This window comes from Equus caballus, chromosome 13, assembly GCF_041296265.1.
Source record: "Equus caballus isolate H_3958 breed thoroughbred chromosome 13, TB-T2T, whole genome shotgun sequence".
NCBI classification, from domain to species: domain Eukaryota; kingdom Metazoa; phylum Chordata; class Mammalia; order Perissodactyla; family Equidae; genus Equus; species Equus caballus.
Window position 1 is genome coordinate 39,714,400 of NC_091696.1, and position 72,089 is coordinate 39,786,488.

The window sequence follows — 72,089 nt, forward strand, 5'->3', positions numbered from 1 at the left end:
TTTTTTCTGTGAAAACAACTTGATTGTTTTAGCGAGATTCCATTTCACTTCAGCTGTTGAAAATTTAATGTCAGAATTGATACTGTTGTAAAATACACATGAACGTCGGAAGACTTAGTACATAGAAAAAAGAATGTAAAATATCTCATTAATAATTTTTATATTGATTACATGTCGAAATTATAATGTCTTGGATATGTCAAGGCAAATAAAACATTATTAAAAATTAATTTCACCTTTGAACAAAACTTTTTAAATGCGGCTACTAGAAAATTTCAAACAACGTGACTGGTTTGCAGTGTGATTCCATTGGATAGCACTGAGCTAGACTGTGGACCCAGGGAGTCCGGGACTGGAGGCCAGGCTTTTGACGACGGCATTGTACTGCCTGCCCCTTGAGTCAAGGGGTGTGTCAAGCTCCCCTGTTCGAAGGGTGAGGATGGAGCGGCCCTGGGAGTTCTCTAGAATACCAGATGCATCTTCGTCCAGTGGCTGTATCTTCTCCAAGACCTTGTTCTACCCAGGGTGGCCCTTTGAATGTAATGAGCTTCCAGCAACCTCAGCTGACCCGGCGTTTCTACCTGAGGGAGAACAAAGGTTTCCTTCAGTCTCATTCCTGGGTGCTTTCGTTCAGCAAAGGCTTCTTAAATTGCTGATGTGTGCCAGGTACTGGTCCGGGTCCTGCGGATCCAACAGTGAACAAAACAGACAACACCTGTCCTTGTGGAGTTTATATTCTACTGGGGGAGGCAAAAATAAAACAGAGAAATACATAAAATTATAGGAACTTAGTGACGAACGCCAAGAAGAAAGATAGAAGGAGAAGCATGGGAAGTATGGGGACTGTGTTAGCCTCTTACGACTGCGGTAACAAATTACTACAAATGTAGCGGCTTAAAACAATTGGTCTTCAAGATCTTACAGTTTTGGAGGCTGGCAGTCTGAAGTGGGTCTGCGGGGCTGCGTTCCCTCTGCAGGTTCCAGGGGAGAATGTTTCCTTGCCTCGTCCAGCTTCTAAAGGCTGCTCACATTCCTTGATTCCTGGCCCTGCATCACTTCAACCTCTGCTTCCTAGTCACATCTCCTTCTCTGACTCTGACCCCTCTGCCTCCTGCTTATGAGGACCCTTGTGATTTGACTGGGCCACCCAGATAATCCGAGGTAATCTCCCCATCTCCAGATCCTTAATTTAATCATAGCTGTGAGGTCCCTTTTGCTGTGTAAGGGAACATATTCACTGGTCCCAGGGAGTAGGATGCCGACATCTTTGCAGGGGAGCATTATTCTGTCTACCACAGGGACTGAAATTTTCGATAAGGTGGCCAGGGAAGGACTCATCAAGATGACATTTGAGTAAAGACCTGAAGGAAGTAAGGGGAGGAGTCATGCAGATTCCTGGGGAAAGAGCCTTCCAGGCAGGGGAAAAAAGCATGTGCAAAGATCCTGAGGTTGGAGTGCGGCTAGTGTGTCTGAAGATCAGCAGAGAAGCCAGAATGTCTGAACAGAGAGATGCAGGGGCGGAATGGTAGGAACTGAGGTCAGAGAGGTAGTATGGGGATTAGCGGGGAGGCAGATCATGGAGGGCCTTGTAGATGATTTTAAGACATGTGTCTTGTACTCTGAGTGAGATGGGAAGACTTTAAAGCCTTTCTCTAAGTATGTATTCAATAATGAACTGTGAAAAAAAATCAAAAACCAACTGAAAAGAGAAATGCAAAATGGGATATGAACATGTAAAAGGAGTAAGGAAATATGAAAGGGACACAGGTGAATGTGGGGATCAGAAAATGCAAAGAATTAAGCCTTTAATGTATGAAGGGAAAGGGCTAATGTCTTTATTTTTCAAAGAACTCCAACAAATCAATGGGATCCCCTCGCGGGACTCTTATTCCAGTGAAGGGGAAATAAAATAAAAAAGCAAAGATATGAACATGTAATATGATGGAGAAGAACAAAGCAGTGTTATGTGGTGGGGAATGATGGAGATGTCCGCATTTTCTGTGGACTGGGTGTGGGGTATCCCAGCACATGAGCTTTTCAGCTTTAAAACTGGGACAGTCCTGGGCAAACTGGGATAAGTTGGTCCCCCTAAGAAGGAGGGCCTTTTGATGCGAGTGGTAAGGGCCTCTCCGAGGAGGTGACATTTCATTACGGCTTGAATGAAGTGAGGGAGTGAACTATGGGAATTATGGCAAAGTAGTTTTCCAGGCAGTGAGAACAGTATGTGCGAAGGTCCTGAGGCAGGAGTGTTCTTGGGGACAGTTGAAAGACTTAAAGAAGGTCAGCGTGTCTGAAGCATAGCACCAGGAAGGAGAGTAGTAAGAGATACGTTTCAGAGGGGGAGGTAGAGGCTAGCCTCTGACCTTTGTAGGAAAAAGAATTTTGGATTTTATTCTAAGCCCAGTGGAAGTCTTTGGAGGGTTTAAGCAGGGAAATGAAATGATACGATTTACGCTTTTAGAAAGATCACTTGGGCTGTTGTGTGGAGAGGGAGTGTTGGTGAGTGTGGGGTGGGGGCAGAATGGAACTGGGGAGACCTGATGGGGGCTTGTCGTCATCAGGGCAGGGGTTCTCCAACTCCAGCTTGCGTTAGAGTTGCCTGCAGGGCGTGTTCAACACAGCCTCCTGCCCGTCCCTGGAGCCTGCATGTCTGACAAGCTCCGGGGTGAGCGGAGGCTGCTGGTCCCAGACCAGACTTTGAGTAGCCAAGAGCTGGGAGGAGAGGACGGTGACTTGGATTAAGTGGTATCAATGCTGAGGACAGAAGAAGGCTTGTCTGGGGCGCATTTTGAGCTGCAACTGTCAATCCCATTTTACTTCTCTTTTAACCCGATTCCAGCGTGGAGAATATTTCCGTTTGATACCAGGGTGGCTCTAACACTTCTGCCCTCTACCTTGCATCTTAATAAAGGGAGAGTAGGCCTCACGGCATCGAGCTTTCAGCAGAGAATGCTAGTTAGAATTTGATTTTTTGGGAGGTCTTCATTGTTTTTATTTTGTATTGTTACCTACAATTTATGACAAGGGATATCAGTTTCCCATTTACAGGAATGTTACAAAACTTTCATTTTCAATAAATGTGTTTAATTTTTTAGAAGTGAGAGTTTCCTTAGCATAAATCCATGAGTAGATAATAGTATAGGTGACACTCAGACATGGCAAGACTAGAGACGGTGGTTCCTGAGCGACTGCAGTTTGGGAAATACTGTCCTAAGCCTTGATGGCCTCGGGTCCTGCAAGCTCTTCTCTGGACATCATTGGGCCCTTCATAAACCCAGGAAGTCCCTACCATCTCTAGGCCACAGTCTAGTGGCCCACTATACTCCATCATCTCCCTTTTTCTGCTGTTCAAGCCTTTATTTATTCAACCCACATTTACTGAGCACCTACTAGGTTCTGGGGCAAAGTCGCAACCTCAGTTCACTGGTTCCCTTGGGGAAAGTGATAACGGTTCCTGGAAAGAAGCTTCCCAACAGTTTGTCAGGAAGAACAGAATCAATGGATGCGTAGGTCCACGATGATGTCCCTCTCTTGTGCTTGCATATAAATGTGCTCCTTTAGCAGGAGAGAAAGAGATGGGATTGGAATGCTGGGAATTAACAACCCTCCCTCTCCCACCGTACCCCCCAAGAGAGTGTCACTCACGTGAATGCGACCTGTCCTGTGTGTCCTATTGGGAAAAGGAAAGGTCAAGAACTGGCATAGGTTACAGGGCATCATCGAGGATTTTAACCAGAAGGTTGCCAGATCAGGCTTGGTGTTAGAACGTTTATTTTGGCAGTTGTGAGAACGGCCTGGCAGGAAAGACCCCCGGTAGGGTTAGGGTATCTCTTGGGGCCAGTGGTGTGAACTTTTTGGGCCCGAGCATCTCTATTGGTTCAAGCAGGCAGATAATATTTCCCTTGTAACATACAAGAATTCATGAAATAAAGGGAGACGAAGTCACAGGAACGGAGCTGGATGGGCTTCACCAAATGTGGAGCGTGTGCCGGAGAACGGTCTGACCTGGAACAGACTCTGAGACAGACACGGCCGCCTCAATTTGGAGGACCTTGTGGGGACTCGGGGAGAGAGGCAGTCGCTCTGTCAAGCTGCTGACACTTGAGGAGCGAGGAGAGCACGTGTGACGCCTGGAAAAGAGAGACCTACTCTGGCCAGAGACGTCAAAGGATGGTGTTAAATACGACCCCGCTACAGAAGTTGTGAGAACACGCCCACCAAACTGTTGTGAAATCGAGCTGCTTCTCGTAAGGGCAACTCTACATGGTTTGTGCTGGGGCAGTTGCTGCTGGGATTTCTTCAGTGATGACTAATAAGGTGAATTTCACCTCAGTTCACAAGGGTGGAATTAAACATGCAAACGCTTTGACAAAGTTAAAGGGCTTTGCACGTGTAATGATGATATCTAAGGATCAAGTGCAATGACGGTAGATATGAAAATACTTGATGGGCTACAGAGCCCTGGGTTACTCATGGTGTTGGCTGATGCGTGTCTGTGGGGCCGGCTGGGTGCCTCCCAGACTCAGTCCGGCTCTCGCTCTCCTGTTGTGTTGCCTTGTGTTTCCCGCAGCCTGGGGCAGGGTCTGACTCTCCCGCAGGGCTGAGGGAAAGGAGCATCATAGTCCGATGTCACCTTGCCACTCACCTGTGTTTCCCTCCTTGGGCTCTGAGTAGTTGATGCTCTTTCCTGGTCACCACGGTGACTGCTAGGAATCCAGGGGTGAGCATCATGCCTGGCCTTGGGGTCTGGAACTCTCTCTCTTGCCCCTGGCTCAGTCTGGGGTCCAGATGGTGGTTCCCAGCTGCTCTGGACCCAGAAGTTTGAGAACATAAGAGCTCACAGGAAGAACAGTCTGAGGCAGCGGTTCAGAGCTCTGGCTTGTGGGGTTGGGTGAACACAGTTCATATCCTGGCTCCATCACTTGCTAGTTGCGTGACCTTGGGAAAGCCCCTTGTGTCAGTCAGGTCCTCCGAGAAGCAGATGTTGCTCTGAGAAACAACACGCAAGGACTCTTTTTTAGAGGAAATGCTTGTGTGAAAGAAGTCAGACTGTGATGCAAGTCTGACCCTGAGTGAAGGGGAGCAGGGGAAAGTATGGGTGGAAGTGGCCAGGCTGTGCAGCCTGAAGAAGGTTGGGGTGTCCAAAGTCAGCTGTCGGAGGAGTCCTGTGTTTTCTGGGAACAGGCCTTCCTTATTCTCCCTGCTGCACTCTGTCATTGATGGGGCGTGATGATTTCGAGCCCAGCAGGTGCATCTCGTGGTCCCCATACCCCTTAACCTCTCACTGGACTGTTGCTACATTCAAATGAGACAAGGCACTTAAAGAACTTTGTATGAGATCTGGCACAGAGTAAGCAATCAACACATTTTAATGATTATTATTAACGAAATACTCTTTGGAAGCTAACAAAAAAGTTTCCTTTTCCTTTGTCACCAAGCTTTCCTTATATCAGGGGCTGCTAATTCAGATTCCTGTAAATGAGTGAAATGGACCAGACCTAAGACATTAGGGAGTGGTGGGGACTATGGTAAGCTAGAAAGCACATACCCCATCTAAAATATTTTGAAAAATAACCTGATCCAGCCAAAGCAAACACATCTGAGGGCTGAATTTGATCTATGGCCCTCCAGCTTGAGACTTCGGCCTTCGATGCACAGCATTGCCTATAGTAATTCCTGATATTCTGGGTTTACATAAGCCAGGAAGTCAATTTAATTAAAAGAAAAGAAAATGAAAAGAGTTGGGTTGCTTTTTCCCCCTTGCTGACTAATTTATAGCGTATTTGACCAAACGGAAAGATCTGACTGGTTGCTTTTTGGTTTTGCACACAGCTGCAGTGTTGGCATATCTGAGAGGTTTAGAATGTGCACGTGGGGACCCGAGCAGGACCAGGCGGGATCTTGGCTCCCCATCTCTCCAGCTATGGGATCTTGGGCAAGTCATGTTTTCTTTCTGTGACTCAGTCTCCCCATCTGTAAAATGGGGATAATAGTGATGTGCCCTCATGGGGTTGCTGTGAGGACGTAATACACAGAAGCTCAGAACAGTACTGGGAACACAGCAAGGCTGAAACATGTATTGATATCATCCTGGGCTGGGGTGAGGGAGGGAGAACGTGGCTTTTCTTTATAATTTTATTTCACCTAAGCCTAAAACTTAATGATCAGTATAACACGAACATCGGAATGAGTTTCTCTTACCCCAGTGATAGAAGCATCTATCATAATGCCGCTTCCATAAGCTCCCTCAGCTCCTCCTCAAATCTGCCCATGCTGCCCCACTTCACGCCATTCAAGACGTTTTCTCGCCCCGGGAAAAAGACACCCAGCCTGACACTGATGACCACGTTCAAGCAGGGACCAGCGAGGGTGCTGGGACGGCGGGTTTGGCCGTGCTCTTGGTTTGGGGGAGTAAAGTGCTTGGTCTGGAAGCAGTGAGTCAGGCCTGGAGCTCTCAGAGGACCGTGGAATCACGGAGCCGGAGGCAAACCACGGCCTCCCCCGAATTAGGCAGCTCAGCCTACACCAGAGGGGAAAAGTGTCCACGAGCCAGCCCTCTGCAGACAAGCGCTCGTCGGCCTTTTCCTTTCTTGTTTGTTTGTTTTTTTGAATCTGAAACATGTTCTCCATGTGATACATACTCATTGTGGAAAGTGATGTAGAGAATAGGGGAGAACAAAACAGAAGTGTAAGAGTCAGAGCTTGTTCAGCTGTAGGCGTCAGAAATCAATCTCACACTGGTTTAGGTGATTCAAGAGAATATACAGGCTCATCTAACAAGGATGTTCCAGGGATGAATCAGGCATGGCTGTATCCAGGGTTCAAACAATACCGGCAGGATATCGTCTTGCTCTCTCTCTCTATTCGTTTCTCCACTATGCTTCTCCAGATGGGGGAAAAGCTGGACATTGTTAACCCCAGACTAATTCCTACCAATTGGGCGACTCTCTTAGAAAGGAAAAGTCTTTTTTCAGTGGTCGGGTAGAAAAGTCTCAGGAAAGGACTTGATTTGTGTCGTGTATATCACATGCGCATCCTTGGACCAACCCCTGTGGCTATGAATGAAGTGCTCTGATTGGTCAGGTTAGTGAGCCAATGGCCCGGGGAGGTGGAATCAAGGCAAGTCTCACTTGAAATATGATAGGTTTCCCACTGGAAGGAGGAGTTCCATTCTAGAAGGAGAGGAATTAATGAAAATGATGGGGGTCATTATAAGAAGCAAATACAAATTTCTAATACTTCTGCCACTCAGAAGTAGTGACTGCTGACTTCTTTATGTAGGTCCTTCCAGAATTCACCACTTCCTCCCTTATGTGTCTGTACTTATAAGCATATATAAGACATATAGAACATTGGAAAATCCTATGCAAACTTTTGTAAGCTGATTTTGACTGCCTTGGTCAAAAAATATCAATTACATATTTTGAAACCCAAGTGGTATATTTTCTGGGTAGGAAAATTGACTATAGACAAGCAAAAATGAAATAGTATTTATGACTGGCTGGAGCTCACAGCAAGACTTTTAAGAAGGCAAGTTAAGGGTGGGGTTAAGGGGTCTCCTCTTCTGACAGCCTATAGTCCTTCTTTGCACATTTATTATTATTAATTAATTGCTTGCAATGGCTTTGGTAAAGTTATTTTATTATGAAATAGTTTAGGTACGCACAAAACTATAAACGCTAATACAGTGAACAACCATTTACCCATCACTCATATGATCTAATTCTGCTGGCTCATCTCAATCTGGTGCCCTTTCCTCTCCCCCTCCGTCCCCAGTGGTGGCCTCTATCCTCCAGCTGTGTTTTCTATCCCATGCATATTTTAGACTTTCATTGCATATATATTATCTGTTATCAACATATAGCACTGTGCTGCATATTTCAAAACTATATATAGAATCCCACTCCACATAGCATTTCATGACTTGCTTTTTTTTGCTCATTATTATGGTTTTTTCAACGTATCAAAATTGTGTTTCACTTAGTTCCTACTACTGTTAGTGTTACTTTGTCACGATAGCATTCCACTCTGTTATGATTTATGTATCCCTTCTCCTGTAAATGGACATTTAGGTTGTTTCTCTTTTCTGCTGTTATGAATGGCGCTGCGATACATATTCCTGGACAGTTCTCCTTGTGGAAACTGGTGGAGCTTCTCCCGGCCTAGGAGTTGAATTGCTGGGCCACACAGTCTGTACCATCTTCAACTTCACTGGATTTCACCAAGTCGCTCTGCAGAGCGGTGGTACCAGTTGACGCTCTTATCAGTGAGACATGAGAGCTCCTGTTTCTCTGGCATTCGGTATTGTCAGATTTTCCATCCTTGCCAGTTTGATGCGTGTGCAATGCGGGTCTTTGGCACCCACGGTTCAGTCCTGGAGACCTGGAGTCACTTGTCTCGTTCGCCGTGGTTTGGGGGCACTTAGCATAGCACCTGGAACAGCAGATGCTCAGTATTTTTTGGTTGACTGAGCAACAGAGTTTTCTGGTTCCTCTCAAGTCAAATCCTCTTCCAATTTGCTGGAGAAGACACCCATTCTCCAGGGAGTCTCACTCTTCTTACTTGAAAATCAGAACCTCTCAGGGACTAAATGCAGAGAGTTTGTGGCTGCCCTCTTTGCCTTTCATTAGAGTGGCAATTCTCAAAACTTCCACTGGGGTCCAGTGGGGGGCATTGGAGTCATTGGAGGACTTGTTCCAACCCTGATGGCCCGGCTCCCCCCGCAGAGTTTGCTGTTCAGGAGGTCTAGGGTGGGTCCAAGAATTCCCGTTTCTAACCAGTTCCTGGGGGTTACTGGCGCTGCTGGTCTGGGATGCACACTTTGAGAACGACTATATTTGACAAACACTCAAGCCAGACATTGTGGATATGTTCTGTGTGGAATGGCCTTAAGGAGACTAAACACACAACTTGAAAAGTCATTCCCAAAGTGGAGAGTGGAAGGAAAAAACGTCACATCCAACTCCACTTGGATGGAATAGGGTCCCAGGTCCCTAGAATGTTCAAGATGGACGGTGGCCCTCACAGAGACTGACGTAAGTCAGCAAGAAGCTAGTGGGCTCCCACTGGGAAGCTTTCGTTTACCATGAATCTTCTGCAAATTTTCAAGCCAGGATCTGTTTTTCCATTAATACACCTGGGACCATCCTCATCTTCTCTACTTTCTCCTCCTCCTCCTCTCTCTTCTTCATCATCATCAAACATTAATTTAAGTATAGACTTGACCATCGTGACACCATAATAAAGAGGGCTACCACTTATTGAGGGCTTGCTTTTGTCAGCATTGTCTCATCTAATCCTGCCTCAAACTCCAGGGGGCGAGTACCACTTGTTAGATCCTTTTGTAGGTGTCGCTTAGAGGTTACACAGCTGGTCAATGGCAGAGTGGGCTCGCTCTCAGGTCTCTCCAACTCTAATGTCTTGTTCTTTGCTACTCCCCTACACTACGTTTCTGTGAGTCTTAGTTTCCTCATTCATTCATCAAATATTTACTGAGCACCTACTCTGTCTGGGCCGTCTACTGATGATGTGGGCAAACAGGACAGACAAGATCCCTGCTGTTGTGGGGTTTGTAATCTCCTGTTATTCTAATCGGTAGAAGGAGAAGATACCAACCCTCTCTGAGCGCTGCTGTAGGGATTAGGGAAAGTGTGCCTCGTACGTAGTAGGTGCTCAATAAATATTGGTTCCTGATCTCTTTACCTCCAAGAGCGGAGAGCTTTCTATTCACCTGCATAGGGGAGGACTGTTGGAGCCAATTCCAAGAGGCTAACTGTGTTCTCCTAGAAAGAGGGATTACATTGTCCTTGAAATTCATGCATCCCACACTCTATTAACCCACCTGAGCAAATGCTCCTTTTCCTGGCCTCTGTGGGAAGAGTCAGGCTCTTGCTCCATTCTGCCTCCTCAGTCTCCCATCGCCCTCCCCATTCTAGCCAGGATCTCAGACTTCACATGAGTCTCGACAGACCAAAGGCAGCGGGCAATGCTTTGGGAAACTCTATGTGCAATTTTGAGAGATGAGAAATGGAGAAATATGGGCTCCAGCTAATTGGTGTGATGGAGCATAGAGAAAGAAGATAAGAGAAATGTGTAGCTTAGCAGGATGAGTTTGCACAGGCAGTGAGAGAGAAATAAGTAACAAATGTCTTAGGGGTGTTTTCCTTCAAGCATCTGGAGATTTTGATGAGCTGGACAGGAGAAATCTACGTTTTGGGAATCTAGGCTGCTGTTTATGTAATTCCTGTCTTTGAAGGCCTCAACTCCAACTTGGCTGCCCACGTGCTGCTCACCTCTTTTTTCAGTTTTCATGATTTTCTCCCCGCCGCGCCCCCAGCCAGGAAGAAGGTTTAACTCTGCAACACAATCATGCAATGAAGCCCAAATTGGAGAGCTCTGTCAGAATTTCCAAATAAGATAGTTCAGAAGGGAGCTGTCACTCAAATATTCTACATTACTTTCCATAGACTTAGAGGAAGCAACACCTGGATTCCAGTAGCTGAGCACATGTAACTGGTATTCGGATTTTCCCATCCAGTACCCCCTTGTGGTGGGTTAAGTTTTTGTTCCTCACTAGCCTTGTCAAAGGCAAGATAAACAGGTCCCTGATCTATCAGAGCCTCCATTTTCTTACCTGTGGAGAGACGGCCATGAAAAAAGTATATACACTCGGGTAGTTTCAGTGGGGAGTGTTAAATGATATACAATTCAGAAATCCTCGGTGTACCTGGAGCATATTTACATTCTATAAATAAGAGCAAAAATTTCTTACCATCAAAATTTCTTCGTGAAAGGGTCTGAAGCTCACACAGAGTGTAGGGGAAGTGAAACTCTATAGACAGGGCTCTGCCTCCTCGCCCTGCCACCTCTGGGACTTGGGGAGAGTCATTGCCTTTCCGAGACTCTGGTTCCTTCTAATTTGGCAGGGGAGGGAAACTAGGGGGAAGGTTGGGGAGTTTTAAGGCCCAAAGAGATAGTAAATAATAACATATATATGGTATATGCTATATGTATAACATACTATGTAACATATACTATTTTATATGTACTATATAATGCATCGTAATACACAAGAAACTCTCAACTATACTATATTACATGTAGCACATTATATAGTATATATACACTACCTAATATAGATATATATACCATATAATATATAGTATCTAGTATATTAAATTATATGATATATACTATAGTATACATTATATAGTGTAAATAATATACGCTATAGCGTGTAAACACTATGTAGTACATATAGTAAATGAATAGCACGTATATCATATGTACCATATAGTTTTTATATTCTATAGCATATAATATATACTGTATATGACATGCTATATAATATAGGATATATACACTATGCACACTATAATATACATACTATATACCATATTGAGTATAATATATAATATGCTATATATTATAGATCTATATAATATAAATACTATATTATGATAATATAATATATACTAAGTAATATATGTATTATATATAATATAGTATACTATGTAATATATACTATATATAAGCAACTTACCTATATTATATATCACATATATATTATTATATCCACTATATATACTATATATACTGTATATATATACTGTATACTATGTAATATGCTATAATAACATAATAGAGATGAAAGTTTCTTGTAAACTGAAAAGCCATAATTAATAGGAGATGCCATTACTCACATAGCAATGTGAATGACTGATAAGGTGTAAAGCGTTACCCAGAGTCGTAATATTTGACATTTTACCATCCCCCCTAAATATTTCTCTGTGTCTTTATTGCTCAGTGAATGGCACCATTCCCCTCCCGGGGTGCCCCCCAAAAGAGCCAGCAGCCATGGTGCTCCTCTTTCCCTCCTCCCACCCCCACGCCCGCCGCATCCAATTCTCCAGCTGCCTCTGTGGGTCCTGTGGTTCTGCCTCCAGAGCATGGCTCCCCTGCATCTCCCATCACCACCGGAGTCCAGGCCCGCATCTGCTTGTCTGGACCACTGCAGGAGCTTCTTAACTGTTCTCCTTGCTTCCTCCCTCGCCTCTTCATAGTCTACCCTTCACACAGTGGCCTGAGTGATCTTTCAGGGAGTAAAGCAGTTCATGTTACTTCTCAGCTGAAAAGCCTTTACTGGCTTCTCATGTCACATTAGATAAAATTCAAATTCTTTCCTTTGGTCTAGGAGGCCCTGTAGGAGCTGGCTCCTGGCATTTGACTTTGTCTGGAGTTACTCCCCTGACCGGCTGTACTCACTCTACTCCACTGGTGACTGTCCAGCTCTCAATATGCTGTGCTTGATCCCACCTCAGGGCCTTTGCACTTGCTCTTTCCATTTCCTGAAGTGCTCTTTCCCCAGGTATATACATGGTCCATTCCCTCACTTTATTCAGGACTCTGCTCAAATTTCACTTTATCAGGGAGGACTTTCCTGATCACCCTATAGCATGTCACATTTATCCCCTTATGTGTACTATCTGGATATATACATATATATTAGTATATATATAGCACCTACATCTATGTATTATATATATGTATATGTAATCTACGTCCTACATCCTCCAATTGAGAGAAAGGCCTCAGAGCTCCTAGAACAGTGTGTGGCACAAAACAGGTTAATAGTGTAATTAATAATGGTAATAATTATTATGATTAATTTTATTGTTCCAGCACTGCTGTGGGAGTGTTAAACCCTTCCACGAGGAAGTGTTTAGATGGTGAGAAATGATACAGCTACAGTTCAGGGAGGATTGCTATGTGCCAGGCGTGTGCTGAGGTTTATTTATTGACTTGTTTTTAACTCCCTCGTTTAACCCTCACCATCACAGCACGGCCTTGAAGCTTGTATTATCCCAGGAAGGGAAGTGAGCTCAGAATCACTTTTATTAGTACCCGTAATAACGGTAGCAAAAGCTACTAACTGACTGAATGAAGGAGCAGCATGTGGCCTGTTTTGAAGCTGTTTCCTCTTGCATCGGAAGACAGAGCATCCGGTTCAGAGAGTGCATTGAAGGGTGGGAACGCGGCGGCTGCGAGGTGAGGCAGCCAGTGCTCACTCTCAGAGGAGTCCCTTCCCGGGTCGACCTTGGAGGCACCGAGATTGACTTTGTTAGGGAAGGCAGCCTTTCCTCACTCGCACGGCTGCAGATCCGCCGCCGAGGAATCTGAGAAATGGCTCCCAGAGGCCTTGGGCACCATCCGTTTCCATTGGACAACAAACATCCTGGCATCCGGGGTCTGTACCTTTCACTGCATCGGTGATAAACCTGGAGCCAAATCGGAGTTCCTGGCCTTGTGTTCTGTCGTCTGGGACCTCCTGACTCTGTGCGGTGCGCTCACGCCCACGTGCCCTTTTGTTTATGACTTTTATCGAGTCTTCTGTGAAGTCGTAAATTTTCCAACCCTGCAGCTGGCTCGAGCCCTCATCAGGAAGCTGTCATCGAAGTGAATCACCTTCTCGCTGGCTGCTCTTTCCCCAAAGGTTCATTGCAAAGGCCGGGATGTTTCCTGCAACTTGCCTGTCGGATCCCTCAGCTCTAGGCAGCTCAGACCCACTAAGCCAAGGCTTTGTTTTTAATTAAAAAAAAAAGTAAAATAAAAAGTGGCAAGGAAGTGCCTGTATTTGGTGAGATGCTCTTTCATCTCAGTACAGCATTCTGCAAAAGCCTCAGTGTCTGGGGCCGTGACATAGGAGAAGTTGACATACTTTTATTTCGGGCTCAGGAAACTTCTGAGTAATTCTTGTCCCAGGGATTTGGGGACAAGGCAGAGATCAACACATTCCCAAGGGTTTCTGAGGACTGGCTTCTTAAATAAAAACGGGGGTTGGAACTTGTATTTGGGATGGACTTGGGCAGAAGTGATTTCCCTAAAAGCATGGGGGGCTGGAGAGCTCGTGACAGCCCCTCAGACGCCTGTCAGGACTGTACTGAGGGCACAATATCGTCTCACTGGCCCCCCACAGTTCTCTGCTTTGTCTCCATTTTACAGATGGCGAAATTGAGGCGCACAGAGGTTATGCACTGGGTGACTTATTCTAAGTCACCTGGACAGTAAGTGGTGGAGCCGGGACTCGAACCCAGATCCTCTTTAATTCTATCAAAAGTCACTCATTTCAATGAATTGTAGTAGATTTAAAAAGTTGTGCAACCATCACTACCATCCGGTGTTAGAAATTTCCATCACCCTCGAAATCTCTGGTGCTCCTTGCATTGTCTCCATCCTCATCTCTAGCTCTGGGCAACCCGCTAATCGACTGTCTGTCTCTATAAATTTACTTTTTTCTGGATGTTTCATATCAATGGAATCATGCAGGATGTGGTCTTTTCTTCTGGCTTATTTTGTTTAGCCAGAGGTACACCTATGTTGTGTGCGTTAGGAGTTCATTCATTTTTATGACTGAATAGTGCTCCACTGTATGGGTATACGGCATTTTGTTTATCCCTTTACCAATTGGCAGACCGTTGGATTCTTTCCATTTCCTGGCTGTTATGAATAATTCTGCTATGAACGTTCATGTGCAAGTCTCACGTGGATGTATATTTCTATTTCTTTGGGGCAGATTCCTAGGAGTGGACTTGCTGGGTTTAATGGTAAGTTTATCTTTATAAGAAACTACCAAACTGTTTTTAAAGTGGCTCTACCATTTTACATCAAACTCGGGTCCTTGTGAGTCTAAAGTCCACGTTCTTAACCACTGTGTTATGTATGTGTCTCACATTACTCCTTGCCCTTAATAATTGGTTAATTTCAACAATCATTGCTTGATGTCAGCTCTTTGCTGGTCCTGGTACTAAATGGTAGGAATAGAGAGATGAAAGAGCCATCGTTTGTTTCCTGCCTTCTGAGGTAGATCGGATTGTTGATCACAGTGCTTCTGCCAATGGCCTTGCGGGGCACTAGATAGCGGAATATATTTCCCCACCCAATGTTGAGTGTCGGGAAAGGCAGTCTCCTGCGTGCAGTCTTTGGACCCCGGCTCAGCCATATAAGAATGGGCTTGAACCTGGAATGTCTCCTTCCTGGGAGATAAAGTGCTCTCACAGCCTTGCTGGGCTTACCGCCTTGTGAAGGGTGTCTTTCTCTGTTCGGGCTTGATATGTACTCCTTTGTTCTGCTCAAGTGCATCATCTGTGCCCTCATGCACACTTTTGGCTTTCTGTATCTCAGACATCCAGGGAAGAGCTGGGGTCCCTCTGCTGCAGCACAAAGTGGGGTGTGTGCTGTGTCAGCTGTGGAATGGATTCGCTGGCCATGGGGGACGTATTACATAGGGCTGGCTCTTGTGCACACTCTGTCTCCTCTCTTGCTGCAAGTAAACGCTGGACCACTTGAGCCTGGTGTGTTTGTGGTCTATTTTCAGCAACATCGAATCATGCACCGGTCCCTTCACTAGATGACCCTTATCTGCCTTTTGACTTTGGCCACACTCATGTTATATTCTGTCCTGCAGCACAGCCTGACCACCCGGTGAATGCTGAAACGCTGGGCTTGGCCCCGAGACTTGCTGTGGCCAATGGAACATTAGCTAATAGGATGCAACACAGATGCCTCTGATGTACCTGCGTGCCTTGGCTCGCCTTCTTGGCTCTTATGATCTACTCTAGGCAAGCATACCCCGGGTAGCTGCTGCTCCTTCAGCCTGAGGCTCAAAACAAACACATGTGGAGCAGATCTGAATTCCACTCATAGCTTAAAGCTAAGTGCAGGTTACTTGTCTCTCCTGTTACCTGAAGAGAAAGAAAAAAGGTAGTGGGTCATGTTGTTTCCAGTGCTGGCCATCAGATGGCACTGTCATCCTAGGACAGCTTGGTTGCTGTGCTGGTTGTAAGCACCTGCCCTTCTTCAATGTGCGTGTCCTGCTGGGGCCTGGAATTTGCGCACTCTATTGCCCACGCTCCTCTGCCACCTGGCTTCCTCGTAGGGAGCACTGGCTGGAGATCAGAAGGTGGGAAAGGAGGGAAATTTCTGTCATTGTAGCAGCAGCAGAGGTGGAGTGATTCCAGACTCCAGTATCCCAGCATCTTTTGTGCAGTGCTAGCCCTGGTGGAGGTGGTCCCTCTTTGAAAAACCCAGAAGTAACTGCAGCAGCATCTCCAGCAGGACATTAGGCGTAGGCTGATGGGTCACACCTAAGGACGTTAGCAGCTTCTGATCGCTGGTTATCACCCCTTCTTTTTGCTTCTCAGACCTCCTGTTCCAATTGCTCTTCCATTCATCCCCAAACCCTTATCATCAATTCCTTTGTTTGAAATACCTAGAGTGGTGTCTGCTTTGCTGATGTTATTGCTTTCTGAAACACGAACATAGGAAACCATTGATCCTGTGGTGAGTGGGAGGAGGGGAATGATGAAAAATTGTCCACTTCTATGTGTGAGAAAAACATTGGCCAACCTTAATTCTACAGGCCCAGGAGGGCTTCCAAGTTATATTTATCAGTTTTTATTCTTCTTATTTTTTGTATCATGATGCATTGAACATAGCTAGTCCATGGCTGGATGCCAGCTAATCGATGATAAGACTTTTCTTGGGACTTTTGCTTTCTTGTTTATCCTGGAGGTAGGCAGAAATGAACCAGTGATATACTGAGTCAGTTTCATTGAGCATCATTGAGAAATTCTGCTTCGTTCTCTCCTACCCTGGCCTCCCACATGAAGTTAGTGGCTCCAGGAGGCAGGCAAGCTGTTCTGAGCTACACTGCCCACAAAATGGTGATCTTTCTACACAGTGCCCTTAACTTTCCAGCCTGCCCTACCGTACCTGTTTCTCAGAATCCACATAGTCCCTTCTGTTGAAGCCCATCAGGATCAAGAGTTTATAGACGACCTCAGGAGGAGTGACTAGGACTGGATAAAAAGGTACCCAGGCACAGTTGCTGAAATGTGTGCTGAGGTCTGCGGCAGCCCCCAGGGTCTCTGTTGATTACTTTAAGCAAAGCTCTTCAGCTTCTCCGTGGGGAACTTCTCTCCAAGTGACTACAGCAGGTTAGGCAGGTGGCTGAGGAAACAAGGCTGAACAATGGGTCTTCTGTTCAAGTTAGTTCATATCAGCAGGAAGCCCTAAATCTGGGTTTTTTCAGCCTCACTTGGAGATGAAGGAAAGAGGAGGTCACCCTGCTGAGGAGAAAAATAGGCCATTATCACCAAAAGAAGGCACCTGTCCTAGATTTGAGGGGCGCACGTTGTTCTGGATGGTTTCTAGGTCTCAGTGGCATGGGCTGTCGACATCCTCTCATCCCCGTGTACCCAGGAAGGCTATGGATGTGAAGCCAGACTCCCAGGATCTGATATCTGAAGCATCCAGCAACGTGTCAGCTTATCTACTTTTCCCAACTCCCCACTAGAGAAATCCTGTTTTCTTACAACTGTACAGCACACCGATTTCATTTCTGTCTCACAACCAGCCTGGTCCTTATCACACTGGTTCAGGAGCAGCTGTCAAAGGACCCCCTTCCTGGAACCAGGCAGTTAGCGTTCAAGTCCCAGCTGGACCTCACCAGAGTCATGTGCCTTTGGTCAATCAGCTCACCTCTGAGAACCTCAGTTGCTCTGTAGAATGGGGGTGTCACTAGAGCCTGTACGACTCACCTGGCGGGATTGTGGTGATAACCAATGAGGATGATTTAGTGTAAGTGCTGGGCGGACTGCAATTCTCAGCTGTCCAACTTTATGCCTGTTCTCTCACCCATCAGACACTGTGGCAGCACACAAGAACAGGTGATGTTTTATCTGCCACTATTCAATTTTATCTACTAACCATTTGGTCGGTCTTTGGGTGTCAGGTGGCTTGTTTCATGCCCTTACCGAGGTCTCTTATACATTCATATGAGAAAGCTCTTCTATGTTCTAAGCTACTGCTTCTCAAACTTTTACGTGCACATGAATCACCAGGGATGTTGTTAAAATGCAGATTCCGATTCTGTATATCTGGGGGTGGGGGGATGGAGATTCTGCATTTCCCGCAAATTCCCAGGCCATACCCATGCTGCTCATGGGAAGATCACATTCTGAAAGAATCTGAGAAATATGCTATCTTTCCTTGGCGCTCTCTTGTTATCACGCTACTCTTGCATTTACTTGTTTCAAGTTCAACTCCACCTTATGCAGTTTTGCATGACCCATTCACCTCAAAAGAAATCATACAGAAGTCACTGCAACAGTAAGTACCCCAGCTGTAGGGAAAAAACCCAATAAGGTTTGTGCAGGGACCAAACTTGGCAGCACACCATGAAGGGTTGGTAGCACACCATTGGTTGTAAACATTGCATGACACAAATGGAAGCTATCACATTGTTCAGGGCAGAGACGGCCATTTTCCCTCTTCATTTATGAGCAAAAACTTGAAAGCTTGCTCATTTTTTCCCTCCTGGATAGCACTGACCCTCAATAAATGTTTGATGAGCTAAAAATGTCTTCGGTGTGTAGGAGATTAAGCAACCCTTCCTACCCCCCCTTGTTGGAAGCCTATCTATTGCTCCAAACTTCAGAAAAATGAGTTATAACTTCTATAGAAACTCTTCTCTAAGCTCTTTTGTTTCTTTCCAGATGTAGCTGAACTCGTTGCTCCACACTGACCCTCCAGCCATCCTGTCCTGTAAGTTCAGATTTATAAGGACAGGGCTGGGAGAGAAGCCTCAGGCTCTGGTGGTTGATGTCTCCTGTAACCCTGAAATAACTGCGTTGATTGCTTTTACTTCCAAGGCTCAGGTTGAAATCCAAATCTCCTGTTATTTGTTTAGAGGAGACAGGTGACACCCATCAGCTCAGCACCCTTGCATCTCTGCTTCCCCCTCTCCCCCAGAGGGAGGGTATTGCAGGATGACCAAATCCTTTGGACACAAACAAGTTCAGTGTCAAAGCATTGGGTGACTCAAAAAACCTGTGCACCGAAAGGTAGAATATTTCACGTTTTTATATTATGAAGCACTGGGGAGTGTGAAAATCTTCCTTCCTCTGATCCCTCTCTCTCCCTCCCTCCTTCCCTTTCTTTCTCCCCTCCTTCCTTCCTTCCTTCCTTCTTTTCATCTATATCTACCATTTTGTGTAACACCCCTATGTTGGAGATTAGAAAAATAGCAAGAGAAGGGGAAGAAAGGATTCATAAAAGGAAAATGGAAGATAAATACATTCTATAATTTTGAAGGTGTGAGTATAAAGATTTCAGGCTTTTCTTTTACTCCCTACAACACAAGCAGGCAGGCAAATAAAGAAACCCTGCGGAGATTGACACAGGATGAGCAAAGTTTTAGAAACTTGCCTCAGGAAAAAAAAAATGCTGATTTACAAACAGGGTATCTGTTGTGAGGATTTAGAAGGAGATGAAAATGTATGACCAGCCATCTAGACATTTGTCAAAACAACCGAATTCTATGAAGTGGAAAGGATGAAGCAAAGAACCAATGCTGGAGAAATAAGTTAGAAATGGGCTCTATTGTGTCTGAATGTTTCTGCAAAGACTGGGAAGTTTTCGGCTGCATGGGATAAAGGCTCTCACTAAATGAGAAACCAGCAGACCTTGGAAAAGGGTGTTCAATTTCACCTTGTAGGACACGTGGCTTTGTCAACTCTGGATGTGTGGCCAAACCCTCTTATGTTCTTACTTGTCTCAACATGCTTCTTCAACATCCTTTCTGGATCCAGGGGCACCTGTCTGATTTAGAGATTTAGTGCCCACCTCTTGCATATGGGGAGGGGTTCAGGACACCTTGATGTACAGTCCCACCATGAGTGTTCACTTAGGGGAGAGGTAATTCCTGAAAGCAAAAAGGCGTGCTGTTATCGGAAGAATGGGGAGTGGAGGCTGGTCAACTGAAAACAACAAAGACCTCTTTTTGTAAGTAGAGAATGATACTTGATTCTAATGTTGAACTCTGAATGTTAGAGTTGAACTCTAACGTTGAACTCTGCTGAAGTCACAGCTGCCCAGATGATTCTGGGCCTGACTTTCCATGCCCTGTTTGTTAGAAGGGTATTTGTTCTGCTGAAGCATGACATCCCAGGAGCGATGAGCACGCCTAATGCTCAGATCTTGGTACCTAAATAGCATCGTACACTAAAAGTTACCAGGGCTCCTTGGAGAAGTGGCTGATTCCAGGGCTGGGGCGGGAAAGGTACAAGATATACCTGTAACATCTTTTTTCATTAGAAAGAATGGAGGGCTAAAAAACGAAAAATGGTGGAGGCATGTTACCATGATACAAGAGCCAGCTTGAAGGGGTCCCCACTGGGTAAATCTGGGATAATTTGGCACCAAAATTAATAGTGCATGGGTTATAGCATATGGAATTAATGGAAAATCTATGAGTCCACATTGATATTAAGAAAGAAGAAAGACAAGAGAGTGAGGAGAGAAAGTGCTTGTCTACCGAAGAATGTCAACTCATTAATGTAGAAGGAAGGATCAACTTAGAAACTCACATTTTGCAACCACTATGGAAATACTCAATTCGTGCAAGAATCATCAACCTAAGCTAAAACCATTAGATGAAATATCGTTGGGAAGAGTATGATACCAGTCTCAAAGTATCTCCCCACAGATCATTTATTAATTCACAACAAATCTACCTTCAGAGTGGAGAGATGTGCACACACCACCTCAGCTGTGTGATCAGACTTATCATCATGTGCCTCCTGGTGTGAGCACTGCAGATGTCACAGCAATCCCCATGCTATCTTCTTGTCAAAAAAATAACCACGAGGAGACAATCTGATAAATTCAAATTGAGGGGCACTGTGCAAAACAACTGGCCAGGACTTTTAAAAAATATCAATGCCATAAAAACAGACAAACAAACAAGCATACAGTTTGGGAACTGTTGTAGATGAAAGGAGAATAAAAGGAAAGGACAATTAAATGGGACATATAATCTTCAATTGGGTCTTGTACCAAAAAAAAAAAAAAATCCAGCTCTAAAGGACATTATAGGGACAATTGGGAAATTTGCATATGGACTGATTATTAGATAATAGTATTGCACTGATAGTAAATCTCCAGAAGTGTGATAATTGTTCTGTAATTTTATAGCACCGTGCTCTTGTTCTTGGGAAATACATGGCAAGCTCTGTAGGATTGAAGTATCTGCAACGTGCCCTCAAATGGTTCAGCACAACGTAGATATGTGCCTACGTATTTCTACGTGTATGAACAGAGTCATTAGAAAAAAAAGTGACAAAATGTTAATAACCAGTCAAGTATGAATGACAGATGTATGGTGTTTTATTGTGCCATTCTTACAACGTTTCCATAAATTTTTTTTTATTGCGGTATCATTGGTGTTTCCATAAATTTGAAGACTTAAGATATTAAAAGTTGGGGAAAAAGTGCACTTGTGTGGTCCCAGTCTTAGCAAGGAGGTTTCGGTTCACCCTCAGCCTTTCTTGGCACCCATCTCTTTCTTTGCGAACAGTAGCACTGGTGAGGATCACTTTTTCAGGTTTTCGTGGTCAAAGGTGTTGGCATCCTTGGCCATTGACCAAACTGTGTCCAAAGGGTGTGTCTTCAAGTCCAAATGGAGAGAGAAATGGACAGACTCCTTGGGACGATGGATTCTGCAATGGCTGGGAGTGAATTTATGGGCTTGTGCCCTAAGGGCGGTCTTCGGGATGCCGAGTGAGCTCTCTCAGTGGTGAGGGTTAGTCTTAGGATTTCGAATCCATTTATGTCAGCAAGATGGGAAACCCAGAAACCTCAAAAGAGAAAATGGACAGATTTGCGCATATACTAATAAAAATTCTGAGGCATCAGATAGAATGAACTACAAATAATGAGAACATATTTGAAAATTGTGGCAAAGACTTAGTGTCCCTAGTACCCATAGTTACTGCAATTTGACTTAAAACAACACCACAAACGCAAAACAAAAACAACCCAATAAGAAATTGGCAAAAGGAGATAAACAGGTAATTCACAAGGCAGGACATGCAAACCACCAATAAAAGTGTGAAACTGTGTGGAACTTTACTAGTGTTTCAAGATTTTTAATTTTAATTTGAAACGAAATACAATTATTCATTCATCAGATTGGAAAAAATTAAAACAGTTGATGTTATCTAGAGTGAGAAGGGAAGTAAGAAAGTTTTATACACTGCTGATGTGACAGGAGATCTTCATGACCTTTTAGGAAAGCCATTTTCTGTTAAAATAAAGAAAGGGCATACGCTTTGACACAGAAGTTCCACTTTGAGGAATCCATACTGGAGGAACGAAAGCATCAGTAGCTAAGGATACGTGTAGTAGTCAAAGAGATGTTGTATGTAAGAGTGTTCTTAATAGCAGTTGAGGCAGTAAGAACACTACCAACCTGAACTGGAGACAATACGACTGTCTGTTAACCGGGCAATGGTTGACTAAATTATGGTATTTACAATTCTATGGCTCATTCATTCACTCACCATGTATTTTTTGAGCATCTACTATATGCTGGGCATTGTTCTAGATACTGGGGATAGGGCAGAGAATAATACAGACCTGGTCCCTTTATCATGAAGCTTATATTTTAGTGTGTATGTGTGTATAGCAAAGGAGAGACAAAAATGATAAATGATAATAATAATAACAACAATAATAAAAGAAGTCAGTTAACCGTGATAATGGTTGCCTGGTTCTAGAGGCAGATGCCTTGGGTCTTTCATTGAAGGAATTCTATCCAGATTTTTATTCTGCCTGGAAATCATTGTGTCTTGATTAGTTGCTCCTGGTGTGTCCCCTTATTATACTTTGAAATTTTTTTAATACTGTTTATCCAACTTTATTTTTATGTTTTTTAAAATGAAACTTCAGATTTTATCGGGATATATCTAGTCTTTTTACGCGTGTCCTTTTTTCTGTTCCGGGATCCCATGCAGGACGCCACATTGCATTCATTTTTAACTTGTTTCCAGATTTATTGAGAGATAATTGATGTGAACGTTGTATGAGTTTCAGCTGTACAATGTGATGTCTTGATACACTTACGTATTGCAAGACTATTACCGCAGTGAGGTTAGTCAGCACTTCTGTCACTCACATAATTACCATTTTGTTATTGTTGTGGTGAGAACATTAAAGATCTACTCTCATAAGCAACTTTCAAGTATATGACACAGTATTGTAAACTATAGCCACCATGTTGTACCTTAAATCCCCGGAAATTACTCATCTTATAACTGGAAGTTTCTACCCTTTGACCAACATCTCCCTATTTCCCCACCCTTGGCAACCGCTATTCTACTCTCTGTTTCAGTGAGTTTGATGTTTTTGTATTCCACATATAAGTGGAATCATACAGTATTTGTCTTTCTCTGTCAGACTTATTTCACTTAGCATAATGCCCTCAAGGTCCACCCATGTTGTTGCGAATGGCAGGATTTCCTTCTTTCTCATGGCTGAATAATATTCCATTGCATATATACACACAATATATTTTTTTTATCCATTCATCCATCAGATACTTAGGTTGTTTCCTCCACACCACGTTTAGTCCTCATGTCTCCTTAGTTTCCTCTGGCCTGTGGCAAATTCTCTTTCTTTCTTTGGTTTTCATGAACTTGGTGGTTTTGAGAATGACTGGTCAAGTATTTTGTTGCATGTCCTTCAATTTGGATTCACATTCAATGTCTGAAGTTTGATTCCCATAATTTAGACTGAGTGATAACTTTTGGGGAGGAATAGACAGAGGTACGTGCTACCAATGTGACTTATCGATAGTGATGATCTCGTAGTTAAGGTAGTGTTTGCAGGCTTCACCACTGTAAAATTACCATTTTCCCTTTTCGTACTGAAGCTCTTTGCCGTATTTGTTAGAAACCAGTTACTAAGTCCAGCCTACACACTCAAAGGGAGGGGAATTGATGATGGGGGAATCTATAGATAGTATTTGGAATTCTTCTGTACAGAAGATTTGTGCTTTTCCCTCCAAAGTATTTATTTATTCAGCCATTTATTTACATAAGTATGGACTCATACATATTTATTTTATGCTTTGGGTTATAATCCAATGCCACATTATTTATTGTTGCTCAAATTGTCCCAGCTTTGCCCATGGGAGGCTCTTTCAGATTGGCTCCTGTTTCCCTTTGACATACCTCCCTCTCCTTTTTTTGAGCAATTTTTCACTTTTTGCCACCCTAAGGTGCTCCAGGCTCCTCTTGTATTTTCCCTGCCCCCGCCCTAGAACCAGCTCTTTCTCCAGGGAGCCCTGTTTCCTGTTACAGGAGAAGGGTAATGAGAGACCAAGGCTGGCAGGTGGGTGACAGACTTTATTTGTATTGCTCTTTAAACTTTCCCCGTTCCCCGTTAGGCTATAAGCCTAATGTAGGGTGGCAGCCTTGCTGTCTTTCTCATCATATTATCTCCTTTACCTAGAAACCCGTTATTCGTTGAGGGAAGGAAATTTATTGGAACACGTTTTAGCTTTTTCCTTTGTTCTTTTAATATTGCCGCTAAGTTTACATTCATGTAATGCTGCCATATCGCTAGATCGAGAAAATGCGCGCCGCCTTAACTTTCCATCATTGTGAATTGACTGACGTCTCATATAATAAAGACATGTGTGATGTGTTCCTTGAGAATGTACTACCGTGCATGCATTTCACCGGCAGTCACCCATAGTCTATGCATATGTGCAATTCAAGGTTACTTGTTTTTATTCCTGGCTAGGGATTGGAAAAGAAAAGATACATTGTTGCTCCCTTCTCCTCCACTTCTTTTCCTTCCATCCATTTCCATATGGCAGAATTGGACCAGTGCCTCAAAGCCTAACTCCAATGACATTTCTTTCAAGTTGCCTTCCTATCTTCCTGTCTAAACCAAGATCTTCCCTGTCTCTGAATCCCACGAGTTCTACATTTGTACTTACCTTGTGGTATTTACATTTTATTAGTTGTAATTATTTGTATGTGTCAGAATGCTCCTATAAGACTGTAAATTAATCCCAGGCAGAGTCCATATCAGATTCAACTTCTTGCCTACAAATAACAAGAAATCAATTGTTCAAAAGGAAATGGAAATTTTGGAAATTAAATTCTGTCTCTGTAATGATAACTAAATTCCAGGAGAAAAAAAGGGTGCAAATAAATCAGTTGATCAAAAAGAATGGGAAACTATAAAAATTAAATTCTAGCTATAAATTTACAAGTGATCTCTAAAAAGCCTAATACTACAATGAAATTCCTGCTTCATTATTAACCGTTCAGATTAAAAAAACCCCACAAAACCGAACCAACAGTCAATAATATCTGGTGCTGAAGAAGGTCTGATGAAAAAGTTATTTATATATGTATGGAGGAGAGGAATCTGACCTAGAATTACAAAAGATACGCATACAAGAAAATCTATTATAGTGTTGTTTGTAACAAGGAAAAAATAAAACCAACTGGCAGTGACTTGAATGTCCATCGGTAGCAAATGGCCGGATAAAATTTGATCCATCTATACCATGGAGTGTTATGTAGCTATTAAAAACAAATTAGATCTCTAGCCATTTCCCTGGAGAGATGTCTGTAGCATGCTGTAATGTTAGAAAAGGAAGGCACGGAGCGATGAGTAGAGCTCTTATGAAAACACCGACCCCTGTAAGTTGATCTGACAAGGAGAAGGGTATGGGGAGAGACTCGCCAGGCTGGGTGTTTCCACACTCTCCCACAGCCAGGTAGCCTCTCATTCAGGAAAGAACACGCTCACCTGTGTCCTCGTCTGTTCGGGCTGCTATGACAGAATACCATAGACTGGGTAGCTTGTAAACAACAGAAATGTATTTCTCACACTTCTGGAGGTTGGGAAGTCCAAGTTGAAAGTGCCGGCAGATTCCATGTCTGGGGAGAGCCAGCTTCCAGGTTCAGAGATGGTCATCTTCTTCTCCCGTGTCCTCATATTGCTGAAGGGGGAAGGGGGAAGGGAGCTCTCCGGGGTCTCATTTATGAGGGCACTGATCCCACTTAGGAAGGCTCTGCTTTCCTGTCCTCATAACCTCCCAAAGGCCCCTCCTCCAATGCCACCGCTTCGGGGGTTAAGATTTCCACATATGAGTTTTGGGGGCACATAAACATTCAGTCCATTGCACCTTGGCAGTGGCCGTGATCTGTCAGTGTCATCGATTCCCACATGAAGGTAATGTTGTGACTAGTGTTTCAGGGGCCTTTGGTGTCATTTGGGGATTTCCCTGTAGGTTGCTCGTGTCATCATGACATCTGGAACTTTAGATGAGAGGGAAAAAACTCATGTTGATTAATTTTTCTGTTTGTGGTATTTGAAAATTCTGAGCTTTATATTTTAGAGGGATGAGATTAAAAGGGCTGAGTATTAGCTTTCCCCTTTTTACTTAATGAGAAAGGTTTGTAGATCATTTAAACTGTCATTTATATCCATTTAATCATGGATGATTAAAAAGGTGCTCAAACTCACCAGTGTCAGACGCATAAACGAAGGCAGCAATGGGATATATGTCTCAGGCTGGGAAAAACTGGAAAAGACCAACCACATCTCTTACTAGTGGGGAAGCAGAGAAAGGGTTACTCTCTTATGTTGTTGCTGAAGATGAGAATTACTTTAGCTTTTTTGGTTACACTTATGCTAATTAAAATATGCAGATTATTTAAAAGTATTATAATTTGATCACACATCAAATAATATAGGTAATAACATACATCAAATGATAAAGACTAGTGATAAAACTAGCATTTGTGAGCCCACTTCCAGCCTAAGAACTGGATCATCACCAATGCCACTGAAGGCCCCTGCAAGCTCCTCTCCAGATAACCACAATCCTGTTCTTTTGCTCTGTTCTATTAAAAACAGTTAAAAAGAAATACATAGACTCTTTGGTCCAGCAGCCTTTCTCCTGGGACTCCATCTCAGAAATAAAGCCTGTAGTACACGAGGACATTTGTAGAAAGGATGTTTATTGTGGCATTGTTTGTAGCAGGAAAAGAGGGGACACGAGTGAATGCTCGTTAATGATCGAGTAAATTACAGGACATCCACACCATGGAATTTTGTACAGCCATTAAAAAACGATGAATTAGTGTAATACCAGATGCCTTGGAAGGATTTCCGTGGCATATTGTAGGATGAGAAAACAGGAGGCAGGAAGTGTGTACAAAATGGCAAATGCATATGTATTGTATTCAGTGTGTAAACACATGTATTTGCATGTGACTATGTGAATATGGAGACAAATTTGAAAGCCAATACTCTAGGTTCTCAAAAGGGATTACCAGAGAGAGGGCGGGTGGGGTGATGTTGAGGGAGAGAGGATTGGGGAGCAAGCGAAAAGGGAAGGAAAAAAACTGACCTGGGCCACAGTTGCTTCATCAGAGAAACAGGGATAAAATTTCCTGTCTTATTTTTGTCCCAGGGTTTGTATGAGAATTTCACAAGATGATGCGAAAGGTTTTTTTGAAAACGTTCAGGGCTTTGCCCAAATGTGTGATTTATTATAATGTGCAAATGATACTTATAATAGCGATGTAATTTTGAGCAGATAATTTTATTGTTCTAGGCCTAATATGGTTTCACCTACTAGGCAGGGATAATAATAACTAACCTAACTAGGGCTGGTGTCCTTCCAGGTGAACTATTAAAATCACACTGCTTGCGTGCCTTTAGGTCTGTATATTACTGAATCCACAGTCCTCAACCATGATGAAGTTGAAAGAATGACCTGTTTGGTCCGATTGCTGACTCATTCCCCTCTTTTGAGTTTCACCCACACCACCTTTAAAACAATATTGTTAGGTCTGCCAAAATTGGAGGTGTATACTCGCTCGGGGCCACGCCCACCCTGGGTTCTTTAGACTTGAGGCCAGGCCGGGTGGCATAGGATGTACACCCTGTATTAGTTCGCTAGGGCTGCTATAAGCAACTACCACAAACGGATGGCCTGAATCAATAGAAATTTATTCTCTCCCAGTTCTGGAGGCCAGAAGTCTGAACTCAAGGTGTGGGCAGGGCCCTGCTCCCTCCGCAAGTTTTAGAGGAGCATGCTTCGCTGCCTCATCTAGCTTCTGGTGGTAGCCGGAAATCCTTGGCTTCCTTTGGCTTGAATGCTTCACTCCAATCTCTGCCTCCATCGTCTATCACATGGCCTTTGCCCCTGTGTCTCTGTGTCCAAATCTCTCTCTTATAAGGACACCAGCCGTTGGATGTAGAGCCCGCGATCCTCCAGTACGACCTCGTCTTAACTAATGACATCTGTGCAGACCCTAGTTCCAAACAGGGTCACATTCTGAGGTTCTGGGTGGGCGTAAATTTTGGGGGACTCTACTCAACCCAGTACAGACATAAGAGGGAGCTTCACTCTCTTTTCGCCCCCTGCTTCCTGTGTTCCTCCTGAAGGTGGGCTTCTCATGGAGCCCCAGAACTCGCATTGTCCATTCCAAGATGAATCTCAGTGGGTTTTATCAGAGATTTGAGCCCTTTCGAGCATGACCAAGCCAATGTTATGAGGAGGGATGTGGGGTGGGGTGAAGTGTTCTGGAAATTTTTACTGTTTCACTCAGAGCAGAAGTTATGGACCTATGGCAATATCCAGTCACCACTTTCCTGACCTTATTTGGTATTCTGATGAGTAGGGTTTTCCTTAGTTTTTAAAGAAATGTGAAAAACAAACAGGCATGAATTCTAAGATGAAGAGAGACTTTGGGGACAAAGTATCTTTAGACACGGCATAGTTATTAAACAAATTCAGCTTTTCAGCCAAGGACCTCCAGATATCACACGTTCCTTGCTCACTACAGACAGCCAGCTGTTCCATGGAAGGGGCTCGAATTCCTTGATGGCCCTGCCAAGAGCTGGTGTCTGTTCGTCTTGTTTGTTTCCCACCAGACAGAGTACAGATACCCGTTGGGACCTGCTGAGATGTGCTCAAGGTTCTTCTGCAACAAATAGTGAGGTTTTATAATGAAAAGCTCAAGGGAAGGTCTTTAAAATTGTACCAATCATGTTAATAATGTGACAAACCTATTTTTAATTTTTATTTATTATTTTATTATCTTTTTCCTTTTTCTCCCCAAAGCCCCCTGGTACATAGCTGTATATTCTTAGTTGTGGGTCCTTCTAGTTGTGGTGTGTGGGGCGCCACCTCAGCATGGCTTGATGAGCAGTGCCATGTCCGTGCCCAGGATTTGAACAGATGAAACACTGGGCCACTGAAGCAGAGCGTGCGAACTTAACTACTCGGCCACAGGGCAGGCCCCTTATTTTGATTTTTTATTGTGGTAAGATATTGTAACATAAAAGTCATATTTTAACCATTTTACAGTTAGATATTTAGTACATTCTCAATGTCATGCAACCGTCACCTCTATCTAGTTCCAAAGTATTTTCATCACCCCAAAAGAAAGCCCGCTGCCCCTGAAGCAGTCCCTCCCCGTTTCCCTGGCAACCACTAATCTTTCTGCCTTGGAGGATTTGTTTATTCTGGATATTTCATGTAAATGGGATTGTGTACAATGCAGCCTTTTGTGTCTGGCTTCTTTCACTCAGCATAATGTTTTCAAGGTTCATCCATGTTGTAGCATGTATCAGCACTTCGTTCCTGTTTACAGCCATGTAATACTCCATCGTATGGATATACCACATTTTATTTATCCATTCCTCACTGGCACCATCATATTTTAAGCTTCTATTATGCAATAGGCAAGAAGTGTTTAAGGAGTTTTTATTTTGGAATAATTTTAGATTTACAGAAATTTAAAAGATAGTACAGAGAGTTCCCATATACTACCCCCTACTCCCCTCCCTGCCCCCGTTCCAGTTTCCCCCACTGTTAGCATCCAACATCACCAGAGTACATTTGTCAAAACTCAGAAGCAGATGCTGGCACGCCGCTATCAACTAAACTCCAGACTTTATTCAGATTTCACCATTTTTTCAGATTTCACCATTTTTTCCGCTCATGTCCTCTTTCTGTTCCAGAATCCAATCCAGGGTATCCCATTGCATTTAATTGTCATGAATCCTTAGTTACTTCTGGTCTGTGACAGTTTTTCACTCTTTATTTTTATGACCTTGACAGTCTTGAGTCTACAGGCCAGATATCCTGCAGAAAGTTCCCCTTTTTGGGTTTCCCAGATGCTTTTCTCGTAATTATGCTGGAGTGATTTGTTTTTTGTGCACGTTATCCAGACAAGCGTCCACTGGGAATAATTTTGCCTGTAAGGATGCGACCCCATAGGACTTTAAAGAGGGCGTTAACTTGTCTTTTTCTTCTCTGTTTAAGTGATTGCCAATGCTATTCAGTGTACCCGCCATTGGCTCTGCCAGGAGGTAGGTCCTGGCTTACAGGTGAGGCAGCTGGCTTGTGAGTGAGCGACAGAGAGGAGATTCCGACCCAGATGGCAACGCCATGATCTGCCCACGACTCCGCACTGCACATCGCTGATGGGCTGCTAACAAGTTGGTGTGTCCAAGGGCATGTTCGACTGCAGCCTCAGTTCTGCTCTGGAGGTATTTGAACATCACCTAATTAGGTAACGTGGTAACTGGGCAACCATTACTTATAATAGACGTGGAGTTGTAAATTATTCTATTTAATTAAGAACTGCACATTTCCTATTAAAGAAAGGCTTATCATAGGTTAGTAAATTTATTGGGAACACTTAACTTTAGCTAATTAAGCTGTTTGAACTCAAGGCAAGGGCATTCATTAATAATCAAGCCAGGCAGTTAAGGGCAATTAGTGGAACAGCTGGTCTTTATCTCGCTGATAAAGGATGGTTAATACAGATCTTTACAGCTGTTATAAACTTCCCCAAAGCACTACCCTCTTCAAAAGTTTGCTTTAGTAAAGAACATGGAAGACAAACTAAATTTCAAAGAATGCAGTGTTGGTGGCAATCTCGGCCTCCCAGCCCACACTGAGGGGCAGGAGGACAGTGAAGCCACCAGCGTGTCCTCTCTCCCAGCGTCTCCATTTTCCAGGCAGTCTGATCTCGATGTTACCATTGTTTTTCTCATTCCCACTGGAATCTTGGCTGCCCGAGGGGCAAAGGGCAGGGATTAGTCATCTATATACGCAGAGATTATATCATCTGACAGAAAAAGGGAGGATGTGGTCTGACGAAGTGGTTTTTCCTGATCTGTGAGTGTATGTTGCAAGTCTCAGGGCTCTCTTTTAAAAATGATATTTGCTTAAAATTCTTTTTACATTGAAGTTTAAAGCACTGACTTTTTGGAAAATCTTGGCCAGATGTCTTGGAGAATGTCCTGCATCTGGATTTGTCTACAGTTTCCTCTTGGTGGTGGTGAACTTGTTTCTCCGTGCCCTAAATTTCCTGTAAACTGGAAGTTCCCTTCCGAGGCTTGATTAGATGGAAGTGAAACATTTTTGGCAGGAATCCTTCAAGCTGATGCCATGTATTTCACATGGCCACATGCCAGGGGCCACATACAGGGCTCTTTGTCTCCATTTTGGTGATGCTACGCTTGAGCCCTGGTTTCAAGAAGTAACAGCAGTTGTCTCCATGAAAGGGACATTCCCCCTCAGGGATCCGTATATAATATGCAGGCTGCTTCCTTTCTCTGCAGTGCTCCCCCTGTGGCCTTCCTGTGCTTGGCCCATTCTCATCGTTCTGGCCCCCACTCAAGCGTCACCTTCTCTGATTGGACATTAGGTGTCTGCCCTAAGGTGTCTGCAAGGCCCTGCGTGCTCTGGCCCTGGCTGGCTCCCTGGACTCATCTCGAACAAACTCCTCTTCCCATTGCAGCCCAGCCATACTGGCCATCTTTCAGGGCCTGGAGGGCACTGTGTTCCCTTCTGTCAAAGCCTTGCCTGGACCACATTGCTCTCTTCCCCATCCAGCTTCTCATCCTTCTGGACTGAGCTAGGGGTCTTTTCCTGTGGGATGTCTTCCTGGACTGCATGCCCCACCCAGTCCGGGTAAAATCCCCCTGTTAAATGTTCTCAGAGCACCATGGAAGTCCCCTTTGTAGTGATCATCGCACATGGAATTTTCTATCTTTTTATGTGGTTATTGTACTGATTTCTGCCTTCTCCTCTAGAAGTTAAGCTCCACAGGAGCAGGGAACCTGCCTAATTTTGTTCATCCTTGTAAACCCAAAACAGCTAGCACAATGCCTGGCATATAGTAGGTGATCAATAAATATTTGTTGCATGAATGAATGAATGGTCACTAGCTGAATGGCTCCAGTGGGACCCTATGTTAATGACATTCTGAAGGATCTCAGTCCTGTTTGGTACAGGGAAGTTGCTAGAATAGAGATTGGCAAACTCTTTTTGGAAAGGGACTGATGGCAAATATTTTCAGGTTTGGGGGCCAGATGGTCTCTATTGCAACTACTCAAGTCTGCTGTTACACAAAGGAGCCACAGATAATATTGAGTGAATGGACGTGGTTGTGTCCCAATAAAACTTTATTTACAAAAACAGGTGGTGGGCCAGATTTGGCCTGTGGGATGTAGTTCGCCAACCCCTGACCTAGGGTTATGGGTCCTGGTTTCATCTTAATTTTGGTTCATATTTACTGACTTCCTGTCGTGTAACTGGCATTCTTCTGGATTCCGGGAATGCGGCAGTGAATGAGACGAACAATATATTTGACCTCACGAAGCTTACATTCTATTTGACTAGAGACAGACGATAAAGAAGTAAAGTAATCATGTTATTTCAGAGACGATGCTGTGTCCCACAAAGAAGAATAAAGCAGGGCACTGGGTTGGAGAAGGGCTGGGTCGAAGGCTGGGGGCTGCTCATTTACATAGGGTGGTTGGGCCAAATTAGGGGCAATTTGAGCATTAGTAAAAAAGGATGTACTTGAGTGTAGCACGTTGGGTAAATAAAAATCCATGAGTTCATAGTGTTACTAAAGAGAGAGAGAGCAGTGAAGAAGGAAATCTCTTCTTTAAGGAGGAATGTCAAAAGGAACGATAGAATTAAAAAACATAAGTTTCTAACCCTAGGGTAATAACTGGTTCATGTAAGAATCATCTTCTCCAAGAAAGTAACTGAGCAGAGACCAGAAGGATGAGACAAAGCCACCAGGAGGAGAGTGTGGGGAAAGGTGTTGCAGGCAGAGGGAACAGCCAGTGCAAAGTCCCCGAGGTGAGAATGAGATTGTCTTGCTGTAACCACAGCAAGGAGGCTCCTGTGGCTGGAGAGAGGAGGCGAGTGACAGGAGGCGAGGCCAGAGAGATATGGGGGAGATCAAATCAGGCTTTGTAGATCCTGATGAGGAGCTAGGACTTGTGACGGGAAACCCCTATAGTCTTTTTTTTTTTTTTTTAAAGATTTTATTTTTTCCTTTTTCTCCCCAAAGCCCCCTGGTACATAGTTGTATATTCTTCGTTGTGGGTTCTTCTAGTTGTGGCATGTGGGACGCCGCCTCAGCGTGGTCTGATGAGCAGTGCCATGTCCGTGCCCAGGATTCGAACTGACGAAACACTGGGCCGCCTGCAGCGAAGCGCGCGAACTTAACCACTCGGCCATGGGGCCAGCCCCACCCCTATAGTCTTTGGAACAGAGGAGAGATGTGACATGGTTTCTGTCTTAACACAATCATGCTGGCTGCCATGTGGGGAGCAGGCATGGGGGTGAGTGGCAAGCGTAGAAGCAGGGGAGACAAGCAAGGAGGCTTTCGAAGTCATCCGATGCAAGAGAAGACGGGCCATCGCCAGGCGGGGTGGGAAGTGGTCGGATCCAGCGTATATTTTGGTGGTTGTTGCTTACAGGATTTGAGCTGTATTTGGCTGGGGGGAAAGGCAGGAGTCAAGGACGACTGCAAACTCTCCTGCCTGAGGCATGTGTGGATGGGGCCACGGGGACGAGGAGGACCTTTAGAGAACTAGGCCTACGGGGAAACACCAACAAGGGTGCTGTGGACATGCTCAGTCTGGGGTGGTGCCTGTCAGAGTCTTGGTGATGCTGAGGCGGGCGGAGGAGGTATGAGTCTGGAGATGTACAGCTGAGAGTCGCTGGTCTATAGATAATATTTAAATCACAAGAAGGGATAAGATCCCTTAGAGAGGAAGACCTAGGAAGGGGAAGAAGGGAAGGAAAAATAAAGGAGGTGGAGAAAGGGCATCTGGTTAGATGGGAAAGCCGGGAGAACGGGTAACCTGGAAGCTAGTTGAGAAAGAGATTCAAGAACTTAGTTCTCTTATTTTCCCTTAACGTATGTTTTAACCTATTTCAAATTCACTTTGCTTTGCAGTAGTATTTGAATAATAGCCCCAACAATAGGAACAGTAAGTAACGATAACAGCCAGCATGTATTGAAACCCGCTCTGTGCCACGCAACATGCTAAGCACCTTTCCTGCCATATCTCATGGAATCTTCACTTCAACTCTCTGAGCCAACGCTGTTATTAACCCTGTTCTACAAATGAGCAAAATGAGGCCCAGAGAGGTTAAGTGACTTGCCCAAAAGTCACACAGCTAGTAAGTAGCAGAGTCAGAATTAGGAATCAGATCTACACCGTTAAAATCCTTCCTGAAAACAGATTACTATAGATAAATGCTCAAGAGAGCTTCTGGGCAGGAGGTGGTGGTGGGATGGATAAATAGCCATTCTAGTATTTAACAAGTATGTATTGAGGACCTACTACGCATTCTTCCAGATGCAGAACAGAGGTGACAATGCAAAAATCCCTGCTCTCATGGGAGACTGGCTTGTTTCAAAAACAGCATCCTTATCTATGTAATGAGGGCAATAAATATATCTATCTCATCAACTTTTAGAGGGGACTAAATGTATTAATGCACGCAGATCACTTAGAACCAGGCCTGGCATATAGCTAACGTGCAATACTTGTTGGCCATGATCATGGAGCAAATCTCAGCTTCCATACTTACTATGGGACATTGGGCAAGTTCTTTACTTTCTCTGTGGCTTAGTTTTTCCATCTGTAAGATGGGATAGCAGTAGTTACTAACCATATGATTATAATGAAGGTTTGGTAAGCTAACATATATGCAGTGCTTAGAGTGGCTGTCACATGATTCTCAGTGGGTTTTAGCTCGTATTTTGGGGACATAGGCAAGAAACGTGTTAATATTGGCTCGAAGAAAGCATGGCAGATAAAAACCCGACTGGATTTCCACATGCGTGTCAGTGACAAGCAGCCTGGATTAAAGATCGGAGACATCACTGCGGGAAGCACTGCACTGTCCCCCAAGGGAAATGACAACCTGCAGAAAGAATGAGCACAAAGCTTAGGGAGGTGGGGACGGTGGCCTGAGGAAAGAGAAGAATGGCAGCGGGTGCCCAGCATCTCTGTGCGGTAACATTTTCCCCAGGAAAGGCCCAGGGGCTCTCGTGTGGCCATAATCACCTGTTCCAGATCTCGGAAGCCCAGCTCCTTGTTCTTTGAGAGCTCTGCTCCCTTTGGCCTCTGTCTGTCTCCGTTAGAGCCTAATCATATTTGAAAGCAGTTTTTATCTCTGATTATTCATCCGTATGTGAGGAGCTTACGTGTCTAAGCCACCACTTCCATCACATCCAAGCATGTGGCCCTGTGAACACACATAGGCCTAGAGCCGGCCAGGAGAGCATCCCCACCCCCATCCACGCAGGGAGGTTTTAGGGAATTAGAGGGGACCGGCTTTGGGGGCGGGCAGGGTGAAGCAGACAATGATGGCGTCCAGACTGAGCAAAACAAATATGAGAGAACTAATAGCAGGACCCCAGCCAGCCGGTAAATCGATAGGTGGGCTTGTCCTAAAGGCATGGCTTCCCAAACTTTAATAAGATGGTGTCTGTGAAGATTACATATTAGCTTAGAGAACAATATTTCATTTTCGCCCGCTCTTTCTAATCTGCCAGAGATGAGGTGCCGGGCTGAGTTTAATGCTTACACACGCATTTCAGGTTAATTCTCTGTTAAATCATGGTGGGACTTAGAGCTAAATTTTCCACTCTTCCTAGGGTCACGGGTGCTTACACGGGGCCGGGAGCCAGCCGAGGGGGTGGCTGAGGACAAACTCCGGGGGCACGAGGCTATAAGAAACATGTAACCATTTGACTGCCCTTGTTTCTCCTACTGATGTTGGTCTTTTGTATTTTATACAGTGTTGAGATACAGCTCAGATACTGTGCAATTTACCCATTTAAAGTGAACAATCCAGTGGCTTTTAATATATGTGCAGAGTTGTGCAACCATCATCACAATCAATTTCAGAACAGTTTCATCCCCAGACACCGTAGCTGTTAGCAGTCACTCCCCATTTCTTGTCAACCTGCCAGCCCTAGGCAACCCCGAATCTACTTTCTGTCTCTGCAGATTCTCCTGCTCTGGACACTTCTTAGAACCGAAATCCTACAATATATGGTCTTTTGTGACTGGCTTATTTCACTTAGCATAATATTTTCAAGGTTCATCCGTGTTGCAGCATGCATCACTACTTCATTCCTTTTCATTGCCAAATACTATTCCACTGTATGGACAGACCACATTTTATTTATCCATTCATTTGTTGATGGACATTTGGGTTGTTTCCATTTTTTGGCTATTATGAACATTAATTTACCGGTTTTCGTGTGGACATATGTTTTGATTTCTCTTGGGTATATGCCTAGGAGTGGAATTGCTGGGACCAGCCTGGTGGTGTACCAGTTAAGTTTGGATGCAACACTTCGGCAGCCCGGGGTTTGCCAGTTAGAATCCTGGTTGTGACCTAGCACCACTTGTCAAGCCACGCTGTGGCAGGCGTCCCACATATAAAATAGAGGAAGATGGGCACAGATGTTAGCTCAGGGCCAATCTTCCTCAGCAAAAAGAGAGGAGGATTGGCAGCAGATGTTAACTCAGAGCTAATCTTCCTCAAAAAAAAAAAAAAAAAAAGAATGGAATTGCTGGGCCATTGGTTTCTGTGTTTAACATTTTGAGGAACTGACAGACTGTTTTCCAAAGTGGCTGCACCATTTTACATTCCCACCAGTGCTATATTTCTCTACATCCTCACCAACATTTGTTATTATCTTTTTTTGATTTTAGTTATCCTAGTGGGCATGAAGTGGTATCTTGTTGCGGTTTTGACTTGCATTGCCCTAATGGCTGACGATGTAGAACATCTTTTCATGTGCCTATTGGCCCATGTATATCTTCTATGAAAAAACATGTATTCAGATTCTAAGCTCATTTCATAATGGGGTTATTTATCTTTTTGTTTTTGAGTTGTAAGCGTTCTTTATATATTCTGGAGGCAAGTCTCTTATGAGATATATGGTTTGCAAATATTTTTCTCACTCTGTGGGTTGTCTTTTCGCTTTCTTGATGGTATCATTTGCAGCACAAAATTTCCAATTTTGATGAAGTCTAACATATCTATTCTTACATCATTTGTGCTTTTGGGGTCATAGCTAGTGAGATTTTGCCTAATGAAGATTTACTCCTGTGTTTTCTTCTAAGAGTTTTCATAGGTTAGCTTGTTTAGGTCTATGATCCTTTTTGAATGAATTTTCGTGCGTGGTGTGAGGTAGGGGTCAAACTTCATTCTCCGGTGTGTTCTAGCACCATTTGTTGAAAGTGATGTCTCTGGCTTTTGTGGCCATCCCAGTTAATGGCAACTCTATTGTCCGGTTGTTCAGGCCAAAATTCATTCTTGACTCTTTTTTCTCCAATTCCCAAATCTTGTAGGCTCTACCTTCAAAACAGATGTAGACTCTGATTGCTTCCTACCGCCTCTGCTACTGCCGCCCTGGTTCCAGTAACCATCTGCTCCGTGTGGATCATTACAGAGACCTCCTAACTTGTCTGCCTGCTTCTGCCCTTAGATCTTATTACATATTTTTATTTAAAAGCATTCATAATTCTAGTTTCCTATGTCCATTTATTGTGGGCCTTATGTCCCTTCAGTTGTCAATGTCAAGAATCAATAGTATGGGTCCCATGTTATGCCCAGACTTCTGTATATACAAAATCGAGTAATGTGAGTTGTTTCCTGCTACAACATCTTCCTCAGGGACAATACACAACTGTTGCAAATGCCACACTGGTTCCTGCACAGGTCCAGAGCCACCAATTGGCATACAAAAAGAAGAAAGAAATAGACGGTCAGCACAGTGCGGAAATGATGCTATGCTATGCAAGGGTCTATGGCATTCACTCTATCTGAAGGGAGTGTTTGACAAGTGAGTTAATTTGTCCTTTCTCTTGCCTCAGCGCTCCTGCCACTCAGACCATCCCGGCGCCCTGTAGCAGTGCCCGCCTCTGCCCTTGACATCAGCACCACACACAAACCCTCAAGGCACTGGGATGCAGTCGCCTTCTATTTTGAGGACAGAGGTCAAGATGCAGGAGAAGCGTTTCTCTGGGGCCTGAATGGTGTTACTCATGAGAGTGGTATTTTGGGTGGGCCTTCAAATGTGTGTGTGTGAAGAGGAGGAAGCGCTTCAAGGCCAAAACACCTGGACAGCACCTCGGAATCCATAAACCATCTCCTTTTGAGGCTTGCGGGAACTTCTCTCCATATTTCTTAGCGGGGCTGTATTTGCTCACTTCTGACTGAACTGTTCTGTGAATAATCCTAAGAGCAGAGACTCCTAGGGGTTAAAGAGTGGTAGGCTTTTCTATTTTATTTAAGGATACAAGTGTCATTTTCCTAATAATGGTTGGTTTTGGTTTTGTGGACCAAAAGCACTTCCACAGATACATATTCTCAAATGTTCTTATCCACAGATAAAGAACTAGGCAAATGCTGTGGTGTTTGGATTAAAAAAGTCAACAAACCACCCAACCTCACTTGATCAATTTTATTTGAGCTATTAGCAGAGAATATGTGGCACTAGAGACTACTTAAATCCAGTAATAACTGAATGTTAAGCAAACAGATCATCAATTATTAAAATGTAGCTGCTATTAACGTAATCCTTTACATTTCACTAACATCAGCCTTCGGAGGGGCATGTAAAGCCAGTTAAAAGCATCTGATATGCAAAATAAGAATGCAACCATGTTCCCTTTGCTAAAATTCTTGGAGGATCTCTCTCTAAATTTTCCACTTAGGAGTGGGTGTTGTGATTGGGAGACAGAGGAGTAAAATCCAGTCCAATGTAGAAATTTCTGATCAAGAAGCTAGCAAAAGCAGTATTTTGAGGGCTTAGGGCTCTTGAAAAACCAAAATTTACCTTTAATACAGGATCTAGATAACTTTCTTTATTTGCCAAACTCAGGACAACTTCGTTTTGTGAACACATTTTCTTTTACCTAGTTTTTGGAATATAGATAGTACATCCACATGGTTAAAAAAACTAAAAAAAAAAAAAACATTACAGTGAAAACTCTTTCTGCCGTCTGTCTCTACCCACACTGCCAGAGTTTTATGTATCTGTCCAGAGTTCCTATGCATATATCAATAAATACTAATTTCAACATTATTTCACACATTTTTGTACCTTGGGTTTTTTGTTTTTGTTTGTTTGGTGAGGAAGATTGGCCCTGAGCTAACATCTGTTGCCAATCTTCCTCTTTTTGCTTGAGGAAGATTCACCCTGAGCTAACATCTGTGCCAGTCTTCCTCTGCTTTGTATGTGGGATGCCACCACAGCATGGCTTGATGAGCGATGTGTAGGTTGGAAATGGGATCTGAACCTGTGAACCCTGGGCCAGCAAAGCAGAGTGTGTGAACTTAACCACCACGCCACCAGGCTGGCCCCTTGTTCTTGTTTCTTATTTACTAGTATACCCTGGAGATCCATCATACCGTATCAGCACACAGAGAGCATTCTCATTCTTTATTTCCAAACACAGAGTACCCTATTATCTATTTATATATACATCTCCTACTTTATTTAACCAGTCGACTCCAGAAGGACGTTGGGTTGTTTCCAGCTCTTTGGTCGGCTAAACACGCTGCAACGAATAACCTTATATATGCATGATTTTACGTACATTTAGGATACATTTCCGGAAGTGGAATTGCTGGGTCAAATTGTATATGTGTTTGTGATTCTGATAGATATTGCCAGATTGTCCTCCATGGGGGTGATGGCCATTTGTGCTCCCACGGGTAACGAGTGAGAGTGTCTGTGTCCCCAGGGCTGGTTCGTGTTCTGAAGAACCCTCGAGTGGAGACTATCCCATTCAACATCAACTTGGTAGGAGAGACTAGCCTCTTTTACTCCTTATTTCCCTATCACTCTGCGACCTTTCACTTCTTGCCTCCAGCTGGCTGCAAGATTGCAGCCAAGTTATTTAAGCACTTGTGCCTTGGTTTCTCCATCTGTAAAATGGGGCTATAAGAGTACCTACAGCCTATGGTAGTTGGGAGAGTTCCATGAGCTAATGCACACAAAGCGTGGAACACGGTTCAGACAAAGTAACTGCTTAGAAATGCTGTCTGTTATTACGTGGGTCAAATAAATAATGCCACTTAGAGATTGCGCCATCTCTGTCTCTATTAGGCCACTGTGTGCTAACATCTATGTTATAAAACTACAAGGGCACCGAACATTTTCTTGGAGGAAGACGAATCTTGGTTCCAGGTAAACGAACGCTCACCCTTGGGTGTAGCTGGAGGTTGCCAGTGGAAAAGAGAGCTGAGGAGGGTGGTGCAGGAGCAGACATTCCACAAAGATTTGCAAATATTTTCTCCCAGTTGGTGGGTTGTTTTTTTCATTTTGTTGATGGTTTCCTTTGCCATGTAGAAGATTTATAGTTTGATGTAGTCCCATTTGTTTATTTTTTTCCTTTAGTTTCCCTTGCCTCAGGAGACACGATATTCAAAAAGACACTGCTAAGATCAATGTCTAAGAGTGTACTGGCTTGTTTTCGTCTAGGAGTTTTATGATTTCAGGTCTTACATTCAAGTCTTTAATCCATTTTGAGTTAATTTTTGTGTATGGTGTGAGATAATGGTCTACTTATATTTGCAAATCTTACATCCAATAAGGGTTAATTTCCAAAATATATAAGGAACTTGTACAACTCAACAACAACAAAACGAACAACTCAATCAAAAAATGGGCAGAGAATGTGAACAGACATCTTTCCAAAGAAGATACACAGTTGGCCAACAGGTACATGAAAAGATGTTCAATACCACTAATTATCAGGAAATGCAAATCAAAGCTACAATATCACTTCATACCTGTCAGAATGGCTATCATTAAAAAGATAAGAAGGGCCAGTCCTGGTGGCCTAGTGGTTAAGTTTGGCACACTCCACTTCAGTGGCCTGGGCGCAGACCTACACCACTCATCTGTCAGTGGCCATGTTGTCATGAGGGCTCACAAACAAAAAGAGGAAGATTGTGAGCAGATGTTAGCTAGGGCAAATCTTCCTCAGCAAAAAAAGAAAAAAGATCAGAAGGAAAAAGTGTTGGAAAGGATGTGGAGAAAAGGGAACTTTCATACACGTGGCTGATGGTAATGAAAACTGATGCAACCACTCTAGGAAAGAGTATGGAAAGTTCTCAAAAAATTAAAAATAGAAATACCATATGATCCAGCTGTTCTACTTCTGTTTTATCCAAAGAACTTGAAAACACTAATTTCAAAAGATATATGCACGCTGTGTTCTTTAAAAAAAATCTTTCTTTCTTTTCTTTTCTTCTCCCCAAAGCCCCCCAGTACATAGTTTACATTCTAGTTCTTCTATGTGGGACCCCGCCTCAGCATGGCTTGATGAGCGGCGCTAGGTCCACACCCAGGCTCTGAACTGGTGAAACCCCAGGCTGCTGAAGCAGAGCACGTGAACTTAACCACTTGGCCATGGGGCCGGCCCCCCTGCACCCCTATGTTCATTTCAGTGCTATTTACAATAGTCAAGATGTGGAAACAACCTAAGTGTCCATCAATGGATGAATGGATAAAAAAGATGTGGTGTATATATATATATACATATGTATACACTGGAATACTTCTCAGCCATAAAAACGATGAAATCGTGCCATTTGTGACAACATGGATGGACCTTGAGGGTATTATGCTAAGTGAAATGAGTCATAGGGAGAAAGACAATTACCTATGATTTCACTCATAGGCGAAGGATGGAAAAACAAACAAACACATAGATAAGAGGAACAGATTGGTGGTTGCTAGAGAGGAAGTAGGAGAGGGGAGATGAAAGGGGTAAAGGGGCGCATATGTATGGTGACGGATGGAAGCTAGACTCTAGGTAGTGAACACGATGCAGTCTACAGAGAAGCTGAAATATAACCATGTACACCTGAAATTTTGTAATGTTATAAACCAACGTGGCCTCAATAAAAAAAAATTTCTGTTGTGAGCCTTGGACAGCAGGACACAGGACAGCAGACCTGTGTTTAAGAGGGTTTTGGCACCAAAACCCCTGTCTCCAGGAGGAGGTTCTGAACTGCGTGTGAGAGGTTCTGGGGCCTAGAGTCTTACCAGGACAGCCACAGTTCTAGAATCCCGAGTAGTGGGGAGGGGTTGGAGAAAGAGCGACTCTCCTGGGCCAAGCAGAGCTGGCAGCACAGCTTTATGGTTGAAGATCCTTCTCCTGGAGTCAGATAGCCCTGGGTTCAAATCCTGGCTCTACCACTTGCTAGGAGGGGGACCTAGAGTGCATTCACATTTCTGATCCTCACTTCCTCATCTGTCACGGAGGATAAATGGCACCGTAGAGGCATTCCGGGCTGCTGATATGCTCACAGGGAGGCTGTGAGGATGACATGAGGTAACAGTTCTGAGGCAGGACCACCCTGCCAGGTACACACTAAGCACCTGATAAATGTCAGCAACTGTTAAGGACATCACATGAATAGGGCTTCACAAGCTCGGTGTCTCTGGCATACAAGAGGGACCCTGAGGGGGTGTACATTAACAGATTCAAGTCATAAAACCAGAAAAGGCCCATTTGGATGGATGTACAGTTATAGAGAGGAAAAAATGCCTCTTAGCATGCATGTTGTTTGCAACAAAGCAAAACGAATTTGTAAGCGTCTTATTGCAGATGCAGGGGAGGGAGAGGCTGAAAAATTTCCTGTAGTCTTGAGGCAGCAAATGGAAAACGAGTTCTATGGTACTGATTGCTGCTAATTTAAGACATATAAAAACCACCGATAACTCTTTAGTGTTCGCTGCTTTTTTGTGTTATTTACTAAAGGTAAAATAGCCGTACTTTTCCACACACTATCTTTATCCCTTTATCTCATTTCCATATTAAGGACATATGTTCTTTAAACACTCCTACTTATTTTTTGTCGACTCACCGCTCTCTATAAGAACTTAATCCTAGTACTTGAGAATCATCAACTGTGTGACTCTCCTTGTCTGGAAGGCCCTGATCTGTCTTCTACGCTTGGCCAGCTCCTTCTCCAGCCATCCCCTTCTTTGTGAAGTAATTTCCCAGTATCACTAGCCATCGATGGCCCTTTCTTCTTGGTTCATGGGAATCTGCTCGATGTTTCTTCTATAGCATTTTTCATATTGGGCCCTAGTTCTTTGTGTACACATCTCTCGCTCCCTTTACACTGGGAAATCTTGGAGTCAAGGATTGCGTCCCTCCCTCCCTTTCTACCTTCCAAGTTCATCAAACATGTAAGTGTCAGGCCCTATGACAGGGTCTGTGGTACAGAAATGAGTTCGACACAATCCTCGGTGTAGAGGGGGAGATCTCAGCACAGTGTGGGAGCAATGAAAGGACCAGGCACTGAGCCAACACCTTACCCACATTTTCTCATTTCATCCTCTGAATGACCCTACATTCACCCATGATTTCTCCCATTTTACTGTTGAAAAGCCTGAGCCAGAGAGGAAATGTAACTTGCCAAAGAACATAGGCTAGCAAGTGGCCACAAATTGGTGTCAAGCTGAGGGTCAGGAGACCACCTGGAGGAGGCAGTGTTCAGCAACGTCGTGACTGTGAGAATGGTTTGGCCGGGTGAAGGAGTGCAGGAAAGGAATTTCGGGTGGAGGCATCAGGCTCTGCGAAGTCTTGGGGTAAGACAGCACTGCTCTTTGGGGGGACTGCAAGAGTCTTAGTCATCTCTACATCCCCAATATTTGCACAGAGCATGTCACATAGTAGGTGCTTACTAAATATTTGTTGCAAGAATGCATTCCTGCTGATGAAATCCCCAGGACTTGTAGCTCAATTCTGGGTTCAAGTTCATGGCATTCCTCGGGGTTTTTTGGTAAGTTCTCACTTTTGCTGAGGTCCTGGGTATGCATGGACCACTGTCCCATCATGGGAGAGTGTGTCCCCAAATTGTTCTCATTCAACCCCTAGAAATACAGTGCAGAGGCTTCTTCCCCTACCTTCACCCTTTAGATGTCCAGGGAGCGTGCCCACATCTACCTCAGTCGGATTGAGCAAAGCTTTGAACATAGATGGGCAATTGCTGGGTGGACAGCTGGTGAGGTCCCTTGACTGAGGCAATCTACAGGCCACATAGCTCTGGGCTTCTTGAAAACTGCCCCTTACAGATGGGAGTGTGGGCACAGGAACAGGCATCTTAGGGAGGCTGCTCATGGTCTGGCCATCCTTTTGAACTCTTCCGTCGCTTTCTCATAGCTCTGAGGAATATCTGTCTAGTCTGAGTGGGGATGCGGTAGATGGAGAGTCTCTTCCCTTCCCCCTGCCTTTGCTCAAGGCTCTCTGTCAAGGACAGGAATGTTCTTGCTTTCACGGCATGGCGGTTAATAGTAAGGACTCTGGCGTCAGGTTGCTTGAGGTTCGCGTGCTGGCTCTGCTACTTACCAGCCTTGTGACTTTGGGCAAGATGTTAGTCTCTGTACCTCAGTTTCCCCACCTATAAAATGGAGTTAATAACAATATCTGTTTCATAGGACTTTAGCAAGAATTTACAGGAGTTAAAACATTTAAAGCCCTGGGGACAATACCTGGCACATCGTGGGTACAATGTATGTGATGATGATGATGATGATGAAGATGACGACGATGGCGATGATAGTGACGATGATTAAAATTACTCTATACAAACCCCATCCTCTCTTCTGGTTCTTTGTACTAAATGTTAGTGGCCCAAAACCCTAAGCAAATGGAAATTAGTTCTTCTTTTCCTCGAAGACAAAGCGAGCTTAGACTTTAAGTTTATAATTTCAATTTCAAGTTTAAGCTGTGTAGGCAATAAACAAAGAGAAGAAAAACGAAATCATTACATTTCACTTTAAAATAGTAGGACTGTTCACAGAAATGTTACACTCAAAGTTGTTTGAGTTGATATATTACTAAAAACTGGAAGAAACATAATCTAGTCCATTTACTGAAATTACAATGGGTAAACTGAGGCTCAGAGAAAGGAACTGACTAATGCCTGGTCACACAGATACGGAGCTGGAACTAGAACACATGACTCCTGATCTCTGTTCATGCTCCTTGCAGTGCCCCACAGCCAAGTGAAGAAATACAGCCATTCTTTGAAGCTTCTCTAATTTCTTCTATGACAGCGGCCAACAAACATCTTTTTGTGAAGAGTCATCGTGATAGTAAACAGTTTAGGCTTTGTGGGCCATATGTCTCTATCACAACTACTCAACCCTGCCATGGTAGTGTGAAAGCAGCTGCAGAAAACATGCAAAAGAAAGGACGTGGCCGTGTTTCAATAAAACTTTATTAATGAAAAAACGTGGTAGCCCAGATTTGACCTGTGGGCCAGGATTTTCAGATCCCTACTCTGTGGTGTCCCCAGCTGGAATTAGAGGACGATACCAGGGCAATAAATGCTTCTCTACATGAAATAGAAGCTGTTAGTCAAATGTTAAATGGGAAGAAATGGGAAGAGAAACGATCTATGATGTAAAGTAATAAGAAGTATAATTAGGCAAAAACTAGTTTTACTTTTCCATCTATCTCTGTTTCTTTTTATTTCTTTTTTTTTAAAGGAGGGAAAATAGAGATGGCAGTTTTTCTACGCTAGCAGATGAGATTAAGGGAGAGATTCAGTAAAATGGTGTTGGTTACCATGGCATTCCTGGTACGACTTTCCAGAAACTCCAAATAAAAGGGTGAATTTCGTGAGTCCGTTGACTCAAGTAATTTTAATCTATAACTTGAGAATTATCCACTTAGCTCCCAGAGATTAGCTTGCTTTATTAGCATATCAAAAAATCAGCAGAAAGAAGAGAAAATGCGTGTAGAGATGCTTTGCTTTAGTTTGAGGAAGTTGGTCCACAGTTAATTAGGGCAAAACTTAGAGACCACGGGCAGATTAATAGAGTGAGGTTTAATCATTATCAGGTACGGTTAAGAAAATGCCACCAAGCATTCTTTCTGTGAGATGCAGTTACTTGCATCGTTTGAATGGTTTGCCATGGGAGAGCATATTATCTATTGATGCACAATAATTACACCCAAATTTAGCAGCTTAAAACAACACAATTATCATCTCAAAGTGTCCGTTATCATCTGGGCATGGCTCAGGGTCTCTCAGGAGCTGTAACCAAGGTGTCAGCCAGGCTGGGGTTTCAGCTGAACGTTTAACTGGGGAAGGAGCTGCTTCCCAGCTCCCATGTTGTTGGCAGGATTCAGTTCCTCGAGGGTCGTTGGACTGAGGGCTTCAGTTCTTAGCTGGCTGTTGGCTAGAAGACACCTTTAGTTCCTTGCCATGTGGCCATCTCCAGTACATAGCTTGCTTCATCAAAGCGTGTAAACCAAGATGGCAGTTGAGTCTGCTAACAAGATGGAGATCACAATCTCATGTAACCTAATTATAGAAGGAACATCCCATTGCCTTTGCCATATCCTATTGATTAGAAGTAAATCACAGGTCTTGCCCACACCAAAAAGGAGAAGATTACACAAGGACATAAAAACCAAGAGGTGGGGAGGATTGGGGGACATTTTAGAGTCTACCTGCTACATGGAGGGAGTAGCAGCGATGTCACCCTGTAATTGGAACTTCCGTGTGGGGAAGGTCTCTGAATCCATATTTACTCAAAGGATGCATGATTGTTGATGACTGTTGGGGGCAGAGTTAGGGTGTGGGGGGCGCACAGTTGTACACATTGCACAATTTCCATCTCTAACTAGGAATTCTATCTGATTCCTGGGAAATCTGAACTGTGGGGAGACCATTCAGCCCAGTAGAATCTAAGTGCTGGATAATACAGGGCCCATGTAACAGTTGGGACTCTTTTAATGGCAGGCAACAGAAAGTCTAACCCAGGTGGTTTCAGAGAAGAGAGAATTTATCGGCTTAGATAACCAGCACATGCAAGAGTAAGTCTCAGTTCAGGGCTTAAAGCAATATATTTTATTTGTTTGTTTATTTTATTTTTTTGATTAGGGTTACTGAGGTATAATTATGTATGGCAAAATCCACTGTTTTTAGTGTACAATTCAGTGGGTTTTGACAAAGACGTCCAGTCATGTAACCACCACCACAATCAGGATAGAACATTTTCATCACTGCCCCCCACCCCGAATTTGCCCCTTATCCCATTATAATCAGCTCTTCCTGCTACCCCCGTCCCCGGCAAACCTCTTTCAGTGCCTAGATTTTGCCTTTTTCAGAATATTTTTTAAATGGAATCATATTTAACGGAATCACGCTGTCTTTTGAGTCTGGCTTCTTTGGCTCAGTATATTGCCTTTGAGATGCACCCATGAATCAGTCGATCATTCCCTTTTGTTACTGAGTAGTAGCTCATTGTGTAGATGTACAACAATTTGTTTCCTCATTAACCAGCTGAAGGAAATTTGGCTTGTTACCATTTTTTGGCAACTATGAATAAAACTATAAACATTTGTGCATAGGCTTTTTGTGAATATAAGTTTTCATTTTCCTGATAAATACCTAGTATGGAATTGCTGGGTCATATAGTAAATCTATGTTTAACTTTATAAGATACTGTCAAGTTGTCTTCCAAAATGCCTGTGCCCTTTTGCATTCTCATCAGCAGAGAATGAGCGTCCTAGTTGCTCCCCATAAGCACTAATACTTGGCATTGTCATTTTTTAATTTTAGCCATTCTAATAGGTGTGCAGTGGTATCTTAAGTAGGTTTTAATTTGCATTTTCCTAATAACTAATGATACTGATCATCTTTTCACATGTTTATCTGACATCTGTATAACCTCTTTGGTGAAATGTCTGTGCATATCTTTTGCTCATTTGAAAAATTGTAATCTTACCTATTTTGAGAATAAACACCACTCTTAGAATTGTCATAGGTCAAGTTTGAGTGTATAGAAACAACAACAACAAATATATAATGGGGCCCATTTTAAAAAATATAAAATATATGAAAGGACATAGGACTCCAGAGGCAATAAAATAACATAACATAAAAAATATATTGTTGTTTTATTATTATTGGATTTTCAGAGTTCTTTATATATTCTGGATGTAAATCCTTTAACAGAAATGTGTTTTGCAAATACTTTATCCCAGTCTGTGGTTTGCATTTTCATTGTCTTAACAGGGTTGTTTAATGTGTTTAAAAGTTAATTAATTTATCTGAGAATAATTAAGTCTATCTGGGTTTTTCTGGGTAGGTTTTGCAGGTAGGAACTCTGAAATAGGTTTAAAATGTTTTTAAAACGTTTAAGTGAAACATAACATATTTAAAGAAAAGTGTGCAAGCTGTAAGTGTGCAGCTCAATGTATTATGACAGTGCAAATGCACTTGAGAAACCAGCACCCCAAAAGCATCATTGTGTCCCCTTCTCTCCAAAAGTAATTTCTATGCTGAGTTCTGAGAGATCAGTTTTTAACACTTTTAAAACAATACAAATGGAATCAAGCAGTGTGAGTTTCATCCATGTAATTGCAGGTAGCTATAGTTGGTTAATTTTCATTGCTGTATAGTATTCCATCGTATGACTATACCACCATTTATTTATTCACGTTGTTGGACATTTGTGGTTATTTCCAGTTTTGACCATTAAATGATCATTTTGTACTTGATTTTTGGTTCACAAGTCTAGACAGTTCTGATGGATATATACCCAGGAGTAAAATTGCTGGGACAAAGAGTAAGCATACATTCAAATTTACTAGATTCTACTAACAGTTTTCTAAAGTGCTTATATGAATTTAAACTCCCTGCTGCAGTGTACAGGAATTCCAGTTGCTCTACATTGTCAACAACACTTAGTATTGTTAGACTTTTTAATTTGAACCATTCGAGTGGGTATGTAGTGGTATCTCATAATGATTTTATTTTCCATTTACCAAATGACTAATGATGTTGAGCATCTTTTCATCTGTCTATTGGCCATTAGATATCTTTTCTCGATGAAGTGCCTGCTTAAGTCTTTTGTCCTTTTTTCTATAGTGTTGTTATTTTGGTATTGATTTTTAGGAATTCTTTTATTCTCTGGATATGAGTCCCTTTTCAGTTATATGTGTTGCGACTATCTTCTCCCACTCTGAGGCTTGCCTGATTTTCACTGTCTTAATGATGTCTTTACATAAACATAGATGTTCTTAATTTTAATAAAGTCCAATTTATCAATCTTTTCCTTGATGGTTAGTGCTTTCTGTGACCTGTCCAAGAAGTCTTTTCCTACCTGAAAATAATGAGAATACACTCCTATGTTATCTTCCAGAAGCTTGTTATTTTACTTTTTACATTTGGATCTAGAAGCCATTTGAGATTTATTTTTATGTATGGTGTGAGGTAGGGGTCAAGTATTATTTTTTTTCCATGTGAATATCCAATTGACCCAGAACCATTTATTAAAAAGGCTTATTTCCTCACTTTCCGGCCATTTTGTCATAAATCAAGTGTTTGTAGGTGCATGGGTCTGTTTCTGTACTCAAGTCTCTTCCATTAGTTTATTTTCATGCCAACATCACTCTCTTAATTTCTATCCTTAGAATAACTCTTAATACCTGGTAGAATATGCCCTTCCACTTTGTTGTTCTTCTTTAGGATTCTCTTGGCTAGTCTTACATTTACATATAAATTTTAGAATCAGTTTCTCAATTCCCATAAAAATACCAACTGGGAGTTCAACTGGAATTGTGTTAAATTTCTAGATCAATTTGCAGAGAATGGACATTGTTACAGTATGGAGTCCTCCAATACCATGGTTTATCCCTCCATTTATTTAGGTGTTTAAAAATTTTCATCAGTGACACTTTAGAATTTTCCATGTACCAGTCTGACATCTTTTTCTGGATTGATTCTTGGGTATTTGATTTTTAAAAATGTCATTGTAAGTGGACCTTTTTTGTTGTCTAAATGTTTGCTGGTGTATAAAAATGCGTTTGATGATTTTATACTTATCTTGACAGACTGGGTTTTGAAAGCTTGTTCTTTCTTGGGAGGTAGGTTGAAGCATGTACCCCAGTGTGCTCTCTGAGCCTCCTAGAGGCATGGCACGTGGGATTCAGTGTTGCCATATTGCACAATTCCAGGGGGCAGTATTCACGTTGGAGTCAAGGAAGGCAACATTTACATAGAGTAGGATGCGATTGGTGCCCTATGCATTGTGCAACTTTGACTACCCTGTCAGAAGTATATGAAAGTTGGCAGACATTGACAGAATTACCCTTCTCCAGATCGGGAAATGACTCTCTTTAATGACTAATCTATTCCTCACTACAAGGAAGGACTTTTCCCTCCGCCAGCCTGTTGAGGGTTGTTTGAGAACTGAAACAGCATCACCCTATGAGTGAGCCCCCCACTCCCCCGCCCCTTCCCCATAGTCCAACTCCTCATATTAAGTTTTATAGCCAATCATGCTTCTCTTACCTCTGGGATCCAAAGCTAACAAAGTTGATTCCTGACTTAGCAGGAAAGAATGGGAAAACCAACCATTGGGAAGGATGGGGAAGTGAGAAGTGACCTGGATAGAGCTGCTGCATACAGCTGTACAGTGTGTGCACTGCACAAAGGCCTCTACTAAAGGGGTGAGTTTGGAGGAAGAGGGCTGAAATCCAGTTCTGCTCTGATCATCAAGCTGTGTGCCCGGGTGTGGGGCTGCATCCCACCAAGGGGACACTTTCTCCTAATTCACCTGCCCGGATGGGGCGCCTTTTTCTGTTTTTCGACAAACGTGCCTTATAGGCTAGTGGCTGCCCTGATATAGGCCTTGAAGGTTGATCTATCTCTATCTCTAAGTTGACCATCAGTGGCTGCATTGATCAGCTTCTCTTGGCACAGATTAGCAGTGTTGCCAGGATGCTGACAAAATGTTTCTGGAGAACTCCATGCCCTCTGCTGCCCTTTCTGCTCGCCCTTTATTGATTCTTCTCTCCTGCCTTTCTAAGCCTGAGCCAAGAACCCTCCTGTTATTAAAAGCAGTCCCTGCTGCCCATAACTTTCATTTCCTTTGAATTACATTAATTGCCTGACAGCTAAAAACTGAGCTGGTATTTTCAGATTTCAGCTGCTGGTCGGCAAGAAATATTTACCAGCTCCTTCAGATTTATAAAGATGCCACGGAGATGCCTGGAGACTAACAATCAGAAAATACAGCAGCAAAACAACACTATTTTTCAAGGTTAAATGCTCAGAATGCTAAAAAGAAATTGTCCATAAAGCAAAATAGGGATTCAGAAGAAGGCAGCCTGTACCCTGGACAAAAGAAAGGAGCCGGAGGTTTAAAATAAGATTTCACAGCTTCACAATAATTATGAATTTAATAAGGGGAGCTTTATTTTTAATTTAGTTCCAGTCTGCCAGCCCGTGTGCTCCCTCCTGCCCCCTCTCCGTGGCACAGTATTGCTCTGTAATGTGGTCCTGAGGCTGAGGTCACAGTGGGAGCGAGGAAAGGCCCCCAGCCATAAGAATTTCTGATGGAGAAGTATTTAGACAGATAATGTTCCAGCCTCTCTGTGGGCAGATGGGACTAACTCCCACTGGCTTTGTTCCCTCCCGGCAGTCAGAATGTCTCTCGCTATGTAAGAAGACAGCAGCTTCTGAAAATTCCAAGACAGGAAGATTTTTTTTTCTCTGATAGGACTCAAGGCTTTGGCTCCTGTTCTGCATGAGCAGAGTAATAAAACTCAGCCAAGGCCGCTGAGAATGGTCATAGACCTCCAGGCCAACCCTGGCTCCGATGCCTACTGACCCCTCAACAGGGAGATTTAAGTGTGGTTAGGAAAGGGCCACAGATTTCCTAAAATGCTTTTCCATAGACTACCTTTTAGTGGTAGCTGTTTTCAGGGTCATACCCCTTCATTGGTTTGTTGTTCATTCATTCACTGAACAAATATTTATGGAAGGCCAATTTTTTTGAGGTGCTCTTCTTTCTAGAGGTTCAACTGAATGAATTTAACACAAAGTGAATTCGTTTAAAGGGAACACATTGGTGGCTTTTAGTACATTCAGAGTGTTGTAAAACCACCACCTCTATCTGTTTCCAAGACATTTCATCACCCCAAAATAAAAATTTGTACCCATTAAACAGTTACTTCCCCCAACCCCTGTTAACTACCAATCTGCTTTCTGTTTCTATGAATTTACTTATTCTGGATATTTTATATAAGTGGAATCATACAATATGAGACTGTTTGTCTCTGCTTCTTACACTTAGCATGATATTTTCAAGGTCTATCCACACTGTAACATGTATCAATACATTATTATTTTTTATGGCTGAATAATATTCCACTTTATGTATATACCACAATTTGTTTAACCACTTATCCACTGATGGGCGTTTGAGTTGTTTCCACCTCTTGGGCTGTTGTGAATAGTGCTGCTGTGAAAATTCAGGTACCATTTGTTTGAGTATCTGGTTTTAGTTCTTTGGGGAGCGGAATTTCTGGGTCATAGGGTAATTCTATGTTTAGCTTGTTGAGAAATCGCCGAAGTGTTTCCACGGGGCTGCACCATTTTACATTCCCATTTCAAGGGTTCTTTTATATGCTCGGACACATTAATGAACTAACCCGGCCCTTACATTCTAGCAGGAGGGGTAGATAATAAACCACAAACATAACAAAAAAATAAATAAACATGTATAGTGTAGAAGATGATCTGTTCTAGGCAAAACAGAGGTCAATCAGGGTAAGGGCTACTGGAGCAGACAATGGGTTCTAATTTTAAACAGGATGGTCATGACAGGCTTCATTGAGAAGGAGAGATTGGAACACAGCCTTGAAGGAGGTGAGGGAGTGAGTTAAGTGGGTATCTGGGGGAAGAGTGAAACAGTCAGAGGGAAGGGTAAGTGCAAAGGCCCTGGGGTACCTGGCTTGTTTGAGGAACAACAAGGAGGCCAGTGTGGCTGGAACAGAGTGAGCAGGGGCTAGGAGAGGTATAAGAGAAGAGATCAGAAAGGTAATGGATGACAAAATCATATAGAGCCTTAAAGGCCACTTTAAGGCCTTTGATTTTGAACTGTGTGCAATGGGAAGCCATGGGAGGGTTTTGACTGTAGGACTAATGTTTAAAAAGGAAGCATTGTGGCAAAAATATCCAAAACAAAAAGTGATAAATGTTGGAGAGGTTGTGGAGAAAAAGGAACCCTAATACACTGTTGGTGGGAATGCAAACTGGTGCAACCACTATGGAAAACAGTAGGGAGCTTTCTCAAAAAATTGAAAATAGAAATACCATATGACCCAGCCATCCCACTACTGGGTATCTATCCTAAGTACTTGAAATCAGCAATTCCAAAGTCCCACGCACCCCTATGTTCATTACAACATTATTTACAATAGCCAAGATGTGGAAGCAACGTAAGTGCCTATCAACTGATGATTGGATAAAGAAGACGTGGCATATATACAATGGAATACTACTCAGCCATAAAAAAGGATAAAATCGTCCCATTCACAACAACATGGATGGACCTTGAGAGTATTATGTTAAGTGAAATAAGCCAGACAGAGAAAGACGAACTCTGTATGACTCCACTCATAGGTGTAAGTTAAACATGGAGACAAAGAGAGTTGATTGGGGGTTACCAGGGGAAAGAGGGGGTGGGGGGAGGGCACAAAGGGTGAAGTGGTGCACCTACGACATGAGTAACAATAATGTACAACTGAAATTTCACAAGGTTGTAAACTATCATAATCTTAATAAAAAGTTAAAAAAAAAAAAAAAGGAGGCATTGTAATAATCCAGATGAGACACAATGGTGGATCGTACAAGAGTTACGGAGGAGATGGAGGGAAGTGGTCAGATTCTGGATAAAGTTTGAAGATAAAGCCAACGGAATTTCTTTGTGCATTGGAAGAGGGTTGTGTGTGAGGGCGGCAGGAGTCAAGGAGAACTCTGAAACATTTGGCATTAACAACTGGAAAGAAGGAACTGTCATCATCCAATATTGGACAGGCTGTGGATGGAATGGAGTTTTTGGGGAGAAGACAGGTTTTGGACATGTTGTGTTCCAGATGCTCCGTCCACACTAGGTGTCTATTAAACTCTAGTTTTTGGAGTTTGTCTTGGAGGCCAGAGCTGGGAGAGAGGGGTTAGAATGGCTGGAATTTAGCATGGAGGCACCATGGAAGCATATAGCACCCGTAGAGGTAATAGCTTGCTCCACTGTGACAGGAAAAGCCCTTTATCAGGAGACACAAAGGAATTTCTACAGGAGCCAGTTAGCCCTGATGAAAGTAACGAATGGTGGAGATGGTGACAAAGTGAAGAGCGTAGGTCATATCTAAAGGAGACTCAGTTCCAGCTAATCTTTTCCAGGTGAAAATCCAGGCTTAGTGTTATCAGGGATCTTCAGAATTTTCAAGGAAAATGGAATGTCTGGATTCTTATGTCATCTTCAAATTTTAAAAATAAACTAGCAAACAGCTATATAAGATTTTTTTTGTCACCTGGGGAAATTTGCATATGGACGGTATGTTGTATGACATTACGAATTTTTGTTATGTTCTTAAGTGTGATAATGGGATTATGGATGTATTGAAGAATGTTCTTATTATTAAGAAAATTCACACTAAAGTATTCCATGGTGAAGTATTCTGTTGTCTGAAACTTATTTTCAAATAGTTCAGGAAAAAATATGCGTATGTTAGAGATATCTGAATATTAATTATACTATTATTTGAACTTTTGTTTGGATTTGAGAATTTTCAAAATCAGAAGTTAGTGGGGTGGGGAGGAGGGAAGCACAGGCCCAAGAAAAATGTCCAAAATCAGGAGCTAACCTATGGGGTTGCCGTAACAATATATTTTTTGATGTTATTATCTTTGTTATGGAAGAACCTTTTTATACATCTGCAGTCCTCAGGACTGTTAGCGTCTCCAAGTTGGGGGAAATATCTTCCTTGAATAACTTTGGCCTCAAATAGATGGGAGGAGCACAGAGGCATAGTGGCAGTTCCTAGTTGTGTATATGCAAATTCTGCTGGAGCCAAAGGAGAATTCAGTTACTGTGGATTCCTACAAAATGGTGGGAATGAGATTAATAATACTGGCTCGCAGCAAAGACACCATCTTGAAAAGTTGCTGTGAAGAATTCGTTAGATGACACACAGCAGAAATACAAGACGCATGTCTTCCTCTGTCTCCCTTACCATCCTTCTGTCTGCGTAAACGACTCTCGAAATCCCTTGCAGACCTATGATTTAATTGCTCAGAGTCTGGGATCCAGCGAATCCGTAAACCCACCTCGAGGTCTTTATTTTCAGAACCTGGGACAGTGCTCAGCATCTGACAGTCACTCAGCAAGTTAACTGTTGAAAGAGGGAAAAAATGTTCATTTATTTGTGTCCATTGCCAGACAAAGGAATCTATTACTTACTGGGGAGGGGCTTGCGTGAGATTTCCTGTATGAGTTTGGGAAATGCTGAGAGATTTTATTTTTTGGTGTTCCGTCTTAGGCTCTTATTCTCACATGGACTTCAGGACTGGTCCCTCCTAAGGAATGTGAAAAAGAAGCGTTCGGATTCCAGGCTGCTCATAAATCTGCCTTCTGTGTTATCATTTTTTACCTGCCTACTTCTGTTTCTCCTGGGTTCGAAGGAAGTGCTTTACTTTAGAAATGATTCACTACCCCTGGGCCACCGACGGCTTTGAAAGCCACACGAGACAAGTTCCATTTCAAACCCCCCGATTTATAATCATGGGGGAAAGCTGGCTGTTGTCTTGAGGGTTGTCCACGATCTCACAAACCCAACCTTTGTTCCTCATGTGCCCATTTTTCAAAAACTTACTACTCAAATCTCTGAAAGTCATCGCCCCCGAGGAAACGTTTATCTTTGGTTGGACATCTTTTGCGCTGTATCCCTTTTCAACTGTCCTTTCTAATATAGGATAAATGGCTCTGCGGGGTTTGGAGTGAAGAGTTACGTCTTGCAGCATGTTTGTGAGTGTGTAGAAACCCTACTCCCCTCCCCTCTGCCCCTGGGCCAGAGATGGGGGAATAACCAGTTAAGACAAATGGGTTTGGGCGATGTTGTGGGTTGAACTGTGTCCCTCAAAATTCATGTTGAAGTCCTCACTCCCAGAACGTCAGAATGTGGTCTTATTTGGAGATCGGGCTGTTGCAGATGTAATTAGTTAAGATGAGGTCATACTGGAGTAGGGTGAGCCTCTAATCCGTTATAACTGGTGTCTTTATAAAAAGGGAAACTTTGGAGACAGACATGGATGGAGGGACATTGCCATGTGAAGATGAAGGCAGAGATCTACAAGTCAAGGAATGCCTAAGACTGCCAGCAAGACGTCAGAAGCTAGGAGAGAGGCATGGACACTTTCCCTCACCGCCCCCAGAAGGAACCAACCCTGCCGGTGGCCCCTTGATTTCAAACTTCCAGCCTCCAGAACTGGGAGATAATGAATCTCTGCTGTTTAAGTCACCCCATTCGTGGCTGTTTGTTATGGCAGCCACATGGAAACGGAGGTGTTTACGATGTTCGTCTAAAGGTCAGTATTTGCTTGGGAGGCAATATAACATAGTGGCTAAGTACTCGGGTTTTTAGAACCAGACACCTTAAGTTTGAATTCCCAGTTGCATAAACTGGGAGAATTATTTACCATCTCAGAGTTCCACTTTCCTCAAAATAAAATGGGGCGTAATAGAGATTGACTTGATAGTGCTGTCACGAGGATTAAATAAGATAACGTATTTAAAGCAGTAAGCCCAATATCTGGCCCATGGTAAGCATCTGATGAGTGACAGTTATTGTTACAGTTATTATCAGCAAGAATTGGCAACATTTACCAAGTCTGAAAGACACCTCGGCTACTTAGAATTTAAAAATTTCTGCTTGGACCACACTTAATCGATGGTTGAAACTTCCCCCGGTCTGACCCCTGCTCTCAAGGCTAATGGCCTGGGGCTGTTTGCCATCTCTGTTTCCTCTCAGGGATTTGATCTCTCTCTGTCAAATAGGGCTTGTCATAATTGACACACAAGAAGATCCACTTGCCATTTAAACAAGTAAAATTAAGATGGTTCTAGAAACTGGGTGAGAATTCAGAGTGACCAAACAGTTACCGAGATCACGTATTCATTCACGTTCAAACAACATGTATCTATTGAACGCCAGTGGACTCAGCGCAGGCTCTGACTCAGAATGGGTTGTTTCTCCTGTGAACAGAGGGAGGGGTGCAGCACAATGGTCACGCCACCGAGACTGCCACTCCATGAAACATATTCCAGGTACTGGGCACTGCCTTAGAGCCGCTACCCTTTAAAATTCTTTGAGGTTAGATAGTGTTATCACCCCCATTTTACAGATAAGGAAACTGAGGCACAGAGTGATTAAGTAACTTGCTTGAGGCCATGAGTAGTTATTGGAAGAATGAGGGTTTGAACCCAAATCTCTCAGACTCCAAAGCCCTTTTGTTAATGTGTGTGTGTGTGTGTGTGTGTGTGTGAAATCAGCCAGTTTTTAAAATTTATTTTTATTGAGATAACATTTGCTTATAACATTATATATGGCAGGTGTACATCATTATATTTTGACTTCTGTGTAGACTAGATCGGGTTCTCCGTCAAAAGTCTAGTTTCCATCCATCACTTTACACATGTGCCCCTTTTACCCCTTTCACCCTCCCCCAACTCCCCTTCCCTTCTGGTAACCACCAGTCTGTTCTCTGTGTCTGTGTGTTTGTTTGTTTATCTTCCACATATGAGTGAGATCATATGGTATTTGCCTTTCTCTATCTGACTTATTTTGCTCAGCATAATACCCTCAAGGTCCATCCATGTTGTTGCAAATGGTACGATTTTGCCTTTTTTATGACTGAGTAGTATTCCATTGTATATGTACCATATCTTCTTTATCCATTCATCTGTTGATGGGCGCTTAGGTTGTTTCTGAGTCTTGGCTATTGTAAATAATGCTGTAATGAACCTAGGGTGCATATATCTGTTTGAGTTAGTGTTTTCGTGTTCTTTGGATAAATACCCAGAAGTGGAATAGCTGGATCATATGGAAGTTCTATTTTTAATTTTTGAGGAAACTTTATACTGTTTTCCATAGTGGCTGCACCAATTTACATTCCTACCAGGAGTGTCTGAGGGTTCCCTTTTCTCCACATCCTCTCCAACACTATTTCTTGTCTTATTAATAATAACCATTCTGATAGGTGTGAGGTGATCTATCATTGTGGTTTTAATTTGCATTTCCCCAATAGTAAGTAGTGATGTTGAGCATCTTTTCACGTGCCTGGGTCATCTGTCTATGTTCCTTGGAAAAATGTCTGTTCATATCCTCTGCCCATTTTTTACAGGCTTGTTCATTTCTTTGTCATTGAGTTGTCTAAGTTCTTTACATATTTTGGAAATTAACTCCTTGTCAGATATATGGTTTACAAACATTTTCTCCTAATCAGTAAGTTGTCTTTTCAATTTGTCAGTGGTTTCCCTTGCCATGCAGAAGCTTTTCAGTTTGATTAGTTCCATTTGTTTATTTTTTCTTTGGTCTCCCTTGCCTGAGAAGACATATTCAAAGCGATTCTACTAAGACCAATGTCAAAGGTTGTACTGCCTATATTTTCTTCTAGGGGTTTTTTAGTTTCAGGTCTTTAATCCATTTTGAGTTAATTTTTGTGTCTGGTGTAAGATGGTGGTGTACTTTCATTCTTTTGCATGTGGCTGTCCAGTTTTCCCAACACTATTTACTGAGGAGACCTTCCTTCTTCCATTGTATGTTCTTAGCTCCTTTGTCCAAAATTAGCTGTCCACAAATGTGTGGGGTCATTTCTGCCAAAGCCCGTGTTTTTATGAGCCACTGCCTCAGCAGCACCAGAAATCCAGTGCCCTTAGGTGTATGTTTGAAATAGATTGTGAATGGTATATAGAGGAAACCCGGTTATAGAGTCAAATGCTGGCACGTAAAAAAACCCCAAACTAGAAACCTGCCACGGATCGCTGGCTGGAGCGAAAATGAGCATTTTCACAATGTTTAAATTCAGTGACTGAACCTGAGATTTGCTTTAATTTTGCAATCGTCTCGAAGCTGTTAATCTGCCAGGCATTGTGGTGTGGGTGCCTTTTGCCAAGTCTTTCCCAGAAGCATTTTATTATGATAATAATCACAAGTGAGACCCCAGTCCTTTTATTCTATTTATTCTCCATCGTTTCCTGAGATAAGCACTATTTCTGTGGCTCGGCATCCTCCGCCATCCTTATTTGTTTAGGGAGAGAATATTAATTAGTCATGCTAAGGAGGCTGTGAGCCACAAATGAAATTTTGATGATGGAATTCCTTAGACTGTCTTTGCTCCCTAAGGCATTCCTTCTTTAAGCGGTCCCAGTGAATGTAATTATTAACATAAATAATGATAATAATAGTAATAATAATAATTAGCACTGTTTCCTGCTGCAGCTGTTATTCATGGAAAACTGCAGGCTCCTTTCCATGTATTGGTCTCCTTAAAAGTGGAAAATAGATCCTCATTTTGTATTTTATTTCTCTATCATTTTTGTTTTGCTCAACTCATTCTAAGCCCGGCAGCTGGACCCTTATGAAGGTCCTTCTTGGAATTTTGGGAAAAATTAAAAAGGTTCTTGTTCCTGTTTGAAAGAGAAATCTGTCCAGTGTAGAAAACCTCCAACTGGCCGACTTTTCCGTTCCGCGAAGGTCGTCTCGAAGCTCTCCTTGTGTGCTGTAAAGCATTCAAACCCTTCGCGTAACCTCCTCCCTTTGTCTAGTATCGCTGTCTCCCAACCCCTCATCTGGACACGCTGAGAGTCATGTTTCCAAAAAAGCAGATCTGCCTTTCCAACTCTTTTGCTGGAAATCCTTGATAAGCTTCCCACTGCCCTCAGGATAACACCCAAACTTCTTATCACGCCCTAACGTTGAGACTCTGGTTTCCTGTTCTGCCTTATCCCTCCCCGGCATCTCTCTCTTTGGTCCAAACACATCAGACGTCTTTTGGTTTTGCGGAGAGACCACCTCACCTTGGGCCTCAGCGTGTGCCGTGAATGGCGCATCCTTCCTCCCTAATCCGGGCCTCGATTTATGCACCAAGTGCTCCTAGAAGCTCTCCTGTCTTCACAGGTCGAGGGAGGGTGGTGCCTGCTGTGGGTTTTAGGGAGGCGTGAGACCGCGCGCTCGCACCTTCCTCCTGCACTGCAGGGCGGCCCGGGCTGTTCCACGTGTGGGCGATGGTGTGCTGCTGTCCTTCCCCTTCTTGGCTTGTTGGTTTAGAGCAAGAGTTAACAAACTGTAGCCTGTTTTTTTTTTTTTCCCACTTTTTTTTAATTGAGGGGAAATTCACAAAACATAAAGTTAACCATTTTAAAGCGTGCAATTCAGTGCCATTTAGTACATTCACCATGTTGTGCAACTACCACTTCCATCCTGTTCCAAAACATTTTAATCAACCCAAAGGAAACCCCATAAGGGTTAAGCAGTCATCTCCATTCCTTTATCCTCAGCCGCCATCAGCCACCAATCTACTTTCTTTCTCTGTGGATTTTCATATTCTGGACACTTCACATAAATAGAATCATACAATATGCAACTTTTTATCGCTGTTTTCACTGAGCGTAATATTTTTGAGGTTCATCCACATTGTAGCATGAATCAATGCTTCATTCCTTCTCATGGCTGAATGCTAGTCCACTGTATGGATATGCCACATTTTATTTATCCATTCTTCAGGCGATTGACATTTGAGTTGTCTTCACCTTTTAGCCATTATGAATAGGGCTGCTATGAACATTCATGAAGGAGTTCTCATTTGAACATCTGTTTTTAATTCTTTTGGGTGTATACCTAGGAGTGGAGTTGCTGGGTCATATGGCAAGTCTACGTTTAACTTCTTGAGGGACTGCTAAGCCCATCACTTGTTTTGCTAAATAAAGTTTTATCAGAGCGCAGCCACATCACTCATTTATATATTGTCTACGGCTGCTTCTGTGCCGCAATGGCAGAGCTGAGTAGTTGCAACAGAGAGCGTGTAGCCCATAAAGCCCCAAATATGAACTATCTGGAACTTTACAGAAGTTTGCTGATTCCCGACTTAGAACATCTGTGTTAAGCAATGTAGCCTGCAGGCCTTGAAGCCAGTTATAGCCCTTGTTTAAACAAGGACAGGGTGAGTATAGCAAAAAAACCCAAAAACTGGGGCTGGCCCCGTGGCTGAGTGGTTAAGTTCGCACGCTCTGCTGCAGGCGGCCCAGTGTTTTGTTGGTTCGGGTCCTGGGCGCGGACATGGCACTGCTCATCAAACCACGCTGGGGCGGCGTCCCACATGCCACAACTAGAAGGACCCACAACGAAGAATACACAACTATGTACCGGGGGGGCTTTGGGGAGAAAAAGGAAAAATAAAATCTTTAAAAAACAAAACAAAACAAAACAAAACAAAAAACCCACATACTCCCTTAACCTGGCATATAAACTGCTGGGAATTTAGGATGTTTGACGTTGACCTGTGGTTCCGAGGGGTCTATTTTGAATGCCAAAAGGTCAGACTAGGTCTTGTATGAAGCGTGGCCCAGAAAATTGGGTAACAGAGGAGTGACATCAGCAACACGGCTGAGTATGTCCCTTGTTGTATCCTCCCTTCTCCCAACAAGGACAATTTGTCATCCACCCACGGACAAGAGTTCATGCGGGGAGCTGAGGGCCTCAGCACCGTAAGCCAAGGGAACCTGGAGGAGTCTCGCCCACCTGTGCGTTGGGTGATAGACACGCAGACAGACCTCAGTCCTGGCTGTGGACCCAGCAGTGGGCCATGAACTGACTCCAGGTCCTCTCTGCTGTGGTCTGGGAGCCCCTGGAGAATACTGACTTAAATAATCACCCACAGATGAGACAGCCTTTGTGGAAGTCCAGGATTCCAACAAAGAAAGTTCTAGCACAACGTTGGAGCAAAAAAATATGAGTTTGGACACACTGCAAAGGGCAAGAGGAACAGTTTGACTTTGTCCACATCACCTCTCCCCTAAGGTGGCACAGCTCCATGCCAAGACTGTCTCGGCCTGTGATTTCTCCTGTGGGGTAAGTGAGAGTGTGTAAGTGCCTGGCTTTCCCAGCTGTGTGCGACATTGCCAAGGAGGCCCAATTCTCTTTCACCCCATCCAGAGGTCTGAGCTGTGAGCTGCATGACTTGGGGCAGGGAGAGGCTGGTAGAGCAGAGGATAGGACTCTCAGAGGGCATTAAAGAGATGGAGATCCCACCAACTGTGTTGTGGACCCCATCAGGAGCCCACCCATGAGCCACTGGGAATGCCTCATCCATGGATCCCCCAATTGGCACATGGGTCCCCAGCGCTCTGTGCACCTTACCCACACCCCCTCAACACCCTGTGGTCGGCTCTCTGTGTGCACTGCCCATGGTGTCCAGAGTGAGCTCCGGCAGATGGCTAGTGGGCATGCAGAGAAAGCCAGCTAGAGTCTGCAGGCCAAGGAGAGATCACAGACTTGAGCTTTAGCTCTGCCTTGAGAAAGTAGAAGGGAGGCTGTCACCACCCAACCTGCTGCTTCGCAGGATGGAGAAAAGGCATACAAGCTTAAGAATTCTACCAAAACAGGGAGCAAAATGCATGGAGCAGTTGTATCCATAGAAGGCCTGAGAAGGCCTCAGAATCCCTAGCAGGGCCTCTGTTTTCTCTTCTGTTAAACAGAGATTATAACATTCCCCTTCTTGTAGGATGGTAGTGAGGATTAAATGAAGAAAGTACTCTCAAAGTGCTTAAAATGGCGCCTGGCATAAATTATTATTAGCTCTTATTATGTGAGTCTCAGAACCCTCCTGGGACAAATGATGAAAACGGATCAACGAGCTAACTTGCCTCATGCTCTGGGCTAAAACACTCTACATCCCTCTCTTGTCACATGTGGTTACAGTTCTGGGTCATGAGAGGGGAAAGGGGAAGGAAGCTTTGCAGGTTATGTAATTTTGGAGCTTCTAAAATATTTGGGGAAATCTTTCAAGATAGACCTTGTTGGGACATCCCCTAAACCCCATAGAACAGGGGGAATTTCGTAACTTTGCTTAAGATTCCCCAGGACCCAACCCTCCTTCTTAGTTTCCATTATCCCAGAATCATAGAGTGGGCTAATATAAGGAATGCACCCCAAACAACTTCTTGATGCACCTTGTGCCCCATCATAAGGCTTCCCATTGTATTCTCATTGTTTCACATGTGGCCCCTTGACTACGTCCTGTAAGACCTGGGTCTGTTTTATGCAGTGTTACAGTCACAGCACTTAGCCCAGGGTCTAGCACACTGTAGGTGCTTAAGATCTGTTCACTCGGGTGAAGCCTATTTGTAGGCAGAGGGTTGGGTACAACATAGAATGGTTTATTCAGTATTTATACAACACATAGTGGATGCTGTAGCATTGGGGCAAGGAATCATGTCACGCAACTGTGTGGAGAGTATACTTGAATTCAGTCTTGATGCAGAAGAGGGGTTTGCAAACTGCAGCCTGTGAGCCAAATCCGGCCCACTGCTTGATTTTATAAATAAAGTTTTATTGAAATAATACCATGCCCCTTTTGCTTACATATCATCACTGGCTGTTTTGTGCTGCAATGGCAGAATTGAACAGTTGTGACTAAGACCATATGGCCTGCAAAGCCTCAGATATTTACTATCTGGATCTTTACAGAAAAAGTTTGCCAATTCCTGACCTCAAATGCCACTCCCAATACATTCTTTCCTTTAACAAATATTTATTGAGCAAATATGTATTGCCTATGTGACAGGGACTCTTCTAGGGGTAGACAGCCGTGAGCCAGACAGGGTAGGAAATAAGCACATAAAGGAGCCAACAAAATGACTGCAGATGGCCCGGATACCCAAATGCTACGATGACATTAAAGCAGGCTGATGTGATGGAGGGTGCCTAGACGCTGGGGGTGCTTTAGAAAGGCACGTCAGGGACGAAGATCTGAACAAGAAGAAGGAGCGAGCGCAGGGAGAAGAGACAAAAAGCGCTAACACCCCGTGCAGCAACACGTTTGTCCTGTTCTAGAGACACAGAGAAGGGTGTGGCTGGAGCGGAGTGAATAAGGAGGAGGAGGACCCGAAGTGATGTTGGAGAGACCGGCGAGGCCAGACCACGCCGGGCCTGGAGCGGTCTTGGGAGAGGAGTTTGCAGTTTATTCTTAGCGTGTTGGAAAGCCAGGGGAGGGTTCTCGGCAGAGGAGTGACATGATCATCTTAAGTCGTTGCTATTGGAAAAGACGGTTCTACTCTTTGATCGTTGGCTTTGTAAAGTGGTTTTCAAGACTCAGCCACTGTTTGTATTGTTATATGAAGGCAGATTTGACAGCGGCCACCCTGGTAACGGATGTTCTGTTTCAGATGCTGTAAGTGAGGCCATACATCAAACCCGTTGACTTTCTACTCCTGAGACCCCAAAAGCAGCAAAGCCCTCACCCTCAGCATCCCCACATTAGGTTGGTCAGACACCATTTATTGGGGTTACAGGCAATGGGGCAGCTGTCTGAATTCTGCCTGAATTCTCTTCTACAAGCAGTGAGCCCCCGGGACTCCTTGCTTCTGTTAACATTTCAGATCCAGGAAGAACTTACTGGGAATAAGGGATGCACTGGACTTCTTGGCCTCTGCAGCCCAGTTCTAGTTTTGATTGAATGATGGATGGAGGAGAAGCGGGAAGGAGGCGGGTCTGTGGGCATTCCTCTCTCACTACCCCCACCCTGCAAATGAGTATCTAGAGCCATTCATTTTCCTGGCCTTGGAAAGAAGGAAGGAAATTAATATCTATTGAGCGGCAACTCAGGGCTGCTTAGTTATTGTCATGAGTTACTGAATTTCTTTCATTAATTTTTCAAGAAATATTCACAGAGTGCTTTTATATGCCAGTCAGATCTGCGCCCTGGGGACAGGCAATGACAGAGTCTCTAACTTCCTTGGAACTGACCTTATGGCAAGGATGATAGACATTAAGCAAATAAATATAAACCAGGGGGATAGGTCCTGGGATGAAAAATAAAGTCGAGTCACAGGATGGAGAGAGAGTGTGAGCTATATTATATCTGAAGGGGGGCTGGTCATGGAAAAGTTCTTAGAAAGGGGATATTTGAGGAGGAAACTGAAAGGATTAAGGGAGGAAGGTGCCAAACTCTCTGTGGATATAGGACGTTGTGATTCCTTCTTAGAGAAGAGGCTGCTGAGGGTTGGAGGAATTAAGTGGCTCTCCCAAGGTCAGAAGAGAGTGGCAGCAGCTGCAGTAGTAGTAACAGATAAAATCTGTTAAGTGCTTGCTCCATGCTAGGCACTGGATTCAACATTTTATTTATAGCGTCTCATTTAATCCTCATCACAAAACTACAAGGTGGATATCCTTGTTATTATTCCTATTTTATAGGTGATGCTGAGGGTCAGAGAGGTTATGTAACTCAGCGAAGGTCACATAGCTCATAAGTGAGAAGCTGAGATTCAAATCCAGGTTCATTAGTCTCTAGGACACTATACGACTTCCCAGCCCGCAGCTGATGGGGCTCAGATTCAGAGTGAAGTCCCTACCTGAGAACCCCTCTTTTCCAAGAGGCAGCTGCTACTTTGAGTCAGACTCCAATGAAAATCCTACACATTGTCATTTGTCGGTGTATCTTTTTTTATTTTTAAAGGTAGATCACATTGAATGGAAATATATCATGGCAACATGATGCCTTACTTACAGAATACAGATTTGTAAAGTCATAAATTTGATTTCACTTTGCAAATAAAGGAAGCTTTAGGCAGCTCTAGAATTTTATTTTCTCCCCCCATACCACAGACATTTTAAATGCAACCTGCTCAAAACAAAAATAATGAACTTCCATCAAACTCATTCTTCTGTTGCATTTCCTATCTCTGATAATAACCCCATCCCTCCACCAATTTATCCAAGTGTGAAACTATGTAACAGTTGGTGTATCTTTGAATCTGTAGGTTTCCTCTTCACTTCTTTTATTACTGGAAAAGTGGGTTATTTATCTTGTAGAGCCTTGATACTCAAAATGTGGGCCATGGGCCAGCAGCATCCGCATCACCTGGGAGCTCCTTAGAAATGCAGAGTCTCAGGTCCCATTCCGGACCTACTGGCTTAGAATCTGCATTTTAACAAGGTCCCCGAGTGTTTTATGCACATTCAGGTTTGAGAAGCATTGCTGTAGGGTTCCCCACAGTCTAGATGTTGCTGATTACATCTCTGTGGTGTCACTTGACACGTTCCTCTGTCTTCTGTTTTCCCTGTACATTGGTCAGATCTATAAGTTTCATCATGTTTGTGTCTGATTTTTCTTTTTGGCAAGACTGCTTCGTCAGTGGTTGTGTGTCTGTCCATCAGGAGGGACCTGCTGTCTGGTTATCTCTTGTTTGGTGATGTGAGCCACTGTGTGATTACTGCCTGGCTCCATGAATTCATTAGGGGATAACAAAACAGAGCAGAGCTTTGATGTGGACCAGCCTGATTTTGTTGGAAGTGGTGGATTTGTCTAACTTTTAGACAAATAACTTTTATTGTCTAACATTTGTCCAACATTTTATTTGTCTAACATTTCTTTAACAGTAATAATCTATAGCACCAATGAGGTGTTAGGTACTGTTCCAAGGGCTTTACATAAATCACCTCATTTATTAATTCTCACCGAAATCTTTTAAATAGTGTAATAGTTTCCTATTGCTGCTATAACAAATTCCCACAGACTTCATGGCTTAAAACAACACAAATTTATTATCTTACAGTTCTGGAGACTGGAAGTTCAAAATGGGTCTCCCGTGGCAAACATCAGTTGTTGGCAGGGCCGCAGTCTTTATGGAGCCTCTCTGGGAGAGTCTTGCCTTTTCCAGATTCTAGAGACCAGGTGCATGCCTTGGCTTGTGGTCCCTTCTTCTGTTTCAGAGCCAGCAGTATCACAGCTTCAAATCTCTGCTGCTCTTCTTCCTCCCTCTTCCACACTTACGGACCCCTGTGGTTATCTTGGGTCCACCAGATAATCTGGAATAATTGCTTGGCGACCAGCAACCTTAACTCCATCTGTCACTGTAGTTCCCCATTGCCACAGAACCTAACATATTCACAGGGTCCAGGAATTAGGACATGGACATCTTTTTTTTTGTGAGGAAGATTGTCATTGAGCTAACATCTGTGCCAGTCTTCCTCTATTTTATGTGGGACGCCACCACAGTGTGGCTTGACGAGTGGTGCTAGGTCTGCACCCGGGATCCAAACCTGTGAACCTGTGAACCCCAGGCTGCCGAAGTGGAGTGCACGAACTTAACCACTATGCCACTGGCCGGCCCCTAGGACACGGACATCTTTAAAGGGCCGTTTTTCTGCCTACCACAATCAGACTCCATGGTTCCTCTTTTATAGGTGGGGAAGTTGAAATGCATCCCGGTGAAATAACTCACCCAAGGTTGCCCAGATCCTTCCTGTTGGAGCTTGGATACAAACACGGGGAGTCTGGCTCGAGAGTCCATATTTTGAACCCTTAGATATAAGATCACTTTACTTGGTTTTCCTCAACACCAAATTTTCTCTGAGACCTTGATCTTGCCAACCAGCCTGTTTTAGGAACATGGAACCCGATGGTTATCAGGGGAGTCCTGTACACAACTGGTACCTGGTGAATTCACTGCTCTCTGGGATGAGCAGTTGGTGTTTGCTTCCCAAAGGGTGGCAAAAATGAGCTTGATCTTTGTTCAGCCTGCCTCTCTTTAGACCCAGACAGTTGTCAGCTATACTAGGGAAACTGAGTCAACCCAACCTGGGTCCTAACCTTCTTTTTGTATGCCATTGACGCCTTTGGCATCTGGTGAAGTCAATGAACTCCTTCTCAGAACACTGCAGGAAATAAACACAGAGAATAAAGTGCATCAAATTACAAAGGAAACCGATTATACTAAAATATGCTTATTGAAATCTAAAAAAACCACCAAATTTGTGTCTTAGTAATAAGTGCTTTTTTACTAACGCATTAAATAACAAGATTTAGTGGTGGGTCTAATAACTATGTAATTTCAATTAGTGATGCATGCAGACAATATATCGAGATGTCTGCAAAGATTGTAATGAGATATGAAAAATCTGTGATTTATGTTGCCGACAAAGTCCCAGAAACTGTGACTCTACTGCAGTTTATTGCCTCCATTTATAACGGAAGCAAATGTTCAATTTCACTTGGAGGTTAGAGAAAATAGGGTTAGAGGAAATACTATGTTCCCATTCAAGTTCACGGGCCCTCTGAAGTCCGTCTGCAAACCCCAGGTTAGGGACCCTGGCCCCGTACATCACTGGTTTGTACGTAGTCGCTATTTATCTCAATTTGACAGACTCCAACAAATATCAGTTGGCAAGCTGGGTACTTTGGGTAGAACGTGGAACAAAACAGGTGTGGTCTCACATTGAGTCTATAGACAGCTTTGGGTAGGATGGTCTTCAAGGAGCTGACAGGTTTCTTTTAAGTGTTTTTTTTCCCCTTCCTAGTGGGTGTGTGTTCAATCTGATGGCAAGCTCTTGGAAAGTGGGAGTGACTCCGAGACCTTCTTCTTGCCAGACCTCAGATGCTGGGCATTGAAGAAATAGGAGATGTATCCCAAAGTTCCCGGTGTGTCCCAAAGTGTGGCATGGGCCTCGCTGGTGGTACACAAAACGAGTTTTGGTGGTACATGGGGAAAAATTTCTCTTATTCTATCACTTATGAATTTATTTTAATGCATATAAGAAAATATATACAAACCCAGCCACCTCAACTCATGATATGGGTTATTATTGCTTGGGATGAGGGACTGTTTTCCTTTTTTTAAAAATTGTGATAAAAAGCACACAACATTAAACTTACCGTTGTCACCATTTTTAAGCACACAGTTTGGCAGTGGTGGGCATATTTACATCAGTGTGCAAGAGATCTCCAGGACTTTTTCATCTCGCAAAACTGAAACTCTAGACCCATTAAACACTAATTTCCCCTCTTGCATTCCCTTTGCTCTTCTACTTTCTGTTTCTACAATTTTGACTACTTTAGATGCTTCATAGGAGTAGAATTGTATAGTATTCATCCTTTTGTGACTAGCTTATTTCATTTGGCACAATGTCCTTGAGGTTCATCTATTTGTAGCATGTGACAACATTTCTTTCTTTTTTAAGGCTACGTCATATTCCATTATGTGTATATACAACGCTTTCTCTATCCATTCCTCTGTTGATGGACATTTTGGTTGCTTCCACCTCTTAGCTATTGTGAATAATGCTGCAAGGAACATGGGGGTGCAAATATCTCTTTGAGATCCTGCCTTGCCTTCTTTTGAGTATATACCCAGTAGTGGGATTGCTTGACCATATAGTAACTCTATTTTTAATATTTTGAGGAACCTTTGTACTGTTTTCCATAGTGGCTGCACCATTTTACATTCCCACAAACAGTGCACAAAGTTACCAATTTTTCTGCATCCTCGCCAACACTTGTTATTTTTTGTTCTTTTGATGGCAGCCACCCTGATGGATGTCAGGTGATATAGAATGAGGCGATCTAAAGATGACATTAGGTAAATAATAGTAGAAGTGCTACACGGATATGGCAAGAACGAAGGTGCACCAAAGCATGAAGCGTGGGAAACTCTCCATAAGACAACCTCTAAAGATGCTCAAAATGTTACTTGTCTGTGACCAGGTCACAGCAAAATTGAAAGTACGTGTTTAGAAACTTCTCTAGCAATCTGACATTGATGCAACATCTAAGTCCATGATCATTATTCTAGGAATCCATTTGTATCGTATGTTATGAAAGTATTGGCTCACAATAGATTAGAAAACAAGAGAAAACCAAAACAAAACCGGCCCTAAACCGCCGACAGTCTGAGAAGCTCTGCTGTAAAGTCCTTTCTGCCTTGACAGTTCAACTACTTTGCTTATTCTGGCCTCAGAGTTTCCATCTGTAAAATGGGCGTGGGAGAGGGAGCACATGGTCCTGAGCGCTGTCAGCTGTAGCTGGCCTGGTACCGGCAGATCCCACAAGTATTCCTGCCTTAAGCAACTTCACAGGACACCACATAGGAGGACCTCATGCTGACTGTGATGAAACGACAAAAGTAAGAGCGCTCTCGAATCGCGTCTGAGCACAACAGTAAAGAACCCTGTGCAAACCTCAGAAATGACCCAACATCCCCTCCCTCTGATCAGCACAAGTGGCTGCTGCCGCTCTGTCAAGGACAGCGTTAAACCCGCTCTGTGCCTCCTGCCTCCTGGATAAAAATGATTAAGACACCCACTCCAGGGCAAACCCGGATCCTCTAATACGCCCTTCCCAACGCTCTCTAACAGAGGTGCACCACCGTTCCCCATGGGCTGCGGTCTCCCTTGTTGCCACACTTTGCTAAACTTGGCCTCGTTCAACTGCAGACGTGTTCCGGATGGCTGGACGGCCTGGAGAGGGATGATGATAATAACAGGGAGCTATAGGATTAAGTGGGTTACTGCATGCAAAGTGCTTAGAACAGAGCCTGGTCCCCAGTAAGGTGTAGATAAGTGTCAGCGGCTATTGTTATGATGCTGTTATTACTGCTACTATTCTCTCTGCATTTCTCCTAGTGATTGGTACCACATCTTGTCATAGAAGGAGCCCACACTATGTTCATAGTTTGGTTTGGGATGTACGGTATATTAGTTACCTACTGCTGCATAACAAATCACCCCACACTTACCAGCTTGAAACAACAGGCATCGATGGTCTCACAGCCTGTGTGTGTCAGGAATCCAGGAGCAGCTTAGCAGGCTGCCTCTGGCTCCAGGTCGCTCACGAGGTTGCAGTCAAGCTGTTGGCCGGGGCTGCAGCCCCATCAAGGCTCCACTAGGGGAGAACCTGCTGCTGAGCTCCCTCACGTGGCTGCCAGAGGCCCCAGTCCCTACCCACTTGGGTCTCTCCATCGGCCACCTGACTGTTCTCACAACATGCCAACTGGCTCCTCCTGGAGTGAGTGATTCAAGAGATTCAGAGAGAGCACACCCGTATTCTGTTTATTACGCAGACCAACTCCGGTACCAAGGGGAAGAGGGCGACATTATCCAGGGGTGTGAATACCAGGAAGTGGGGGTCACGGGGCCATCTTCAAGGTTGGCCTCCACAGATGGCCTAATTGTTCCTCCAAATGACCTCCCCCTTTTCCCTCTTGGCTTCCCCTTTATTTATTTTTTTTATTGAGTTATCGATAGGTTACAATCTTGTGAAATTTCAGTTGTACATTAATGTTTATCAGTCATGTTTTGGCTTCCCCTTTAATTCACTCCAAGAAGACATCTCCATTCTCCCTGAATGGAGCTTGAGAGACAAACAAGAAAAGAGTGTGAGAGCAGCTGGGGCGGGGCCTCCAGGTGTTTAGAAGCAGAAGGTTTCCTTCTGTCTGTTGTCATTTGTCAAGCCCTCTCTGGGCACAGCCTCCCGGGGGAGACGGGGAGACGGGCGGTCAGCTGCACTTCCAAGGAGGGCTGAGGTGCCTTCCCTTTCTCTCTCTCTCCGTCCCTGCAGGAAGAGCCTGGCCTCTCTGACTGACAGTGACAGATTATCTTATCAAAACATGGGCCCGGGACCACACTGTGATTGGCTGGGCAGAACCATGGGGCTGGAGGAGTCTTCTTGGAGAGAAACGATTATCAGGCATTTTAAGAACAGGGAGCTGAATGCTACTCACAGCTGGCAGTTCTTGTTTATGACAAGTAATAATTGCCTCAGGTGCGGAGGAAAGCCGGGGAAGGCTCAGTGAGTTCATTCCGAGAGGACGCTCTGAGCAAGGGTTGGGCTCTGGACACAAAGGCGTGAGGGGAAGCTGGGCCAGGGGGCCTCAGATGGACTCACTGGGGGCTGGGGGAGCATCATGAGTGGCCCTGAGTGAAGATGTGTTTCCATCTGTGCCCCTGGGAATACCTTCTGCCAGGTAAGTGGGCAGAAG